We start from the raw sequence: 67,898 nt of genomic DNA on the forward strand, positions 1-67,898 counted from the left end.
CATATAAATTGTCAGGTAAGATGCCACAGTATACTTTATTTATATTGTACGAAATGCTTGTCAAATAGATAAATCACCCTTAGTCTGTTCAAAAAGGACTAAGTTGTTCCGATTACGATACCAACCAGAGGGCGAACATATCTTGAAAGACTTTGGTTGCAAGCAGGACTAAAGTTAAGGTAACACCAATATCATATTTTAAGGAGCGGTAATGAGGTGACCAATAATGGCTGCAATTGAGATCAGCTGTGCGGGCGTATTTAGTGCGTATTGATGGTTTAACGAGACCTAAGCTGGCGATTATCTAGTGCCATCGATGTTGCAATAGGCCTCTTGTGCGTTATTTGATTAGCTTCCAATCCGTTAGCCTATCCATTGTCACTGTTAGTGTTTCCCTGGCTGAGTTGATGAGCTGATTTGGCCCATCAGATTGACAGATGTGGACCTACTGTAGAACGATCAACTTTCCTCCAGTGTGGATGCTAGCCCAGGTTTTATAGTTAAAGTTATGTATAATTGGTCAATATAGTTTTGGTCTTTGGTCTGGATTGAAAGCCTGTATTGTGTGACTTTAATATTTTATTTCCTAAAGCTGTCAAGATGTTTATGCATTTGAGCCTATCCAAAGACGATTTCATTGAGCTGAGACACTTCTTTGATGTGTAAATCATCCGACTATTCGTTTCACTTCTTGAAAGCATTTAAATAAATGTAATTAACCATTGGGCCTAATGTAGGCTCAGGCCGGTCACTAGATCACCCAGCACTCATGAGGTTCGGAGCCGGAGTTCGCTGCTAAGACCACTGCACTACGCCAGTTCACAATGCTCTAGCAAGCACTAATACTATGAAAACTGATGATACATAGTTATTTTTTTAAAGCCTTCCCCAAACCATAGCCCTAACCTTAAGCACTCAGAATGAATGCCTAACCTGTTAACATTTGAGTGGTTTCTGTCTTAACCTTTAATTAATAGACATTCATCCATGAGTCAAAGGGCAGTGGGCCGGATTCAAACACATGCCGTCTCTGGCATATGTCTGCTGGGGTCAGTGGCTGTAAGCGCAAGACCACACAGGCACTGAGGCAACCAAAGTCATGTATTCTGCCTATTACTCGCATTCAACATATAATACAACAATTCACAGATTTTCCCTAACGAAATATACATCTACCATCTACAAATATTTCAATGTATTGTAATTCACTTAAGAATTCACACGAGACGCGCTGTAGCCTGCACGTAGCCTACATAAGGTACAATGTAGGTACAGTACTGCACTGTATACAAACACCACTTCCAGCTGCCCCTGGCGGCGATTCTAAATATTTCTTCAGATAATCGAATCCTCCTGCCACAAAAGGCAGGGACACCATACAGGAATGTAGCCCCAGCACCACCAGACAAAATGTTGAAAGGTACATTATCTGTATCGGCTGTGAATGACAATAAAAGATGAAAGACAAGTGTCATATTTTCACATTGTTATATTAGCAGAACACTGCTTCTACAGTATTATGTGAAGTATGGTTTTTCTACATGGAACTGTTACACTTGAAAGTTATCAAAACATGTCCATAACCTGTAAAACATTACCCACTGGAGACTTGAAGACAGAACTTCACCCAGAAGGCTGTGCATGTCAGTGTGTTAAACAGCCAAATCCTTAGATTTGGGCAAATAGACCATAGAAATGCCATTCAAGTTCTGGTTAGACAGCTGAAGTTGTACTCTACACACAACTGATTTTGATTTGTTAGGTAAAGTGTAGGCATACTGTCTTTATAAGCACATCAATATGATATTTATAGCATTTTTTATTTGTAACACGAACACATCCATCAATTTTTTGTTGATGTATCTATACTCAAGCTGGGCAATGTTTGTGCAATGTCCACATGTAGCCAACACCTGTAGGTATATTAGTTCTGAGATTTGTCTCCCGGGAAAGATCTAACCGCGGACATAAGGCGAGACAAAAATAGCCAGTTCTAGAATTTTGTGTTGTAGAACAGTGAGCTAACTGAAGACCTTGGGTATTCAACTTGCAGTAGTTGATATCGTTTCCATGGTAACATGTATTTACATGATGTGATGAAACGTTGAAACTAAGTTGCAAGCTACTTTCGTAGCAAGGCGTTGTAGACCGAGTGTCTTATGAAACACATTCCAGAAACTGGCTCTTGCTAACTTGCCATAACTGATTTGACAGAGAAATATCAGCTAGATTGGATAGCCAGCTTCAGCTATCACCAAGCTATGCTAGCTAGCTGCTGTCAGTTTGGCTAAACACAAGGTCAGCGCAGGCTTTAGCCTACACATAGAACTGAATTAGCTGACCATCTTGAGATGGCGAGTCAGTCAGGAGGGGAGAAGTCCTCAACTTCAAAACTTTGTTCTCTCCATAGCAAAGATAGCTTAGCTTACCTCGCTGTACTCAATAACACCCACATTAAACCAAACCCCAAAGAGGCAAACACTTTTCATTACCCCTATCTTTCTCTGTCCCTTTTCTCTTACATCTCTCTCTGACACACTGACTGATGTTAGTCGGCAGTAGGTGTTGCATGGCCCTCCACAGCAGAGCCCAGTGGCTGATAGGATAGGACAGAGCAGACTACACTACCGTAACTCCACTACATGATGCCACGAGCAAACAGAAGGACTTGTCTCGAAGTTTCCAGAAGCAAAACTATTCAACCAGATACACCCTGGCATATTGACCTTACCCTGCAAACATCACTACAGACACCCAACGCACACATACACACACACACACACCTCTGAACTTTAGACAGATAGGTCTTGACACTCTGACCCATCTCCTTAGCCCAGTGCCAACACCCTTAAACACTAGTGAACACACACACGGTATGGCGCTTGACACGTTGCATAAGCCGTCACTGAGCATCTCTCTCCAATCCGTAGTTTAATGGTAACAGTAACTTCCACCACATTGCACTGATGCATTAAAACAGGCATTGAGGTGCAGTTCTAGGAAGTCTATGGCCTACTAAATATGGCTTTGCTATGTGGTGGCTTGTGGGGTATTTTTTTGGTAAAAGAAACACAAAGCTTGGCTTAGTTCTTAGTTGGTAGGTTGTGGACAATGTTTTGGGGGTTGAAATATTTTAGGTAAAGGTTAGTTAGACTAAGAAACAAAAGATGGTGCAACATTAAAAGTACCCATTTACCCTGTTCTTGATCCAAACTTCCTGGTAATACAGAGAATAGACTGTGAGAGGGGACACGTTTCATCATTCCAGAGCAGACACTTGTTAGGGACTTTGTCCAACATACTGGATATGAGGACAGCACATGCCAGGGTATATACCGCCACCTAGAGTCCACATCACTCCCTTCCAACTCATCTCCATTCTCTCTCCCATTAGCAAAGAGCGCCACCCAGTGTTCACTCTAAGACTGAGCGATGTGCGCCGGAACTGAGGCTTGGATGAGTCAGTAAGAACAGAACTGTATTTTCGGTAATTCACTCCTTTATATTATTAGAGTATAGATTTACTAAGAGTTTGTACTAGTAACAATGGCCTACCAATGGAGTTTGCACTAGTACCAATGGTTCTAGATTATGAGATCATTTTGAGCAGAACCACTGTACTGTAGAGCTGATATGTAGTTATCTTTCATACACACACACACACACACAAATAGCCCACTGGGCACAAACTGGTTGAATCAACGTTGTTCAAATGTAATTTGTCAACGTATTGTGACTTGGAATCTACATGGAAAGTACATTGGATTTGAAAAAAAGTAATCAACGTAATCGGTTGTTTTGAGGGTGAAATTTCAACCACGTGATTCTGTCATCATGTTAACCAAATTTCAACATAGACAAACCTTGTATAAATTATGTTGAATTTTGTACCTTTAAAACAACGACAGATCTTCAACGTTATATCCACTATAAACATTTAACTATTATTTTATTTATTTATTTCACCTTTAATTAACCAGGTAAGCCAGTTGAGAACAAGTTCTCATTTACAACTGCGACCTGGCCAAGATAAAGTAAAGCAGTGCAATAAAAACAACCACAACACAGAGTTACACATGGGATAAACAAAACGTACAGTCAAAAACAAAATAGAAAATCTATATACAGTGTGTGCAAATGTAGTAAGTTATGGAGGTAAGGCAATAAATAGGCCATAGTGCAAAATAATTACAATTTAGTATTAACACTGGAGTGATAAATGTGCAGAAGATGATGTGCAAATAGAGATACTGGGGTGCAAATTAGCTAAATAAATAACAATATGGGGATGAGGTAGTTGGGTGGGCTAATTACAGATGGGCTGTGTACAGGTGCAGTGATCGGTAAGCTGCTCTGACAACTGATGCTTAAAGTTAGTGAGGGAGATAAGTGTCTCCAGCTTCAGAGATTTTTGCAGTTCGTTCCAGTCATTGGCAGCATAGAACTGGAAGGAATGGCGGCCAAAGGAGGTGTTGGCTTTGGGGATGACCAGTGAGATATACCTGCTGGAGTGCAAACTACAAGTGGGTGTTGCTATGGTGACCAATGAGCTAAGATAAGGCAAGGATTTGCCTAGCAGTGATTTATAAATGGCCTCGAGTCAGTGGGTTTAACGACGAATATGTAGTGAGGGCCAGCCAACGAGAGCGTACAGGTCACAATGGTGGGTAGTGTATGGGGCTTTGGTGACAAAATGGATGGCACTGTGATAGACTACATCCAATTTGCTGAGTAGAGTGTTGGAGGCTATTTTGTAAATGACATCGCCGAAGTCAAGGATCGGTAGGATAGTCAGTTTTACGAGGGCATGTTTGGCAGCATGAGTGAAGGAGGCTTTGTTACGAAATAGGAAGCCGATTCTAGATTTAACTTGGGATTGGACATGCTTAATGTGAGTCTGGAAGGAGAGTTTACGGTCTAACCAGACACCTAGGTATTTGTAGTTGTCCACATATTCTAAGTCAGACCGCAGAGAGTAGTGATTCTAGTCGGGCGGGCGGGTGCAAGCAGCGTTCGATTGAAGAGCATGCATTTAGTTTTACTAGCGTTTAAGAGCAGTTGGAGGCTACGGAAGGAGTGTTGTATGGCATTGAAGCTCGTTTGGAGGTTTGTTAACACAGTGTCCAATGAAGGGCCAGATGTATACAAAATTGTGTCGTCTGCGTAGATGTGGATCTGAGAGTCACCAGCAGCAAGAGCGACATCATTGATATACACAGAGAATAGAGTCGGCCCAAGAATTGAACCCTGTGGCACCCCCATAGAGACTGCCAGAGGTCCAGACAACAGGCCCTCCGATTTGACACATTGAACTCTATCTGAGAAGTAGTTGGTGAACCAGGCGAGGCAGTCATTTGAGAAACCAAGGCTATTTAGTCTGCCAATAAGAATGCGGTGATTGACAGAGTCGAAAGCCTTGGCCAGGTCGATGAAGACAGCTGCACAGTACTGTCTTTTATCGATCGCGGTTATAATATCGTTTAAGACCTTGAGCGTGACTGAGGTGCACCCATGACCAGCTCGGAAACCAGATTGCATAGCGGAGAAGGTACGGTGGGATTCGAAATGGTTGGTGATCTGTTTGTTAACTTGGCTTTCAAATACCTTCTAAAGGCAGGGCAGGATGGATATAGGTCTGTAACAGTTTGAATCTAGAGTGTCACCCCCTTTGAAGAGGGGGATGACCGCGGCAGCTTTCCAATCTCTGGGGATCTCAGACGATACGAAAGAGAGGTTGAACAGGCTAGTAATAGGGGTTGTGACAATTACGGCAGCTAATTTTAGAAAGAAAGGGTCCAGATTGTCTAGCCCAGCTGATGTGTAGGGCAGTAACCCCTACTGGAGAATTCATCCATCTACAGCTACCCTTTGGTCTCTCATACAGGGTTTTAATCAAGCCCTGCTTAGCAATGATATGTCCCTGAGTATTACCAATGTGCTATAGTGAGAATGATTGTTGAGAGATCTCCACTTAAAAACTAAATAGATTCACTGTTGTTATCGAAGTCATTCCAAAGGGTAGGTTTAATAACCCTCATTTTGACCCCAGAGGCATATTTTTGATCATAGCCCAAAGGTGGTATATTAAATTCTTAAATATGTTCATGACTTTGCCAATCAACTGGTTCTTAATCTAAATCATTGTTTAGTGTTTCTGTATCAATATAGACTTTAACAAAATTCAAGTCCTTTGGGGGCATTTTGACCCCAGCCAAAAACACCTAATTCTGCATATAGCAATTAAATAGATTGGACCTTTACTTGAATCTAGGTTTCTCTGGAGACATAATAACAAGCTAGCCATACCACCAGAGGGTGGAAGGGGATCTGTATCAGTAATTTTGACCAGATAGACAGATCATCTGCACATATATAGCTCCCCATTTACTCGCCTAAGATACTTTTCTATACCATGTATTGTATAACTGTGTACAAAACCAAAATTACCTTATTTTTGTACATATAAAAAAATCTGCCAATGGTATAAAACGTCTGCCAATGACAGAACTGCAATACAGAACTCAGATACACTCTGAATCTACACAGAAAGCTGTATTGGTGTGTATTCTCCAAAAAGTAGTTATTCTAGGGCAAATCTTTAAAAGTATTGATTTGAAACCAGGTTTCTATGGAGATATAATATTAAGTTATACATATTATTAAAGGTTGGTGGGGGACCTGTATTGGTGATTTTGACCAGATAGACAGATCACCTGCAGAGGTGGAGCACCATATGTACTTGCCTACAGTTATAACTGGTTATAACTAGGTATGACTGTGTACAAAATCCAAATGACCTTACATATACAGTTGAAGTCGGAAGTTTACATACTGTCACGCCCTGACTCAGGGGACGCTTAAATGTTGAGTCAGGGTGTGTATGTTCTATGTTGTGTATGTTCTATGTTGGTGTTCTATTATGTGTATTTCTATGTTGGCCGGTGTGGTTCCCAATCAGAGGCAGCTGTAGCTCGTTGTCTCTGATTGGGGACCATACTTAGGCAGCCTATTGGCACTAGTGGGTTGTGGGATCTTGTTCCGTGTTAGGTATGTTGTTTGTGTACCTTGGACTTCACGTTTCGTTTCTTGTTTTGTCGTTGTGTTTATAAGTCAAATAAACATGTATGCATATCACGCTGCGCCTTGGTCCGTCCCGTCTGTAAGCGATCGTGACACATACACTTAGGTTGGAATCATTAAAACTTGGTTTTCAACCACTCCACACATTTCTAGTTAACAAACTATAGTGCATGACACAAGTAATTTTTCCAACAATTGTTTACAGACAGATTATTTTACTTATAATTCACTGTATCACAATTCCAGTGGGTCAGAAGTTTACATACACTAAGTTGACTGTGCCTTTAAACAGCTTGGAAAATTCCAGAAAAGTATGTCATGGCTTTAGAAGCTTCTGATAGGCTAATTGACATCATGAGTCAATTGGAGGTGTACCTGTGGATGTATTTCAAGGCCTACCTTCAAACTCAGTGCCTCTTTGCTTGACATCATTGGAAAATCAAAAGTAATCAGCCAAGACCTTAGAAAATGAATTGTAGACCTCCACAAGTCTGGTTCGTCCTTGTGAGCAATTTCCAAACGCCTGAAGGTACCACGTTCATCTGTACAAACAATAGTACGCAAGTATAAAGACCATGGGACCACGCAGCCGTCATACCGCTCAGGAAGGAGACCTTGTGAAGATGCTGGAGGAAACAGGTACAAAAGTATCTACAGTGGGGAAAAAAAGTATTTAGTCAGCCACCAATTGTGCAAGTTCTCCCACTTAAAAAGATGAGAGAGGCCTGTAATTTTCATCATAGGTACACTTCACATATGACAGACAAAATGAGGAAAAAAATTCCAGAAAATCACATTGTAGGATTTTTTATGAATTTATTTGCAAATTATGGTGGAAAATAAGTATTTGGTCAATAACAAAAGTTTCTCAATACTTTGTTATATACCCTTTGTTGGCAATGACACAGGTCAAACGTTTTCTGTAAGTCTTCACAAGGTTTTCACACACTGTTGCTGGTATTTTGGCCCATTCCTCCATGCAGATCTCCTCTAGAGCAGTGATGTTTTGGGGCTGTCGCTGGGCAACACGGACTTTCAACTCCCTCCAAAGATTTTCTATGGGGTTGAAATCTGGAGACTGGCTAGGCCACTCCAGGACCTTGAAATGCTTCTTACGAAGCCACTCCTTCGTTGCCCGGGCGGTGTGTTTGGGATCATTGTCATGCTGAAAGACCCAGCCACGTTTCATCTTCAATGCCCTTGCTGATGGAAGGAGGTTTTCACTCAAAATCTCACGATACATGGCCCTATTCATTCTTTCCTTTACACGGATCACTCGTCCTGGTCCCTTTGCAGAAAAACAGCCCCAAAGCATGATGTTTCCACCCCCATGTTTCACAGTAGGTATGGTGTTCTTTGGATGCAACTCAGTATTATTTGTCCTCCAAACACGACGAGTTGAGTTTTTACCAAAAAGTTATATTTTGGTTTCATCTGACCATATGACATTCTCCCAATCCTCTTCTGGATCATCAAAATGCACTCTAGCAAACTTCAGACGGGCCTGGACATGTACTGGCTTAAGCAGGGGGACACGTCTTGCACTGCAGGATTTGAGTCCCTGGCGGCGTAGTGTGTTACTGATGGTAGGCGTTTGTTACTTTGGTCCCAGCTCTCTGCAGGTCATTCACTAGGTCCCCCCGTGTGGTTCTGGGATTTTTGCTCACCGTTCTTGTGATCATTTTGACCCCACGGGGTGAGATCTTGCGTGGAGCCCCAGATCGAGGGAGATTATCAGTGGTCTTGTATGTCTTCCATTTCCTAATAATTGCTCCCACAGTTGATTTCTTCAAACCAAGCTGCTTACCTATTGCAGATTCAGTCTTCCCAGCCTGGTGCAGGTCTACAATTTTGTTTCTGGTGTCCTTTGACAGCTCTTTGGTCTTGGCCATAGTGGAGTTTGGAGTGTGACTGTTTGAGGTTGTGGACAGGTGTCTTTTATACTGATAACAAGTTCAAACAGGTGCCATTAATACAGATAACGAGTGGAGGACAGAGGAGCCTCTTAAAGAAGAAGTTACAGGTCTGTGAGAGCCAGAAATCTTGCTTGTTTGTAGGTGACCAAATACTTATTTTCCACCATAATTTGCAAATAAATTCATAAAAAATCCTACAATGTGATTTTCTGGATTTTCTTTCCTCAATTTGTCTGTCATAGTTGACGTGTACCTATGATGAAAATGACAGGCCTCTCTCATCTTTTTAAGTGGGAGAACTTGCACAATTGGTGGCTGACTAAATACTTTTTTTCCCCACTGTATATCCACAGTGAAACGAGTCCTATAGACATAACCTGAAAGGCCGCACAGCAAGGAAGAAGCCACTGCTCCAAAACCACCATAAAAAAGCCAGACTATGGTTTGCTGCACATGGGGACAAAGATCATACTTTTTGAAAAAATGTCCTCTGGTCTGATAATAGAACTGTTTGGCCATAATGACCATTGTTATGTTTGGAGGAAAAAGGTGAAGGCTTGCAAGCCGGAGAACACCATCCCAACCGTGAAGCACGGGGGTGGAAGCATCATGCTGTGGGGATGCTTTGCTGCAGGAGGGGAAATTATGTGGATATATTGAAGCAACATCTCAAGACATCAGTCAGGAAGTTAAAGCTTGGTCGCAAATGGCTCTTCCAAATGGACAATGACCCCAAGCATACTTCCAAAGTTGTGGCAAAATGGCTTAAGGACAACAAAGTCAAGGTATTGGAATGGCCATCACAAAGCCATGACCTCAATCCTATAGAAAATGTGTGGGCAGAACTGAAAAATGGCTTAAGGACGACAAAGTCAAGTGGGCAGAACTGAAAAAGCGTGTGCGAGCAAGGAGGCCTACAAACCTGACTCAGTTACACCAGCTCTGTCAGGAGGAATGGGCCAAAATTCACCCAACTTATTGTGGGAAGCTTGTGGAAGGCTACCCGAAACGTTTTACCCAAGTTAAACAATTTAAAGGCAATGCTACCAAATACTAATTGAGTGTATGTAAACTTCTGACCCACTGGGAATGTGATGAAAGAAAAAAGCTGAAATATATCATTCTCTCTACTATCATTCTGACATTTCACTTTCTTAAGATAAAGTGGTGATCCTAACTGACCTAAGACAGGGAATTCTTACTAGGATTAAATGTCAGGAATTGTGAAAAACTGAGTTTAAATGTATTTGGCTAAGGTGTATGTAAACTTCCGACTTCAACTGTAGCATCGATATGAGTCCAAAACATAAATTCTAGTGTCAACATTTACTACAAAGTGTACATAGGATAATTTGGCCCATAAAGTCAGTCTCATCCAAAATTACATTTGGGTATGGATGACTTATATCATTAACTTTTGCTAATGATGTCCAATTGCCCAGAGACAACAAGGTGCAGTCCGACCCCAGCTGCAATGTGTTGTGGACATGTTGTCAAGTCTGCAACGCACGCACACTTGCTCGGCATAGGAGTGAAAATGGGCTTCCATAAAGTTGGTGCAAACTTTTAATGCATTCAACAATATTACGCAAGATTGCAAGGAATGGATTACATACAACAAACGTATGACATGATGGCTGTGACCGGTGTGTGGTGAGTAGCTAGCTAGCTAGCCAGTTAGCTAACTATGATACCAAAGATTTTGACTAACCCAAGATAGACCACAGCCTGTCATTTCCAATAGATACACATGGCGAGGCATGGCTTAATGTACCCCGTGTATGGTACAACCATAGTGTACTCCCGTTACTACTATGTTAAATTGCCTACTTTACTCATAACCCGACAATGGCTGTATTATTTTTTAAATCAATTTATAAACATTTTGGATATGCATGGTGTCATTTTTAACATACTGTACTTTGTCTTAATCAACAAACTACATCATACCTAAAAACACTGTCTAAACGTAAAAATGTTAGCATGAACAGAGACTGTCGCATGGAATGTACGTCACGATTATCAGCCAAAGAGATGATTCCAACAGACTTACTTCAACTAGCTAGCTAACCCTGCTTTTAAGATGCCGAAAAGTTGTTGCGTATCATTTTGTTTGAACAACAGTAGGAGAAAAGACCACCAAATTAAGCATCATTAACTGCCCAAAGACCAGGTTAGATGAACTTCATGGTTTCAGGCTATTACACCGCAATGATGATGGAAAGCAGTGGGCTCCAGTTACGCAATAAATGTATGTTATCAAAGCACTTCATCACCGGTAAGTCGCTAACACTTTTTCGTATCTAACTAGCTATGTGTATTGCATAAAGCTTGCTAGTTAGCTTGTAGTACGAACTAGTGAGCTGTATCTGTCCAAATAACGACTATAATCAGGGGTGCACATAACTGGTACGCAGGTACGCAAGCGCGACAAAAATCAGGAAAGCGTAATGCCACTTGTGTTACTACGCGCCTTTGCGTACTTGACCGATCTTCTCATCTAACCTTACACATGACATGTTGCTTGTCAACTACTGTCATGGATGTCCAAAAAGCAACAGACATTAAGCAGCTTCTTTGGCGTTTCGCCACCTACAAAGAAACGCCAACTGGAGCCAGAGCCGAAGAAAATACTTTTTTCGGAAAAGTGGCTCCAAGATGTGCAGTGGCTTGAAGCTAACGATGAGCACACTGAAATGTGGTGCAAGATTTGCCGCTCAAATCCACATCTAGCAGACAAAACGGGTGCATTTTATAAAGGCTCAAAGAATTTCAACCATCCTTTATTTGACAAACATGAAAAGAGCAAGGAGCACACAAATGTGGCGCAAGCCATTGCTAAGCTAGCCGAGAAGAAATATCCAGTCGCCCACTTGCCAGATGGCGAGGCAAGCTGAATGAAGAACAGCGGCAAGCTCTGTTTAATATTTTTCTCCTCGCCTTCCATAAAGCTAAACACGCACGTCCCATGTCTTCCTATTCTGAGGATGTTCCTTTACTGAAGCGGCTAGGAGTAAATGTCGGAGGTGCATATCATTCAGGTGAAGGGGGCACACGGATCATGCAGAGCATCGCTCACACCATCATCGGGGAGTTACGAGCCAAGTTGCAGTCTGCTGAATTTTGGGGGCTGCTTTTTGATGGATCTGAGGACATCACAAAAACTGAGCAGGAAATCGTTTACATTGTGTCTGTGTCCAGCAACGGAGAGTTTACTTCGGACTTTATTGGACTGATTGAATTGGGTGCTGACCGAACCGCGCAGGCCATAACAGACGGACTTGTGAGACTTTTCCAGGACACAGGCTTGGATGACTGGACAACAAAGTTGGTCGCTGTGTGCACAGACGGGGCTGCTGTCAATCTACAACGGCGTTGTGCCAAAACTCTGGCAACTTGCTGCGGTTGGAGACTCCCTTGTGCACATTCTGGAGAATTGTGCGAAATCAGCTGATCGCAACGTTCCTTACTGTGAGACATTTAATCGCTCTGTGGTCAAGCTGCTGCATTTTAATTTACAAAAAGGTGGAGCAAAAAAAACTGCTGCACTGAATAAGCTATGTGAAGAAAATGGGATCTCCTTTGTGAAACTGGGTAAGTTTCATAATATCAGATGGTCTGCATGGAGGCATGGAACACTGTTAAAAATATCAAGACTATTGCCAGCCATTAAAATGCAACTGGTTACGAGTGATAACAGTGACTTGCAGCATATCTGCACAGAGCGTTTTCAGTGCTTTCTGTCAAACATGCTTGACATTTGCAACATTTTGAAGACCACATCCATTAGGTTTCAGAAGGAAAAGCTGACCATTGAACTCATGGTGGCAATTGGACAGTTCACACTTCTGCTTGATGGTGAAAGCCACAGGGCACACACTGTTTCCAATGCTGATGCTGACAGAGACAAGACACACTTACTCAGGGGGTTAATTGAAGAGTTTGAAATCAGATATGACTCCCTCAAGTCATGTGATCATTTCTTACCATTTGATCCTTCAACATGGCCTCAGTAAATGCAAGACCTCCACAGTTTTGGAAACACAACAGTTTGCAGCATTCTCAAGAAATATGAGGCCACCTTGCAACTTGACAAAGATACCACTGTGACAGAATGGATGCGCTTAAAACAGGCAGGAAAACGCTTGGGAGCCTCTTCTGTGTATGACTTGGTCCAAATAGTAAATACAAGTAACCCAGATGCTTACTCCAAAATCAACAAGGTGGTTAAGCTGTCTCTTACACTGCCGTTAAGCAGTGCAGCTTGGGAGAGGGGATTCTCACATCTCAACATAATAAAAACCAAGTACAGATCTCGTCTGTCACATGCTCGTCTCTCAGCCCTGATGCACATTCACCTGTCAAAGCAGACCACAGAGACATTTGACCCAAAGCCTGCTGCTAGACAGCTAATCGGAGGCTCAACCAAGGACAGGGAGGTGCATCTGCAGCATCTTCATCATCTACCATGCAGGAAGCTGAAGCAGAGGACAGTGGTGGCAGCACTGAGGAGGACAGTGAGGAAGACTGCAATTATTAAGACCACGCTACATATGGGGTGAGTACCAGACACCATCTGCTGGAACTCACCTGAGTAACTCACTGAAAAAGTTATGTGCACCCCTGACTATAATATTCTTCTGCATTTGTATATTATGCAAACCTGGAGATTCCACCATGTAAGTGTAGATATCGCCAAAGGCTACTTTATTTGGTAGGGTTGTCTCCCCAGCTGGTCTCCGGCAAGTTGAAAGGACATACAGACAAGCCAACAAGAATCAACTTTTCTAAATACCTAGACCATTCAAGGGCAGGCAAAGACTGGAAATAGTAATGTGACATATCTAAGACCAGCGAATTAGATTAACTTCTCACGCTAGCCAGCCAGCTAAAGTCAGCTAACCGGCGAAAAAGCTAGGGGTAAACAAACAATGACGTAAGTATAATGCGACAGGTTTACAAATTAGAGTTTAGCAAATTAGAGTGGCAGGCAAATAATCTGTTTTTGTGGCAGCAATGTAAAGTGCCTTAAGAAAGTATTCAGAGCATCCCAAACATGCTCAATGGGTGACATGTCTGGTGAGTATGCAGGCCATGAAAGAACTGGGGCATTTTCAGCTTCCAGGAACTGCGACACGGGGCCGTGCATTATCATGCTGAAACATGAGGTGATGGCAGAGGATGAATGGCATGACAATGGGCCTCAGGATCTCGTCATGGTATCTCTGTGATTCAAATTGCCATTGATAAAATGCAATTGTGTTCGTTGCCCGTAGCTTATGCCTTCCCATACCATAACCCCACCATGGGGCACTCTGTTCACAACATTGACATCAGCAAACCGCTCGACCACACGACGTCATCTGCCCAGTACTGTTGAAACCAGGATTCATCGGTGGAGAACACACTTCTCCAGCGTGCCAGTGGACATCGAAGGTGAGCATTTGACCACTGGTGAAGAAGCCGGATGAGGAGGTCCTAGGCTGGCGTGGTTACACGTGGTCTGCGGTTGTGAGCCCGGTTGGACTTAATGCCAAATTCTCTAAAACGACATTGGAAGCAGCTTATGGTTGAGAAATTAACATTTAATTATCTGGCAACAGCTCTGATTGACATTCCTGCAGTCAGCATGCCAATCGCACACTCCCTCAAAACTTGAGACATCTGTGGCATTGTGTTGTGTGAAAGAACTGCACATTTCAGAGTGGCCTTTTATTGTCCCCAGCACAAGGTGCACCTGTGTAATGATCATGCTGTTTAAATCAGCTTATTGATATTTCACACCTGTCAGGTGGATGAATTATCTTGGCAAAGGAGAAATGCTCACTAACAGGGATGTAAATAAATTTGTGCACAAAATTTGAGAGAAATAAGCTTAAGGGTTTTTCTTTATTTTTACTATTTTCTACATTGTAGAATAATAGTGAAGACATCAAAACTACAATATAACACACATGGAATCATGTAGTAACCAACAAAGTGTTAAACAAATCAATATATTTGATATTCTTCAAAGTAGCCACCCTTTGCCTTGATGACAGCTTTGTACACTCTTGGCATTCGCTCAACCAGCTTCATGAGGTAGTCACCTGGAATGCATTTCAATTAACAGGTGTGCCTTGTTAAAAGTTAATTTGTGGAATTTCTTTCCTTCTTAATGTGTTAAAGCCAATCAGTTGTGTTGTGACAAGGTAGGGGTGGTATACAGAAGATGCTATTTTACCAAGTAGGGCTAAATCCATATTATGGCAAGAACAGATCAAATAAGCAAAGATAAACAACAGTCCATCGTTACTTTAAGACATGAAGGTCAGTCAATCCGGAAAATGAAAGTTTCTTCAAGTGCAGTCGCAAAAACCATCAAGCGCTATGATGAAACCGGCTCTCGTGAGGACCGCCACAGGAAAAGAAGACCCAGAGTTACCTCTGCTGCAGAGGATAAGTTCATTAGTTACCAGCCTCAGAAATTGCAGCCCAAATAAAACGCATCACGGAGTTCAAGTAACAGACACATCAACAGTTCAGAGGAAACTGCGTGAATCAGGCCTTCATGGTCGAATTGCTGCAAAGAAACCACTACTAAAGGACACCAATAAGAAGAGGCTTGCTTGGGCCATGAAACATGAGCAATGGACATTAGACCGGTAGAAATGTGTCCTTTGGTCTGGAGTCCAAATTTGAGATTTTTGGTTCCAACTGCCGTGTCTTTGTGAGATGCGGTGTGGGTGAACGAATGATCTCCGCATGTGTATTTCCCACCGTAAAGCATGGAGGTGGGTGGTGTTTTGGTGCTTTGCGGGTGACACTGTCTGATTTATTTAGAATTCAAGGCACACTTAACCAGCATGGCTACCACAGCATTCTGGGACTATCATTTGCTTTTCAACAGGACAATAACCCAACACACCTCCAGGCTGTGTAAGGGCTATTTGACCAAGATGGAGAGTGATGGAGTGCTGCATCAGATCACCTGGCCTCCACAATCACCCGACCTAAACCAAATTGAGATGGTTTGAGATTTGTTGGACCGCAGAGTAAAGGAAAAGCAGCCAACAAGTGCTCAATATATGTGGGAACTCCTTCAAGACTGTTGGAAAAGCATTCCAGGTGACGCTGGTTGAGAGAATGCCAAGAGTGTGCAAAGCTGTCATCAAGGAAAAGGGTGCCTATTTGAAGAATCTCAAATATATTTTGATTTGTTTAACACTTTTTTGGTTACTACATGATTCCATATATATTACAGTGGGGGAAAAAAGTATTTAGTCAGCCACCAATTGTGCAAGTTATCCCACTTAAAAAGATGAAAGAGGCCAGTAATTTATATCATAGGTACACATCAACTATGACAGACAAATTGAGAATTTTTTTTTCTGAAAATCACATTGTAGGATTTTTTATGAATTTATTTGCAAATTATGGTGGAAAATAAGTATTTGGTCAACTACAAACAAGCAAGATTTCTGGCTCTCACAGACCTGTAACTTCTTCTTTAAGAGGCTCCTCTGTCCTCCACTCGTTACCTGTATTAATGGCACCTGTTTGAACTTGTTATCAGTATTAAAGACACCTGTCCACAACCTCAAACAGTCACACTCCAAACTCCACTATGGCCAAGACCAAAGAGCTGTCAAAGGACACCAGAAACAAAATTGTAGACCTGCACCAGGCTGGGAAGACTGAATCTGCAATAGGTAAGCAGCTTGGTTTGAAGAAATCAACTGTGGGAGCAATTATTAGGAAATGGAAGACATACAAGACCACTGATAATCTCCCTCGATCTGGGGCTCCACGCAAGATCTCACCCCGTGGGGTCAAAATGATCACAAGAACGGTGAGCAAAAATCCCAGAACCACACGGGGGGACCTAGTGAATGACCTGCAGAGAGCTGGGACCAAAGTAACAAAGCCTACCATCAGTAACACTACGCCGCCAGGGACTCAAATCTTGCAGTGCCAGACGTGTCCCCCTGCTTAAGCCAGTACATGTCCAGGCCCGTCTGAAGTTTGCTAGAGTGCATTTGGATGATCCAGAAGAGGATTGGGAGAATGTCATATGATCAGATGAAACCAAAATATAACTTTTTGGTAAAAACTCAACTCGTCGTGTTTGGAGGACAAAGAATGCCGAGTTGCATCCAAAGAACACCATACCTACTGTGAAGCATGGGGGTGGAAACATCATGCTTTGGGGCTGTTTTTCTGCAAAGGGACCAGGACGACTGATCCGTGTAAAGGAAAGAATGAATGGGGCCATGTATCGTGAGATTTTGAGTGAAAACCTCCTTCCATCAGCAAGGGCATTGAAGATGAAATGTGGCTGGGTCTTTCAGCATGACAATGATCCCAAACACACCGCCCGGGCAACGAAGGAGTGGCTTCGTAAGAAGCATTTCAAGGTCCTGGAGTGGCCTAGCCAGTCTCCAGATCTCAACCCAATAGAAAATCTTTGGAGGGAGTTGAAAGTCCGTGTTGCCCAGCGACAGCCCCAAAACATCACTGCTCTAGAGGAGATCTGCATGGAGGAATGGGCCAAAACACCAGCAACAGTGTGTGAAAACCTTGTGAAGACTTACAGAAAACGTTTGACCTGTGTCATTGCCAACAAAGGGTATATAACAAAGTATTGAGAAACTTTTGTTATTGACCAAATACTTATTTTCCACCATAATTTGCAAATAAATTCATAAAAAATCCTACAATGTGATTTTCTGGATTTTTTTTCCTCATTTTGTCTGTCATGGTGGACGTGTACCTATGATGAAAATTACAGGCCTCTCTCATCTTTTTAAGTGGGAGAACTTGCACAATTGGTGGCTGACTAAATACTTTTTTCCCCCCCACTGTATATCATAGTTTGTCTTCACTATTATTCTACAATGTAGAAAATGTAAAAATAAAGAAACCCTTGAATGAGGTGGTGTCCAAACTTCTGACTGGTACTAATAAATAAATATATATATATACACACACACACACATATACATACACACACACACTGTAGAATGGAATTAGCAGATCTTGAGATGGCGACTCAGTCAGGAGGGGAGAAGTCCTGAGCTTCAAACCTTCTCTCCATAGCAAAACTAGCTTAGCTCATCTCGCTGTCAATAAGTTACTCACTAGTGCCCTTGTTTGTTGTGATTGAATGGCAAAAAGACACACCCAAGAAACACCCACATTAAACCACACCCCAAAGACAACTCTCGTTTGGCTTTCAGTAACAGCCTTTGCATTTCTTATTAAATGAGCACCGGAAGAAACACATGCAGAATCGGTGAGTGCAGTTCACCTTTAATCTTGGAATGCATGACAAGGAAATCTTTAAAGAGGGATGAAGGTAACATTTAAAAAAAGGTGCAATATGCAGAAATCTCAATTTCCTGGTTGCAAAAATTCTAATAGTTTGCCTAATTTCAGTGTGACAAAACAAGCAATGTATAGTGTAGAGAATCATTGTACCATCTAAACCTCTGCAAAATATATTTTCAACAACCAAAAATATTGTATTTTCAGCTTGTGTACAAAACCGAAAGTAAAAGACTCAAAAGCTAAACTTAATGGGAAGCATAGAAAAGGCAGATCTACTGCTTCATAGACTTGCTTTCAATGAGAATGACAGATCTGTAACTCACATTTCACCCAAAACTTTACATATTGCAGCTTTAAATATAAGTACCTTTAAATTATTAGCAGTTACAAGTTACTGGCAATAAGGTAAAATAATTGAAAACACATAACGTGTAATATTTTTTCTTTATTAGTAGCAGTTATTGGTACATGACTGTCATCCTTAATTACAGTGGAGTATTGATAGTTGGCACAAACAATATTAATATCCAGAATATTCTCACAATGAGCGTTCCTGTACACAATACTGATTCCACACACAAAAATAAAAACAATAAATAAATATCAGAAAATGGAAATGAACTCATTAAAATGTCAAGTAATGTTGTTATGACAACTAGAAAGCGTTCAAAAGGGTGTGCCATCTTTTCTTCAGTGCAAACAGTAGAAAATTAAAACAGAAAAAGTACACAATCGAATTGCCTTCTTCGTGGAATATGCAACCAGCCTGATAGAGAGGGGGGAGCAGACAGTGTAAAAGAAAGGTTGGGGCTACATGGCTTCAGTTTGGCCGTTACCAAACACACCATTTTCAAAATACCAGACTGTGGAATTCCCATTCTCTGAGCAAATTCCTACAGGACTGGGACAAGGAAATCAACTGTTATTGGTCGTTCACTAACCAATTAAAATGCCTCTTCTTGAGATAGAGAAAAATCGAGACGAGATTAAAACCACAAGTAGCACTCTTCACAGCATAAGACTTTTAGAGGGGTTGAGGTGCCTCTTAAGGAAATCCAATATGATTTAATTTTAAAACCCAAATAAAGTTTTACAAAAGCAAAACCTATGTATTCAAGAAGAGTGATATAAGGCAAGCAAGCTCTTTTATACAAATCAGAGAATTACTTTTACATAAAGTGTGTACATGTTGTAAGTAACTTCAAACACTTCAGTAGCTCAAACAGTTGGAGTATGTCTCCCCCTACTGGTTCAAATCAGTGTCACACTGCAGACAGCAGCAACACACAAGCGCAGTAGCCTCATGCTTTCAACCTACACTGATTAAAGAGAACGCCAAATAAAGCCTGCCCAAAGCAAAAAAGGAACCCATAAAAAAAGATCTACCCCTTAGGTTCCAATTAACCCAACCCTCCTAGATATGAGAGGATCAGAAGGGTGTAAGACAAAGCTCAACATGGTGGATACTCAACATAACCTACAAGGAAGCTAGGTGGAGCTCTTACCACATTGTTTTTAGCTAATCCCATGCAATCCTTTGCACTCTACCACAGTATCTAGGGGATATTGACAAGAGGTGTCTGAGGGTAGGGACAAGGTTAGGGTTAGATTTCAGACAAAGCAATAGTTTAAGGGGCATTGATTAGATTCCCTAAAGGAGATTTGTCCAAAAACCCTACCAGTATGCTGTGGATGTATTTTTTAAAGTAAAACACTAGCAGGGCACATGTTTTAACACCTTTAGACACTATTGGAAGATAGCTAGATGTAAACGTATCCACAGTATCCTAACAGGGTAAGCCAGTTTCCACCATGTTTGAGGTGGCTAACGTCAGACATGCTAGTTTAACTGCACTCCTAATGGTTCAGAGAAACAAGGATATTATCGAGACACTAGATTAACAGACATCTGGGCCCAGTGTCCTTAAATCGTCTGTGTAGGAGTGCTGATCTTTCAGATTTGATTAATTGATAAGATTATACAGACAGGTAGGGTCCTGATCCTAGATCAGCACTCCTACGCTTGAGACGCTTTGTAGATACAGGCCCGGAAGTAGAGATAGTCATGGATAGCTAACCTAAAATCGGGAATATGTCAAAACGCTGTAGTGTGTGACATTAGTCATATATTATACAATAGTTGTCAATGCTTAGTGTGACAGAATTTATGACTATGATAGTAGTTGATCCCTCAGATATTTGACTAGTCAAACTGTGGTGATCTCACCCAGGTAAGAGCCTGAAGGTCTTCCTAATGGAGTACTACACCACCCTGACACCGCTAGCTCTAATGTCAACACGTCCTGTGTCTGCCAATTTAGAGTAAACTAAAATAATCCTAAACACAAGCCTAACACAATTCAATTAAAATGTTTGGTTGTCAGACACAGAAGAGCACAGTATAGCTAGGCTAAGCGCTGCAGTGTAAGACCTTGATGGTTATAATGGTTATTGATGGTTATAATACTATGCTTATTGGTTCCGTGGTTGCCATGGCATCGTAACATAGCCTAGGCAGAGAGCTCTGTAAATATTGTACATATTTTATGTACAAAAAAAAAATTGGGGGGTTTTGGCTACTCTATATCCTGTGGTCTTGACTCTCAGAGTTGCAGGATTGTGATTAAAATTCTATATTTTGGCTTGATAGCTATCCGTTTGTCTGGATTCAAATAATCTGTTTTTTTGTTTAATCTGTTTGGAAGTATTACACCAAGGACTGCATACTGTGGCCAGAGGTAGCAGAGGAAGGTCAGGGACTGTTAAGGGAATGCTCCTAACCACTGCCAAGATGTGGTGGCTTTTCAGCAGCCGTGGCATTACCCAGGTGGGTGACTGACCATTCAGAAAAGGGCTGTTTTTCCAGACTGTCTTTGTTTCTACTTGGCTGTCCCGTCATTGCCCTCTCCTCTGAACCTACAATGCCTTTCCAGCACAAATTGCCTCAACTTGATCCCAAACCGACAGACTTTCAATCTCCATCATCTGAATGTTTTACTTTTTATGCGCTTTGAGATTCTTTGAAAAGCGCTATACAAGTTAAAAAATGTATTCATTATCTTTAACCCAAACATGCCTAGTAGGCTAGGTCTACTGTGTAGCATAGGCCTACTATGTATTGTTGATACATTGAGTAATTGAATAGGACCATTAACTGTGTCATCCTAAAGGATTTTAAATGCATTATTCACGTGTGGTTGTATTGAGTTTTAAAATGATCAAATAAAATGCAAGTGATTCTAAGTGGTCATAGAACGCTGTCATTCTGGCTCTATGCAGTTCGGTCAACAGAGAGGAGAGGGAAAACAGAAGTGTGGTCATGTTCCAAAAATACACACACGCATACTGTGTCACACGCACACAAAACATACAAACAGAAAAAGGTAATGACGCCTGAATCTGTGGGTCTTTCTGCAGGACTGTTCTGAACAGAGTGAGGAGAGTTGTCCAGAGGGAGAGGAACAGAGAGGGGGAACAAACCGATCTGTTCGTCGCTCTTTCGGTGCGTGACCAAGTGTTTAGTCTCGATAGGTCCTACTGCTCCACAACAGAGTGAATGATATGAGAAACCATGGCATGGGCTTAACACAGTTAGAGACCAAAGTGCTCCCAGAATGTCCTCTGCGTTCCAAAGATGACACAACCACAGCCATGTACAGACAGACTTCCCAATGGGGACAGGGACCTGGCCCTATAGATTTCTACAGCCAGTGGTGAGACTGTGGTCTATGTAGTAGGGACATGTTGAGCAGAGCTAGTCTGTCCGGCCCACAACTCTCATTTTGCACCCATCCCCCTCTCTCCGCTCTTCCCTGCGCTCTCCTTCAGACATGCCAAGTCCACTAGAGTACCTTCCCATGAATGGAAGCCTCAAGCTACCCTCCAATAGAGAGTAGATAACATACTGATTGGAATGCTGCCCTTAACACACTGATCTAAGGCCAGTTTAGCTTTTCCCTTCACTATGGAGAACTTAAGGACTCAGGCAGGGTAAGCTGATCCTGAGAAATAATGCATCTCCAATAATCCAGCAGGAATCTCCTGGCAAGACGCAAAAGCCCTTGCACAGTGAGTGAGGTGAAGAGCCATGGTGGACACCCTATGCTCCCAAGGGGGCCGAGAGGATTAAATCAAGTCAATCCAGTGTGAGGCCTTGGATGGACTCACAGAGAAGGCTATAAACAGTACAGGAGGAAGGAAGCAACACATTTTCATTTCAGATAACAGGCTATCACTGCCATTATCTCAAACAAAACATGCACTTACACTGATGGCAATGACTATACAACCTCAAATGTAAGCAGCGGTCTAAATAAAAAGAACAGTGCTGTTGACATGAAGCTGGCCATATATTAGAACTAAACCGGTGAGTTGACATGAAGCTGGCCATATATAGTGACTGTCCAGAGGTCCTTGGCTGTCTGAGTGTGTGAGTGTGTAGTGGTGTAAAGTAGGATGTAGATAGGGACAGCAGATACAGGTGTCATTGTGAGTCGCCGTTGTTGCTGGCTATAGCTGTAGCGGTAGTCTTCTTCTTTGGTGTCTTTTTCACCGTCTTAGTCGTAGTCTGACAGGAGGGAAGAGAAACGAGGGGGAAGAGTTTACAAAACAGAAAATGAGAAATTAAGAAACGACAGAGCAAAAAAAACAATGAGAGAAATAGGTCTTCAGAGAACTTGGACAGGGGCTTATTGTGTCCTAAGTGGGCAGACTCACTCGCACAAGAGCCATCTTACAACCTACACACTGCATTCCTGAATTAGTCCATGGCGCGCACACAAATCTTCCTATACACAACCCATGCTATAGACACCAGTCATGTATTATTGAGCCGTATATACAGTGCCTATAGAAAGTCTACACCCCCTTGAACTTTTCACATTTTGCTGCCTTCATTTTTAAATGTAAAATAGGGATTCAATTAGATTCTTCCTACAGATCTACACAACCTACTCCACATTTCCAAAGTGAAAGAAAGTTATAGAACATTTACCAAATTAAGTTAACAATCAACTGAAATATCATAATTGAATAAGTCTCCTCCACCCCCCCCCGAGTTAGTACTTGGTGGAAGCAATTACAGCTGTGAATCATTTTCATTAAGATTCTACCAACTTTGCACAACTCTTAGGCCAACCCAGTATATCCATTGTTTTTTATCCATTGATTTAAGTCAGGACTGAGTCTAGACCACTCAACACCTTTTGGAAAGCCATTCTGGTGTTTTTTGCAAAAACGTGTGTAATTGTCCCACTGAAAAATAAAACCCTATCCCAGGGTTAGGTTTCAGAAGACTGTTGGGTTTTCCTCTAACTTTTTACCTGGACTTTGCTCCTTTCATATTTATTTTGATCCTAACAAACTCTCCTGCCAGTCTCCCATGGGAGCTCCACTGCTGGAGGCTGCTTCAAATACCACAGGCCTGTGCTGGAGTAGCCAACTAAACTCAACCATTTACGATGGAGTTGATCGGCAACTAGTGTGGGCTGACAGGAGCTCCGACGTCACAACATTTATTTCAGCACCCAAAGAACAATGTTGTGTGTAATTGCGGGCTATTCTTTGGGTGCTGAAATCTTTTTTTGATCATTTTATTTGACGTCGGAGCTCCAGTCCGTACACACTAGTCACTGCTAAACTCCATCATAAATAGTGGAGTTGAGTTGAAATCGGCTAGTGCTGCAGTAGAGTAGGATGATGTTTCCCTTACACACAGATCTAAGGTCAGTTTAGCATTTCCCTCCACTATGGATAAGATTAAAGACTCTGGGAGGGTAAGCTGATCCTTGAACAGTGTCTAGGGCAGCTTCTATGCAGCTGCTGGAGAAGGCGAGAGTGAGGAGCTGATATTCATACATGGTAATATGTGCTAATATATGAGAGTATTTCTATTGGAGGATTATACAGTCCAACTGTGGGTGACCCTGTGACTTGCATACATGCATGCACGCACACACTTAAACATGTTAGTAGTTAAGAGTGGGGCGAGACTGTATTGGCTTTGTCCTTCACTGAGGGTTGTGTTGTGACAGAGTGGTATGTGCACTATTCCTCTTTTTGATTTCTATATTATACACATTCACACAATACTGGTACGCACATTTTCTGACTCTCCTCAGTGCAGAAGAAGCAGTCACTCACCTGTCAGAAATAATGCATAAGCCCTAGTCTCACTCCACTCTGTGTTTGATCCCCTACCTCTGTCTTGGCAGCGGCAGGTTTTTTGGTTGCCTTGACGCTAGCCGTGCGTTTCACGGGGGCCTTCTCGACGACGTCCTCGTCGGAATGCTCCGTGGTGATGCTCCTGGTGTCTGATTGGTCCGAGCTGTGCTGCGATGATTCGTCAAGATGAGGGACCATGGAGGAACGAGCTGTGAGATTGGACAGAGGGATTGTGGGCTGTCATGAGTGAAATCATCATCTTCACGTTCCCACTTGTGTGCCAGGGGAGTATTCATTAGTTGTACACCGTAGCAAAACGTTTTGCAACAGAAACCGTTTACACCAAACAGAAAAGGTTTCGCAACGAAAACAAGTGTTTCCATTTGACAAATTCAGGTAGGTCCCTCCTAGTTTCATTCCGTTTGCTTCATAGAGAAGACACCCCAGGTTTCTAGACTCTCCGATCAGACACATGGTTGGTGAATGAGACTAGAGTACATGCCTATAGCCACTAACAGGAGCTCACGCATTACCAAACTGTTTCCTCTGTTATAGTCTATCAGTCGGTCTCTTTGCTACACTGGTTGTCCTCTTCCCCGCCTTTCATGCCATACTGCCCATTAACTCAATTTATTCCCTTCCACCATCCTCGCTCTCCTTTTCTCCCTGTATTCACAAACTGCCAGCCCCACAGAGACAGAGCTGTGCAGTCAGACACAAAGAACCCCTACTTCTCCTCCAACCCACTGACATCACATGCTCCCCCCCCCCCCCCCATCTGGAGAGTTTCCTCCCTGGCATTCTGCAGTTGTTGGTTTTTTTTTTTTTTTATTCACATGACTTCACCCCCTCCCTCCCTGCCCTGTACAAATAAGACCTGTTAGACAATAGGCACAGAGTACAGACAGACAAGTCAGCGTACTGTAATGCTACGACTAAAATGGCTGTCATTTCTCCTTCCTTTGTGACCACTGATCTGACAGGGGCGAGTTGTTCCACATACCCCATTATTCACAGTAATCTGTCCACATGCATTATATACACTCTGCCGTGTGGAAGCAGTTACGGCGCAGGGCAGCGTTTGTGCGCGTTACCCACTCTGGCGTGTGGCTTTGGCGCGGGGCAGGGTGTTAGATAGCGTGCTGCTTCCAGCAGCCATGTCGTCCATGGCGTCTCTCCTCATGCGGGGCTCAGAGGAACGCAGGCCCAGCTCCTCCCCATCGTTGATCAGAGTCAGGTCCTGCATGCTGAAACTACGCAGCTTCTCCGACAGCACGCCCTGGCCCTGCACACACACAAACACTGCAGGGTAGAGATGTATGCATATACAGACAGACGCCCTGCAGCATCCCAGTGCTAAGGCAAATGTACATACAGTAAGAACGAACACACACACCTCAAACGCCTTGAGGTGACAAACACACAGGATGGCACATAGGACAAAACATACACTCTTGCACAAGGAAACACCGTGTGCAGACAGACAAGCACACACCCACCCCTAGTCAGGGCCCGGGGCCTTGCTTACCTTGCTAGCTGCAGTGACTGCAGCGGTAGCAGCCAAGTTCAGCCCTCTCTTCCCAAATCTCATCATAGTCTCATAACTACGGTCTTTGGCCTGGGTTATGTATTCGTCTATTTCCTACATGACAGAACATGGGGAAAGAGACAAACAGAAAAAGGGAGACAAAAAGGAAAAAGCAGGAGAGAAACAGAAATAGGTAGACAGAGAGAGAGGAAGAGGGTGACAGTCACGCAAAACAGAGAGTAGACAAAGAGAAATACGCGTCAGTGCATCTAACCAGTTGAGAACTGACGGGCAGACAGAGCTGAAGCTTATTGTGACCTCTCACCCGCTCTTTGTTGGACAGGGTTAGGGTGGGAGTTCAGGGTTAAGAGTTACACTTTACCTTCTCCTTGTTGGACAAGGTGGGGTGGACAAACTTGCGGTAGAGCACGCTGGAGCCCTTAGTGTACGGAGACAGGAGCCAGATCACAAAGGCTATCTTCAACTCAAAGTAGAAAGGAAACCTGCATGGACAACCACACCAACATTTTAGTCATTTAGCAGACGCTCTTATCCAGAGCGACTTACAGTTAGTGAGCGCATACATTTTTCATACCAACAGGAGATACTTAATAGGCAGGACAGAAGAATAGATTTCACAGAAACAATATCATCATTTCCTCTTTCATGTACCAAAGGGTGTACCAAGCATTTGCTCTGATATCGTGGTACATTTCAGAAGGCAACAGCCTACCTACACCATGAATAGATATTGTCAAAGTATATTGCTCCTAGGGATTGTCCTAGGGACTAGTGTTGTATAGTGGCTGTAGGGCAGTTGTCAGAGGTGACCAACCAGGACTCACCAGGACATGAACAGGTCTGTGAGGGTCTCCGCCGTGGTGAATAACGCAAACACTATCCAGTACATCATCCATTTCACCTGGACACACACAAACGATGGTGAGAGCGTCCCAAATAGAGCACATGAAAGCATAGCCTACAGTAAGCTGTCGTAAGAATGTGACAAGACACATATACATCATTCACCGTCTCCCTCACACACACACGAGTATGCATATGTTACGGCCCTTATAGACCAAATCAGTATGCATGGTTTATCACTGCCAAAGGATGGGCAAGGAATAAAATCCAGTCAGTGTGTACCATCAATTATTGCAATATAATTAGCAAGATTTATGGATAAATCCTAAATGTCACACTGACAGAATGTCACACAAACATCTAAATACTGTGCATTCGGAACATATTCGGACCCCTTCCCTTTTTCCACATTGTTACGTTGCAGCCTTATTCTAAAATTGATTAAATTAATGTTTTTCCTCTATCTACACACAATACCCCATAATGACAAAGCGAAAACAAGTAGAGAAATGTTTGCAAATGTATTAAAAATAAAACAAATACCTTATTTACATAAGTATTCAGACCCTTTGCTATGAGATTCGAAATAGAGCTCAGGTGCATCCTGTTTCCATTGATCATCCTTGAGATGTTTCTACAACTTGGAGTCCACCTGTGGTAAATTCAATTGATTGGACATGATTTGGAAAGGCACACACACACACACACACACACACACACGTCTATATATGGTCCCACAGTTGACAGTGCAAAAACCAAGCCATGAGGTAGAAGGAATTATCCGTAGAGCTCCGAGACAGGATTGTGTCGAGGCACAGATCTGGGGAAGGGTACAAAAACATTTCTGCAGCATTGAAGGTCCAAGAACACAGTGGCCTCCATCATTCTTAAATGGAAGAAGTTTGGAACCGCCAAGACTCTTCCTAGAGCTGGCCGCCCGGCCAAACTGAGCAATCGGGGGGAGAAGGGCCTTGGTCAGGGAGGTGGCCAAGAACCCGATGGGTACCACTCTGCAGCACTCCACCAATCAGGCCTTTATGATAGAGTGGCCAGATGGAAGCCACTCCTCAAAAGAGGCACAACAGCCCACTTGGAGTTTGCCAAAAGGCAACAAAAGGACTCTGACCATGAGAAACAAGATTCTCTGGTCTGACAAAACCATTATTGAACTCTGGCCTGAATACCAAGCGTCACATCTGGAGTAAACCTGGCACCATCCCTACGGTGAAGCATGGTGGTGGCAGCATCATGCTGTAGAGATGTTTCTCAGCGGCAGGGACTTGGAGACTAATCAGGATAGAGGGAAAGATGAACGGAGCAAAGTAAAGAGATGTCCTTGATGAAAACCTGTTCCAGAGCGCTCAGGACCTCAGACTGGGGCGAAGGTTCACCTTCCAACAGGACAACGACCCTAAGCACACAGCCAAGACAACGCAGGAGTGGGTTCGGGACAAATCTCTGAACGTCCTTGAGTGGCCCAGCCAGAGCCCGGACGTGAACCCGATTGAACATCTCTGGAGAGACCTGAAAATAGCTGTGCAGTGACGCTCCCCATCCAACCTGACAGCTTGAGAGCATCTGCAGAGAAGAATGGGAGGAACTCCCCAAATACATGTGTGCCAAGCTTGTATCGTCATACCCAAGAAGACTCAAGGCTGTAATCGCTGCCAAAGGTACTTCAACAAAGTACTCAGTAAAGGGTCTGAATAGTTATGTAAATGTATTCGATTTCTTTTATTTTTTTAAATATAAATATACTTTTGCAAAAATGTCAACCTTGTTTTCGCTTCGTCATTATGGGGTATTGTGTGTAGATTGATGAGGGGATTTTTTTTTTTTTAAGCCATTTTAGAATAAGGCTGTAATGTAACAAAATGTGGAAAAAGTCAAGGGGTCTGAATACTTTCCAAATGCACCGTATGTCTATCGACATATCAAAAATTAAAAGTACTAAACTGCAGTGAATAGCCTGAGAGGATGAGTCACATTGTAATGTCAAGAGCTACACAACTCAGGCTAAAATGTGTGATGTTACATAAATAGCTACTGTGATAGCTACGGTGGAAATCATTTGACTGAATCATTTTGAAGGGGGGGGGGCAAAAAGAAATAAAAACAAGGCTAAAAAAATGGCATCCTCCTCTGCATCTCTCCCTCCCACTCAGTCTGCATGTACCACCGCTCAGATATTGAGAGTGGGGTTTCTATAGCAACCAGAGGGAGGAGAGAGAGGTCCCCACTTCCTTCTCATCCCTCTGCTCACTGACGGGGATGAGGGAAGCTGGGAGGCTCCCTTTTAAATGGATACAGTTGAACTGCTCTCGCATCCGCAGAGACAATGGAAACTTGCAGCATCCCATTGGAGAGTAAAAGCCTACACCCCATTTTAAAACCATCACTTTTTCCATCTTATTTCAATAAGAATTAGTATACGAGATGGCTACAAAAGAGACTATACTAATATACTGGAATAAAAAAGGTACAGTACTCACATATTCCTTCACATTCTTAGTCTTGACGGCCTTGTATGAGGAGTATGCCGGGTAGAGGGTCCCGAAGGCCAGGCTGAAGGACGAGGAGGCGGCATGGGTCAGAGATCAGAGGTTAAGGTACGGTAAACATCACCCGGGCAACATGGCCTCAGGATGCCATCACTGAACAAATGTTTCCCTGTTTCAATATTTATCCAGTCAAATGACTCGAGTCTAAAACCCATGATCTCAGAGTCAACATAAATAGGTTGCTTTGAAGGAAAGTAGAACATATTCTGGGCAGGCTCTAAAAATGTGCACTCATAAGAAATAAACACTGTTAGCCTACTTAGGGCTCCCGCTGTAATGCAATAATATATGGTGACATTTAGACATAAAAAACAGCAGTGGTTTGTTGGAATAAATTATCTCTCCAGGAAACAGAAGATTGGAAAACCATGGAGAGCATTTCTGCTACTGTACTGATAGATGATGACAGGTCACCATATGTGAACCTGCCTGCAACACACAAAAAAGGAAAAATAAATCCAGTCACACACACACTGTCCTCTGTCCTGTCGGCCTGGCAATTACTGCTGATGTGACAGGAACTGAATGCTGAGCGAGGGGAGATCTAGGATGACCACGCCTTACTGTCTGTCTGCCACACACACAGCCATCAGAGGCTGTCTGCTACCAGTGTAGGTTAAATTGGGATTATGTGTACCATCTTTGTCTGAGTGATATATGGTGTATGCCAGGCCCTCTTTTAGGCTGTGTCTGTGGAAATCTTCCTGCTATGGGTTTTGCTTGTTCCATTTGTGTGTCGTGTACACTGGGTCCATCCAGGTCTTTCTGTCTGTGTCTGTGTGTGATTTGCCCAGTCATGCGTGTGGAGCCAGTGCTGCTCTGCACTGTATCGGTAGCTGTACATTACAGTAAGAGGAGACATTGGGCAGGGCACCCATGTTTCACAAGTTTGGACATCACAGTAGAGTTCAGTACACTAGAGTAGAAAACATGAATGTACATATCTACTTTACTGGCTACAATGGGAGATTATAGTAGTCACAAACCACAGTTGGGTCACCTGCTACAGTCCTCCCTTACACTGGGGGTAGCATAGACTGATACGTTAGTTTTTGTGCCCAAGGTGTAGGGCTATATTTTTGTTATAATGAAGAAAAATACATTGAGAACCTCAAATGTCATCTCTTATTTATATCCATAGTTGTGCATTTCTGTATAGTACAGATCAGAGACCCATGATGAAATTCCAGGTAGCACTTCATTTTAAGGGGTCCTTATTACACTAACAAGTATTGTAATACAGTTACACTGTAATAAGATGTAACTGGTGGTAATTGCAGTCTAAGTACAGCGGTGTAACAACGAATGCTTGTTACAAATGTTAAAGTTACCGATAGCATCCCAACGCACCATATTTCAGCCTGCACAAACTATGTGATAGTGTTAGCCAATTTAAAACCAACCACCTCATTGACACAACTCTGCAATAAAGGGCTCTGGAGTCTGATGCCCAGGCCCAATGGCAAAAACGTATAAAAAAAGAAATATATACTTTCATGAATAATTATTTAATTAAAACCAATAGCGGCCATCGACGCTAACGGCCTTGTTTTCTAACAATAATAAGTGTCAATATCGCAAAATTAACTCGCTAACAACATGTTGTCGTATTCGCGTGGCTGTTATCAACCAGGGTTTTATGTCATTTGACTAAATTGTATTTTTTACTCAAATTGACAGCACCGAAGTAGAATGACTTTTCACTGTGAAAGAGGCTTTATCTATGTTGGTTGGTGATACAGATTCACACACATCCTTGCACTTTGAAAAGCGATGATGTCGAAATGAGTGAAATAAGTAAACAGCAGATATGTTTGATGCTGTGAAACTTGGGGAATAGCTCACAGATTAGCAAATCCTGTCATGTCATGATAACTTGGTTGGTACAGACAAGCACATCAGCGGTGGAGCTCGAACGATTGCGCGCTGTCTCATAGAAATAGTTGCAGTGTTTAGCTGTATATAGTCAGCTAACAAGTTGGTTGTTTCGTCTTGTTTCTGCCGATGTAATTTATATGGAAACGGCCCAAGCTGCTTTCTATAGCTAGCTAGCTAACTAGTTAGTCGGTCAGGCAAGAAAAGTTGTGTAGTGATGAATTTGGGTAGCGCTCACGAAGCGTCAACCTCAGCTGTCACTTTTACTAGCTAGCCATACAGAAAACTAGCCACCGAAACGAAGGCTAGAGTAATTGGTGTTTATCGGTTGGGCTTAGGTTATGCTTTGTCATGATTGCTAGGTGCAGATATTCATAGGCTATACATTGCCTTGTTTTTCTATTATTTGAAAGCTTAGTTGCCATATTAGGGTAGAAGATGCCCGCGCAGTGGAGCGCATATGATGAGTTATTTGTTTACATAGCCAGCTCACAAGTTGCTTGTTTTGTCCTGTTTCTACCGATGCAATTAATTTGGAAACTGTCCCAGCTTTGTAACATATCAGCTAACATTGTCCCACTCTGTAGTTAGTGAGAGAAATGGGAGGCGTGTAACTATCACAATTCATAATGGAAACATCTTATTAGGAAAAGAGTATGTATGGTTGAGAAAGAAAGGAAGGAAGAGAAAGACAGAGGGAGAGATTATGTTCCCGACTACAATTGTATCCTATTTGTTGCTCCTCTCCCTCAGTGAAAGAAGTGATGTGGAGAGTCAGGGTTCAGCAGCAAAAGGCAGGGAGGAATAGGAGTTAGAGATGATTGGAGGGGTAGAGATGTGGAGCGAGGAGAGAGTGGAAGAGGGAGAGAGGAAGAGGAGAGTGAAGGGAGAGGTCCATGAGAAGGGAGAGGAAGAAGCAGAGGGCGAGGAATAGGGAGGGGAAGATGGAGAGCACACCTGAGAGGGGAGCCTACGTTTCCATGGCGTGCGTATGCCCTAAGTCCCACCATTCACCCTTGTACTACACAGCCTGGGCCTAAAGTGACAGTGGCAGGGGTTTTGGAGTTGTTTTTAAAAATGGTAGGAACTTATCTGTTCCAGAGCGTTCGATTCCCACGGGGGGCCAGTATGAAAAATAAAATAATGTATGCACTCACTAACTGTAAGTCGCTCTGGATAAGAGCGTCTGCTAAATGACTAAAATGTAAATGTAAATGTTGTAATGGATTACAACATGAAAATGGGCAGGGTTGACCATCTTGACCAACTGAGTGGCTATTACAATGTTGTAGTACAGTGAGGGAAAAAAAGTATTTGATCCCCTGCTGATTTTGTACGTTTGCCCACTGTACGTTTGCCCCATTTTTTTTTTGTTATTCTGTCTCTCACTGTTCAAATAAACCTACCATTAAAATTATAGACTGATCATTTCTTTGTCAGTGGGCAAACGTACAAAATCAGCAGGGGATCAAATACTTTTTTCCCCCTCACTGTATATATACATACATACACAAAAGTATTTGGACACCCCTTCAAATTCATGGATTCTGCCGTTTTAGCCACACCCATTGCTGACAGGTATAAAATCGAGCACACAGCCATGCAATCCCCATAGACAAACACTGGCAGTACAATGGCCTCACTGAAAAGCTCAGTGACTTTCAACGTTGCATCGTCATAGGATGCCACCTTTCCAACAAGTCAGTTCATCAAATTTCTGCCCTGCTAGAGCTGCCCCGGTCAACTGTAAGTGCTGTTATTGTGAAGTGGAAACGTCTCGGAGCAACAACGTCTCAGCAGTGAAGTGGTAGGCCACGACCGCCGAGTGCTGAAGCGCGTAAAAATAGTCTGTCCTTGGTTGCCACACTCACTACGGAGTTCCAAACTGCCTCAGGAAGCAACGTCAGCACAAGAACTGTTCGTCGGGAGCTTCATGAAATTGGTTTCCATGGCTGAGCAGCCGCACACAAGCCTAAGATCACCATACACAATGCCAAAAGTCGGCTGGAGTGGTGTAAAGCTCGCCGCCATTGGACTCTGGAGCAGTGGAAATGCGTTCTCTGGAGTGATGAATCATGCTTCACCATCTGGCAGTCCGACGGTCAAGTCTGGGTTTGGCGGATGCCAAGAGAACGCTACTTGCACCAATGCATAGTGCCAACTGTAAAGTTTGGTGGAGGATGAATAATGGTCTGGGGCTGTTTTTCATGGTTCGTGCTAGGCCCCTTAGTGCCAGTGAAGGGAAATCTTAATGTTACAGCATACAATTACATTCTAAACTATTGTGTTTCTCCAACTTTGTGACAACAGTTTGGGGAAGGCCTTTTCCTGTTTCAGCATGCCCCCTTGCACAAAGCGAGGTCCATACAGAAATGGTTTGTCGAGATCGGTGTGGAAGAACTTGACTGGCCTGCACAGAGCCCTGACCTCAATCCCATCAAACACCTTTGGGATGAATTGGAACGCAGACTGCGAGCCAGGCCTAGTCGCCCAACATCAGTGCTCGACCTCACTAATGCTCTGTTGCTGACAAGAATCAAGTCCCCGCAGCAATGTTCCAACATCTAGTGGAAAGCCTTTATTTTTATTCTCAGAAGAGTGGAGCAGAACCAACTCCATATTAATGCCCATGATTTTGGAATGAGATGTTTGACGAGCAGGTGTCCACATACTTGGTCATGTAGTGTATTTTAACATGTCCTTGTGACAACAGGCTACACTGGTAACTCGAGCTTGGCTCCCAGGTTTGGTATGCTTTATAAACTATTTGGTATAGTGTTGCCATAATATTGGAATTAAGGAAGTGTGATCCTAATCATTATTTTAGCGATCCCCAATAGAAGTCCTGACTTGTCATTTCCAAAAGTTTAGCTCAGTTGGAATACTGCTTTGCATCCATTAACCGCAAGGGTTGCATTAAATAGGCCCAATATTTTTTTACTGACGCATTTGGCGATGTTCAATTTATTGGCACAAAATGTAGAAACAAAAGCATTCACTGAATGTTGATACATGTAGGCCCTTCATATATAGGCTATGGGCTGCACTTCGTTTTAAGCATCGCGAGCAACATGTCAAACTCAGACATTTCTCTCAAAACAGTGACGTCAATTCGCACGGGACTAGTATTATAAGAGGACCTTGGAGTTTGTCGAAAAACAGTTGTTTTTTTACGGCTGGAATTATTACTCTCCTGCCATGCAAAAATGACCGACATGGCAGATTCCAACGGGACTTAAATTACTGATGCGGTGATTTGTGCTCATGCACATAATTACATAACCCTATCTCCCCCAGTAAAACGAATCCTGTGCGAATAATGACATCTATTCAGCGCCTGTGCATTTCAAAACTAGCAGGCAGGTTCCGCTATTTACATTGGAGGTAAAACTGTGGCTCCTGTTCCACACTAAGATGACAATTTCTATTGTTGACATGAAAACATAGTTTGATAGCTAAACTTACCACACAAACCATTTCAGGTGAGTTTACCTTTTCCTACCACGTAAATACAACACTGACTATTAACAAACACAGTAAGCTGATAACAGCTAGATACATTCTGGGATGTACGATGATGACTGTGTGGGACTCAACTGGATCTAGACAGCTGTTGACTCGCCTGGCTGCCAGGGTACAGGCGAGCCTAGCTCAACTGTCTCATTATCAAAGGACATGCGCCTCCCTCTTTCTCTCACCAAAACATAATTGGTCTCACCCCTATGAAACAGCACCACTGTCACGTTGACAGCGCGATAACACATTAAGCCCGATGTATATGCATTTTGTTTTGCCACATTTTCGGTAGTTGACGCACGTGCTTCGCTTTTCAACTAGCTAAAAGCTAACTAGTTGGCATCTGTGTACTTCTGTTTGTAACACCGCACGGTAAACCAGCGTACTAGTTGAAAATATTGAACGCATGCGGTACACAGAACGTACGGCAGCCACAAGGTATTGTTGTGGACTGCTCCATTGACAATTAATGAATTCCGCCGGAATGCAAACAGTGAAGCATCTGGTGGACATGAGGCGTTAAAGCGTCAATGTGTAACTTTTTGGGCGACGGACCAAAATCACCTAAATGTGAGTTCTAGATCTGTCATTCTCATTGAAAGCAAGTCTAAGAAGCTGTAGATTTTATTCTATGAACACTATTTCTATACTTCCCGTTCTTAAGTTTTGTACACCAGCTTAAAAAAGCTGAAAATACAATATTTTAGGTTAATTAAAATGTATGTTATTTAACATCGGTTTAGATGGTACATGGATTCTCTACACTTCTCTAATTCTTGTTTTGTCAAAAACTGAAAAGTAGGCTAACTATTCAAATTTCAGCAACCAGGAAATGGCGAGCGAGTTCTGCATATTGCACCTTTTAAGACAACTCAAATGACAACGATGAGAAATCAGGTAAAATCTTGACTTGGTCTTGGTTGAGGTGACATTAGGAATAGTGCATAATCTTGATAGTGCAGGCCCGGCTGTTATGATCATCAAAACATATGACAGCAACTGCACTGACGCTAAATGATTTGTCTGGCTGTCAGTGTCACGCTAACAGTGCAGTTGCTGCCATGTTTTGATGATCATAGCAGCCGGGCCTGCACTACTCAGGATTATGCACGATTAGCAATATTAAGGACTAAAGCATTTTGTATTACTGATTTAGTTACACAACCGATATGAATTGGTAAATTAGCTTCAGTAGATGGCATTAGCAAGCTTGTTAGTTAACCATTTTATGCATTCCACCTTCACTTCAGTTGGCTAGCAGCGTTGTCATTTCAGCTAACCATTAACTAGCTACCTTGCCAATTTTGCACAGCTAACGGTGTTGCTGTTTGCCTACAATCCTGGTTTTATGAAACACCAGTGGTCAAAATGTACATTTAAGCACCATGGGCTATAGACAAACCAACGACAATTGAATTGTTCGCAAATTAGCTCGCTCGCTACCGATCTGGCTATCAAGATACATGTCCGCGTGCGCTTTGGGCACAAGCCATGGCAGCGAACGGATGACAGCAGCGCGAGCTATCGTATGCAGCTGTAGAACTCGATGTGGGCTGACGAGCCGATCGCTACAACAAACAGACGCTGCAGAATGCATACTCACACTACCATCCTGGAGATAATCCACGACACCATCTTAATTGATTGTAGTGAGCGTTTCCTTATTCTCAGAAATCTAACTAGCTGGCTACCCCCCCCATTCCTCCGGCCACGACCGTGTGGCTGTTATGCAAGTGCAGTTGCCTGGTGCTGCTCTTGAGTGCTCTATTTTTCTGGCAGGTAGGGTACTGTGAATTCTGAATCTGCTGCATTCAAATCGCTGGAACTCCTCTTTCTCTTAAAGGGGCGGGTCCACACTGTTTTGTCTAGCCCGCAGAGAAGGCAACTGGTTACTGCCACAATGAAATAGGTCCTATGAAGGCTGCCACTGACCCAATTAGCTGAAATATGTAGGCTTAGCTAGATAGACAAGACCAAAAAGCTCTGTACAGTGAAATGTCAGATGCACTGATGTCCCAGACAGTGCTTGATACTATGTGTAGACCAGGGCTCTCCAACCCTGTTCCTGAAGAGCTACAGTCCTGTAGGTTTTCGCTCCAACCCTAATCTAGCACATCTGATTCTAATAATTAGCTGGTTGATAACTGAATTAGGTTAGTTATGACTGGGGTTGGAGCAAAAACCTACAGGGGGGGTAGCTCTCCAGGAACAGGGTTGGTGAGCCCTGCTGTAGGCGCTAGGCAGCCGCCACAACTAGTCTGTCTTCATTCATTCCCTCATAAAAATAATGGCATGGTATTGTGTGTAATAATATTTGCACAAGATCGCTCTATGGCATTATGTAATTGATTATCTGTTAAATAATATTCTATGTAATACAAAACAGCTGTTCGGGGTTTGGTAATTGAATTAGGACCACATTAATCTAGAACTAGCATGTGAATACACATGATTTGCCATTACGTAGTGGATGGTTCTCTGGGAATAGACTTCAGTGGGAGGATATTATAAGAGACTGCCTGCCTTATTTCTGTTATCACTTTCAAATTCAGAATTATGCAGGTGAGTCAGGAGGCAGAAGAACATTGGGTAGTGGCTTAGGGTGGTCTAGCGATCTAAGGCGCTGCCTCCGGATCACACATACTGCTGCAGCCTGGGTGCAAATCCATCCAAAGACATACAGTGAGGGAAAAAAAGTATTTGATCCACTGCTGATTTTGTACGTTTGCCCACTGACAAAGAAATGATCAGTCTATAATTTTAATGGTAGGTTTATTTGAATAGTGAGAGACAGGATATCAACAAAAAAATCCAGAAAAACGCATGTCAAAAATGTTATAAATTGATTTGCATTTTAATGAGGGAAATAAGTATTTGACCCCTCTGCAAAACATGACTTAGTACTTGGTGGCAAAACCCTTGTTGGCAATCACAGAGGTCAGACGTTTCTTGTAGTTGGCCACCAGGTTTGCACACATCTCAGGAGGGATTTTTGTCCCACTCCTCTTTGCAGATCTTCTCCAAGTCATTAAGGTTTTGAGGCTGACGTTTGGCAACTCGAACCTTCAGCTCCCTCCACATATTTTCTATGGGATTAAGGTCTGGAGACTGGCTAGGCCACTCCAGGACCTTAATAAGCTTCTTCTTGAGCCACTCCTTTGTTGCCTTGGCCGTGTGTTTTGGGTCATTGTCATGCTGGAATACCCATCCACGACCCATTTTCAATGCCCTGGCTGAGGGAAGGAGGTTCTCTCCCAAGATTTGACGGTACATGGCCCCGTCCGTCGTCCCTTTGATGCAGTGAAGTTGTCCATTTAGCAGAAAAACACCCCTAAAGCATAATGTTTCCACCTCCATGTTTGACGGTGGGGATGGTGTTCTTGGGGTCATAGGCAGCATTCCTCCTCCTCCAAACACGGCGAGTTGAGTTGATGCCAAAGAGCCCCATTTTGGTCTCATCTGTCCACAACACTTTCACCCAGTTCTCTTCTGAATCATTCAGATGTTCATTGGCAAACTTCAGACGGGCATTTATATGTGCTTTCTTGAGCAGGGGGACCTTGCGGGCGCTGCAGGATTTCAGTCCTTCACGGCGTAGTGTGTTGCCAATTGTTTTCTTGGTGACTATGGTCCCAGCTGCCTTGAGATCATTGACAAGATCCTCCCGTGTAGTTCAGGGCTGATTCCTCACCGTTGTCATGATCATTGCAACTCCACGAGGTGAGATCTTGCATGAAGCCCCAGGCCGAGGGAGATTGACAGTTCTTTTGTGTTTCTTCCATTTGCGAATAATCGCACCAACTGTTGTCACCTTCTCACCAAACTGCTTGGCGATGGTCTTGTAGCCCATTCCAGCCTTGTGTAGGTCTACAATCTTGTCCCTGACATCCTTGGAGAGCTCTTTGGTCTTGGCCATGGTGGAGAGTTTGGAATCTGATTGATTGCTTCTGTGGACAGGTGTCTTTTTATACAGGTAACAATCTGAGATTAGGAGCACTCCCTTTAAGAGTGTGCTCCTAATCTCAGCTCGTTACCTGTATAAGACACCTGGGAGCCAGAAATCTTTCTGATTGAGAGGGGGTCAAATACTTATTTCCCTCATTAAAATGCAAATCAATTTATAACATTTTTGTTATGCGTTTTTCTGGATTTTTTGTTTGTTATTCTGTCTCACTGTTCAAATAAACCTACCATTAAAATTATAGACTGATCATTTCTTTGTCAGTGGGCAAACGTACAAAATCAGCATGGGATCAAATACTTTTTTCCCCTCACTGTATGTGGAGTGGAACTGCAAAAAATATATAAATGGGGTAAATCATGCTGATGCGTTATATGGACGTATTGTTTACATACAGTATTTAACACCTGATACATAAGCGTTACGATGTGAAGACATGTAACAGTTGTTCAACAATTGAGTCCAATGATACACAACAAACAGTTGTATAAATCACCATTACATTTAATTATTTGTGAACTTTATTTTGAAAAATCAAACAGACTAAGGATCATCGATATATATTGATACATTGTTAACGGCCAGTAGTTTCTGTTCAGTTGGAATCGTGATTCTTGTACAACGTTTTGAAGTCTGCACTTCATCCATGCAAACCTTGGGACAACAAAGGTGACCAAATAAATGGATACATTTCTCAAAGCCACTCTGTCAAGCATTCAAAGCGAATACTCTGAATTACCCTCCATAAAATAAAGAAAACATGTTAAGTCCTTGCTTTTAATTAAAAATAAGACAACTAAAAATACAAAACTTTGGTCTAGTTCACTTCGATGCTTGTTACTTGCACAAGTCTTAATTCCACCACTAAAGGTGGAAGGAAATCTGATTTTTTAAAACCAACAAAAAAAATATCTAAAAGCAAGTGAAACCTCTCTTCTAAGGAAGAATAATAATATCAATGGTGGTCAAAAAAGGAAACACAGCCCAGTGCTCACATTTAGTCAGACGCTACACAGAAGCTGAATCTCCTCACATCACATACTCCCCTTCCATAAACAAACAGGACACACGGACCTTAAATACAGAGTTCATCAGAAGTGAATTGGAAAACAACTAAGACGTGTAGAGCATGTCGTGTAACAGCGATGAAGTAGTACTGCCTTCATCCAAGTCATGACTATAGACCCTCCCCACCCCCCACAAACTAAGAGAGTTGTGAGCACATCACCGTGCCTCTCTCTGCACACCGAGAACTCTACTCTATAACTGCAGCTTGTGTGTGTGTGTGTGTGTGTGTGTGTTTAGCGGGCACTAAGAGCGTGCTAGCTTGGGTTCGTGGGCCCTCAGTGTCCCCACAGCGTCCTTTACGGCATGGTAGATGATGTTCTTCACCTAAAGAACAGAGATCAACATTCCCATCAAATCCCGTCAAAATTACAAATTGTACAACAATGTATTACTGATTGTTTAGCTGATTGATCAATCGATTCAATCCTTTATTCGTTCTCTCAAATAACTATACTATAGTGGAGTCGTAGTTATAGTGCTCTACTTTTGACCAGGGTCAAAAGTAGTGCACTACATAGTGAATAGGGTGCCATTTGGGAGGTAGCCAAAGTGTACCTGCAGCTTGTCCTCGTGGTTGGAGTGTGTGGTGGACAGGTGTCTGAACTCCTGGGTCAGCCTGAAACAGTGCTTCACATGCTCAGGAGACACAAAGTCCTCCGCCACCTTGATACAGCTGTACAGGTTATGGACCTGGGGGGGACATGACAGGATAAAGAGAGTGTGAGAGGTGCCGAGACAAAGACAATGTGTGGCGTAAGAAAAGCAAGAGTATAGACATCATATAGCTAAAAAGGGACAACACAAGGGTACGCTCTGCCCCTATGTAACCATTAAACAACACGTCTCAGTCTAAACCTTGGCTGGTACTTCCAGTGTTTCCCCTAGTACCTGTCGCTCTCCGCTAACATCAAAGCGGTGACCCGATCCTGCAGGTTCATGCTCTACAACAGTCGCAGAGTACGACCCTACCTTACACAGAAAGCGGCACAGGTCCTAATCCAGGCACTTGTCATCTCCCGTCTGGATTACTGCAACTCGCTGTTGGCTGGGCTCCCTGCCTGTGCCATTAAACCCCTAAAACTCATCCAGAATGCCGCAGCCCGTCTGGTGTTCAACCTTCCCAAGTTCTCTCATGTCACCCCGCTCCTCTGCACACTCCACTGGCTTCCAGTTGAGGCTCGCATCTACTACAAGACCATGGTGCTTGCCTACGGAGCTGTGAGGGGAACGGCACCTCCTTACCTTCAGGCTCTGATCAGACCCTACACCCAAACGAGGGCACTACATTCATCCACCTCTGGCCTGCTAGCCCCCCTACCTCTACGGAAGCACAGTTCCCGCTCAGCCCAGTCAAAGCTATTCGCTGCTCTGGCACCCCAATGGTGGAAACAAGCTCCCCCACAACGCCAGGACAGCGGAGTCACTGACCACCTTCCGGAGACACTTGAAACCCTACCTCTTTAAGGAATACCTGGAATAGTATAAAAGTAATCCTTCTACCCTCCCCCACCCCCCCCAGTGGTTGTCCCACTGGCTATCATAAGTTGAATGCACCAATGTGTAAGTCGCTCTGGATAAGAGCGTCTGCTAAATGACTTAAATGTACCTGGTGGGGAGCCCCAGCGGGGATGAAGACAGCGTCTCCCAGGAACTGTACGATGGCCCAGCCCTGCACGCCGTACTCCTCGTACAGCCTCCTGCGCAGCACCCCGTCCAGGTACCAGCTCTGGTCGTGGATAGGGTCGTGGTCCGGAGGGTTCTCCTGGCCCTGCTCCTCACCCACCTACCACAGTCAAAGGATAAGAAGATATGGTAAATCATAGTAACATGGTATGGCATATAAGAGAGACAATGTCTACATCCAAAATGGCACCCTAATACCTATATAGTGAACTACTTTTCACCAGAGCCCTATGGGCCCAAATGTAGCACACCTATATAGGGAATAGGGTGCCATTTGAGACTGATTTTAATCGTGGGAACAGTAGAACTACAACAAAAAAGCCCAGCAACCATTTGAGATTATTTCCTGAATTTTCCTGAAATAATGCATTGAAAGAAAATGAATGTGCATATTGACATTACAAGGAATGGGGTGACGGTGAACCCTGACCTTGCGGAGCAGCTCGCGGATCTTCTCGGCGTCCTTGGCGGCGTAGATGTGCCAGAGCGCCCCGGGCTTCTCCTTGGCTTCGTACACCCTCCTCTTGGTCATCTCATCTACGTCACCCTCCTCGATGGTGCTCATCACCTCTGCAGGACCACACACAGAGAGAGACAGGGATGAGAAAACACCAGCACCGGTCAGTCACTGATAGAGTTCATGTTCAAAGGGCATGATGTAGGAAAGAAGAAGTACAACACTAAACATCACAAAGCACAGAAGTACCGCACACCTTCACATCCTACAGTTGTAGACACAGAAGGGAAAACACTACACTACAATCCTTCTAATCTGGAGAAGTGCTCATTCACTATGTCAGAATCATAAGGCTCCATCTCAAACGACACCCTTTACCAATTCCTCTATGTAGTACACCATCTTCTGACAATAACATTGTGGTCCTGGTCAAAAGTAGTGCACTACAGGAGGAATAGGGTGTGATTTGAGACAAAAGCCTAGGTGAAGTGCTGATTCATCATTAGTCATCCACAATCAGAGGGACGCTGGGCTGGCAGGGGGAAATGGACTCTCCCTGCTATGACATCATTGTTGGCCGGTGGCAGCTATGGGTTCGACCACAACACAGAGGTTATGTTCCAAATGGCACCCTATTCCTTATGTAATGCACTACTTTCGTCAAAATGGGTGCCATTTGTAACGTATTCAGAGTTGCTCATCAATTACTAATCAAATAAACATTTAGGTGGCTAGTGAGGAGTGGGACTAAACAACTACACCACACTAACGGAGCTACATGTATTATTCACACTCCGGTCACTTGGACAAATTATCCACAGAATGCCATAGATCAAGTTGCCTGCATGTGTGTGGGAGAGATTGTGTGTGTGTGTGCTCATTTTCTATGACTTTCATCTCAGTTAGGCATCGAGTCCAGTACAGCTACATATGCTTCAGATGCTTGTCACGGTAATCTGTGTTCAATTTGATTATCTCTCCCCCGCATCTCTCCTGTAAGTCGCTCTGGATAAGAGCGTCTGCTAAATGACTTAAATGTAAAATGTAAATCTCTCCTCTAGGAAGAGAAATCAGTCAGGGGGGAATGTGACTCCAAAGATGGTCAGCTAGCAAGCTACTGCTCTGTTCTCTCCTTGAGTCAGTGAACCTGTGAGGGGATACAAACAGACAGTACCTACACCTTACATTTTAGTCATTTAGCAGACGCTCTTATCCAGAGCGATTTACAGTTAGTGAGTGCATACATTTTCATACTGGACCCCCGTGGGAAACGAACCCACAACCCTGGCGTTGCAAGCGCCATGCTCTACCAACTGAGCTACAGGGACCTTCATACATCTAGCCCTCCCCAAGAGTCAAGGCCAAACACCAGTCGTCCCAGATAACAGAAGATGCAATACAAGGAAAGAATCACTAGCATCTAACAGCATGAAAAGAAAAACAATGTTTTTGTGTTAAAAGGTTTTAAAACAGAGTTTGACTGACTGACTATCAGAGGGTTACTGAAGGTCAGGTCTACACTGGAGGGAAGACCGCAGGCAGACCCCACTCAGACCACAAATAAACCACAAACAGACGGATGAGCCACCGTAGTGTTCTGGCCCCAACCGCACAGGGAGAGGACATGAGGATAGGGGGAGTGGAAGAGGAGTGGAGGAGAGAGAAGGGGGGAAGTTAGTCAAGAAGAAAGGCATGCTAAGGAGGTGATAACGTTATAAAAATGCACAGACCTTTACATCCAGCGATATCAGTCTCTGTGAACGAGAAATTGTACCACAATCAACATGTGAGACCCATTAAAGGGCCTTTCCAGGGTTCTGTCCATTGATGCATGGGTTAGCCTCGCTGGGCTTGTTTCACCAGAGTAGGATAGAAAACAGCATTTCTTACCTTTTTTAAATGTGTCTCTCTTTTATGGCTACTAAGGTGCAGGTGCCTTAATGTGTCTTAATATGTGTATGTCATCTATCCTTGTCTTGTCCTTGTAATCATTGATGATGCTAGAGGTGATAAAACAATGTCCCAAGTTGGGATCAATAAAGTTATACTCTAGTCAGAGGCCTCTAGTAATATAGACCAGGGTGGGAAACCTGGGGAAGGCTACAGGAGTGACTGAAGACATTCTTAAATTGAAAATGTAGACCATTATTCTGTCTCAATGCTGAGGAATGGCTTCCTGTCCTTCGTCTCCAGAAATTGGAAATGCTGAATGGGACAGTAGAGGGTATTTGATCTTTGTGTGAACCTATGGACTTTCCTATAGAAAACTTTGGAGCGCCTCTCAAATCCAATTATATATGAGTGGGTGATTTCGGAGCCCATGTGGTTGTAAGTCGCTCTGGATAAGAGCGTCTGCTAAATGACTTAAATGTAAATGTTGTAACAGTTAACATATTTTTGGAAGATTTTGCGAAACCAGGGTTTCCCAATCTCTGGTCCTCGGGACCCCAAGGGGTGCACGTTTTGGTTTTTGCCCTAGCACTACACAGCCGTTTCAAATAATCATCGAGCTTTGATAATTTGAATCAACTATGTAGTGCATACAACTGCGACCCAAACTGGCCATTGTTTATTTTTTAAATATGCCCTTTTATAATGTCCACTTAAAAACGTACATAGGATGCTGTATATAACATTTTAACATAAATAAAACTAAAGATAAATATTATTTGTCCAGCCTTCGCTGCTATGCTTGCAGATATGCATAATATGCTGCGACCCTAATCAAAAAGTACTACAAAACGACTAATAACAAAGTAAGTAGGTTCACTAGGTTTGTTGTAACATTTAAACTTAAAACATGTTTTACATTTTTCGCGCCGCATGGATCACCGGTGCAGTTGAATGCAGCATTGCTGTATGGTGCGCTCAAAATGTATTGCAGTTGAGTAGCCAGCCTAGGCTACTGCTGAAATGTTGCTGTAACAGACCTACATGTTTCCCCTTCGCATGGTGTTTTGTTGCAAGTTTTTTGGTTATTCATTGTCAAGCTTTAAAAACCAAAGCCAGACTACAACATTTTAGTAGCCTAGGACTTGTGGCATGTGTCTGGACACTTTCCCTCTGCTACACGCTATAAATGAGACACGTACGCAGCGCAATTGACGTTGAATACACTGATGCGAGCGCATCAGGCTGTGTAATTTCATAGAGTAGATGACTCAACTGTTGATTCATTTATAGGCCTAGTGTCCTTTAGTACTAATTTATATTAGCATATAAATCATTTCATTTTAGTCATTTAGCAGACGCTCTTATCCAGAGCGACTTACAGTTAGTGAGTGCATACATTTTCAAACTTTGGACAACAAATATGACATTTCCTGTAGTACAGCAATGACCCGTTCGACCGAAACTTGGCATCAACATTAACTCCAACATGTTTTAACTTTCAAGCCAGTAGAAGATTCGGTCAGTGCCATTAACGAAAACAGTCGGGCTGCTGCAAATGTTTAGTGATAATATGATACAGCGCACTGGCTGGCTCGTGGGTGGGTGGGTGTGGCAATGCACTGCCTTTGGCGCACAGGACGTTGGCAGTGCTTGCTGGGACTGTATGGAAGCGGGCCAAAATGAATTGACAACCCAAATCATTGCGCGTGCCGGATAGAATGTGTCATTGGCCTTGTGTTTGACACGTGGTTGAGTGTGACGTACGTCAATGCTGGAATGAGTCAGCTGTGCGAGTCAGTGTTGCTGTGAGTGTGTATTAAGTTCTGCTTCACAGTGCGAGTGTGTTGGTCCTACTCACCCTTGACGTGGTCTCCCTCTCCCTCGGGGATGCCCACGTACACCATGACGTTGACGGCATCAGACACATCCAGATGCAGGTTGGTGGTGCCAACACTCCGGTCTTCTGTCTCGATCAGACCTGAGAGTGGGAGGGACGGAGGGGGGAGAGAGAGATGGAAGGTGTAATAGAAGGAAGCATGGAGAGCGAAGAGGTGTAAAAAGAGAATGTAAAAGGAGGAAATAAAAACTGATCAGAGACTGACATCCCTTTAAAGAGTAAATAGTCTCATTACTAATCTCGCATATTCTCCATCTCTGCTCTCTCTCACCGTAGGCATTGTACATCTTAGGCCCCAGGTCTGGCCTGACAAAGAAGTTGGGCAGACGGGAGGCCAGGTTCAGACGGCCGTCTCGCTTAGTGTACTCTGGGAGGGGGAGGTTGTCCATCAGATCATCAAACCGTGTAGGCATCATGTCTCTGAAGTCTTCTCCAGGAGGCCAGTCCTTCAGCTTCAGAACCATGGGCTGGCCATCACTACCCTTCAGACGCTCTGAAGAGAGAGAGATAAGGATAGATGAATGAATGAACAAATAAAAGAGTGGATGAATGAATAAATGATCCCATTACTTACTGGAGATGACCTGGAAGCCGTCCCAAAAGTCACGGACCTTGAAGTCAGAAATGATGGCACAGTTCCGACAGTTGACCAGGTCAACATCCTGGTCCCCAAACTCCTCACTGAAGGCCTCAGGCCGCCACAGAGTCCCCTTCAGACGCTTATGGATACCAGACACTAGGACCGGCTGGAGAGACGGGGAGGGAAAGCATTCAAACAGAATCATCATCACCTTATCTCTCACAGTACACATCTCCCTCTTCCAAACTTCATCCCCAACTACTCTCCCACTCCATTTCCCTCTTTCACACCACCATATTACTATATATTACTCACACCGCCATATTACTACTCTCGGTGAGCACAAAATGTTAAAAATACATATTTTTAAAGTATTTTCTCATAGGGATATCGCCTTTCTACCCCACAGAGAGATCTCTCTCACCTGGCCCTGTTTCCAGCACTCTCTGAAGATCTTCCAGTTGTTGGTGTTGGAGGGATCCTGCAGGCAGAGCAGGCGTCCGTCACAGAGCCAGGAGTGGGAGGTGTGGGGGTCCAGCACGCTGAGGCCCATCACCCCGTCCCTGCGGCCCACCCCGCCCAGCTCGCTGCCCCCCTCGCCCGTACGCCGGCCCTCCGCCTTCTTGGTCTCCACCACCGAGGCAATGATATGGTCCAGGAAGTTAGGCAGGCTGCCCTTCATCTTGTCCCCCTGAGACAGGGAGGAGGAGGGGTTAGACATGCAGTCTAGGGCCCTAGAGCTCCCATAGGGCTCTGATCAAAAGCAGTGCACTATATAGGGAATAGGGTGCCATTTGGGAAACAACCTAGAACTGTGTGTAGAATCTAAGAATTCTGGAATGGTCCACTGTAATGTCCCTATTTCTCTAGGCATTATGGAAGGATCCATATCTGGGCATTCTGTGACATTCTAGATTTGTGGAAAGCTGAAAGACACTCACGGCGGCTGAGGTGGAGAAGACTGAGGGGAAGGGTATTCCAGTGTCTCCGGGGGCCTGGGGGAGCCTCCCGGGGCCAGAGTTGAGCAGGTCTCGGAGGCTGGAGCCCTCTGGTTTGGGCTGGGTGTTGCTGGAGCCCAGCAGCAGGCTGTTGAACAGCTTAGGACTAGAGGAGGAAGAGGAGGAGGATGAAGGCTTGGACAGGGCGTTGAACGAGTCAAGGCCGAAGGGAGAACGTGTGTCCTGGCCCATCACCGAGCGCAGCGACCCAGAGTCTAGAGGGGTGTAGATGAGAAGAGACAAGGGAAGATGATGGTTAGAGATGTTCTAATCCAAACACATGTACAATACATTTAGAGAGTATCATCGAGAATATGAGTTAGGATTGAGATAAGATGAAGTGAAAGAGATGCTATTCTCCTGGCCCTCTCACCTTTAGTCTCCTCCACCTTGGCTTTCTGAGTGGCCAGGTCTGCCAGCCAGTGCAGGGCGGTGGAGTTGCCCTCACCCGTGGAGGGGCGGGGGTCCTTGGGGGTGGCGGTCTGGGCAGAGTTAGGGGGGGCACTGGTACTGTTGGTGGAGATAGTATCAACCCCTCCTCCTCCCGCCTCGGATGACGTTGTGCTGGATGTAGACTCCGTTTTGACCACTGTCGTCTCCCCCCCCTCTGGTTTAGGAGTGGTTGAACCCGCTGGCCCCCCACCACCTGTAATTGGTCCACTACCACTGCTCCCCATGCTGGAGGACACTGCAGACTGCTGGGACAGCAATAAGGAACATCATACTGCATTCTAATCAAGCCCTTGACAACCAATATGTAAAACAAGTCAAAACCATACGTGGATGGTAAAACATTTAAATATTGATCTTCTACATCTTGGTACGACATAAAAGAAAAGGGGGGGTGCAGTACCTGTGATATGCCGTTGGGGGCGCTAGGGCGCAGTAGGGGCCTGTGGTGCCGGCTGGTGCAGGGGCAGTTTGCCTTGATGCCCCATTTTCCCCGGGCTGAGTGCACCATATCCCCTATGTTATAGAGAGCTGAGGGAGAGAGAGAAAAGTCAATATGGGAGAACTCTTATGGAGATACAAGACATACTAATTGGATGTTATAGTTAGGGCTGGGAGTTTGTCCGGACCATGTGACATGAGCAGGAAAGACTACAGGCCCCAGTTCTAGGCCCAATCCTATATGCCCTATGATCTGAGAGGATTTGGTTGGTATAAGGAATATGGTTAAACTTCCACTGAGCCTATTAGAGAGCAAGGTGGAGCTATTCCCATATTGTTAACAACAGTAAAATCCTCTCAGATATCCACAAGTGCTTAGGGGTCTATTTGGGCCCTAGGCTTCTATAGGTATCCTGCTCCGTGTTACCTGTTCCAGGTATGATCTGTGTGGGCATGAGGCTCTGGGGCTCGTGTCTCTGTCCTTTGACACACTTCAACCAGGAGAACACCTCGTCATCAGGCCCCTCGTCCACCTCTGAGAGATAAAACAAGAAGGGTCATAATAATAATAATTAATAATAATAATTGGTCATTTAGCAGACGCTCTTATCCAGAGCGACTTACAGGAGCAATTAGGGTTAAGTGCCTTGCTCAAGGGCACATCGACAGATTTTTCACCTAGTGGGCTCGGGGATTAGAACCAGCGACCTTTCGGTTACTGGCACAACGCTCTTAACCACTAAGCTACCTGCCGCCCGTCATTTAGAAAAGGGCCGCTGCACTGCAGCTGACCCCTTGCATCCAGCCCCTCTGGGTATACGCGTGTCTTGGGGGGGTTGGGTTGTTCATAAATAGAAAATGTTAATGTACAATAAAGTACATCTTATACCGATCCTTTCTTAACAAGCAGCAGCTAAATCTTTCCTACTTCAAAACAAAAAACAAACATCACTGAAAGACCACTACAGGCTAACACTGCAGGTGAACTGGACAATAACAGGGCCCCCTCAGTGTTACCCCAGCCCGTCCCTGTGTGTTGAGACTAAGGTTGCAAAATTCCGGTAACTTTCCCAACATTCCCCGGGATTTCAGAAATCCTGGTTGGAAGATTCCTGAAATTGCAAGGGAATAATAAACAGGAAATCTGAGAATCCTCCCCTGGTTTTCCAAAAATCCTTGTTGAGGATTCTCAGATTTCCTGCTTATTCTCTTGTAATTCTATATGGAGTTCTATGACTCTCACCCTCCAGAGGGCGGTTCCTGCGTTGCCGGTAGCAGTCCAGACACACCCCGAAGCCACACTTCCTGCAGACCCAGTGGATGTTGAAGAGGGTGGTCTCACATACATCACACATCTCCCTGACGCCGCGCACCGCACGCTTCCATGCCACTTTCTCTGTAGGACACAGACAGATGGCCCCATGTCAAAAGTATTGCACTATTAAGGGAACAGGGTGCCATTTTGGACGCAAACTAAGACTACTCACGGTGAGGCTCGACCATCATCATGGCCTCCTTCTCAGACATGACGAGCTGACAGAATTGGTCTCCCACGTTGGCCAGGATGTACTTGGAGGTGTCCAGGTCCAGGCCCTCCTGTACGGACGGCGAGGGAAGCCACAGCCCCATGGCCATGGCATCGCTCTGCTGGGGGCTCAGGAAGCCCTCGACACGCAGGACGCCCTTACGCGTGAACGCCAGCCTGGGTAGGAGGCAAAGGTAAGTGGTTGGAGGACAGAGGAGTGCAGGACGTATGTTTTAGATGAGAGTAGAACATGTTGGATTATAATTGAGGTTGATAAAATGACTGATATTTGTTATTGTCGCATTCCTTGTAAGAGGATACACACCACAGCATATTCCTCACACACACAGTGCTTGGACACACACAGTCTTTGGTACACAGACACACACACACACACAAACGGTACCTGCGGAAGTGGAAGAAGCGGCAGGCCACGTTGGGGTCGTCGTCATCAGGCTCCTGCTCCCGGTACTTCCTGTAGCGCTCCATGCGACACTCGCGACACTTGTGGAGGTGGGGCGCCACGTTGATACAGGAGCCATCCTGCAGGAACGACTCTCCTGACTGCTTCAGACGGCGCACCTTAGTCACGTCCTTCAGCACTGACTGGCCCACTGGAGAAAAAGGAAGGACCGAAGAGTTAATTCGAATATGAAGCGATACAAAACAATGCAATGACAACCTATTCATCAAAGAGTGTAGGAAAGGGTAATGGAATCATAAGGGAAGAGTTGGTCAGCAACTTTTCTTTACCATCAATCTTGTTAACTTTTCATGACCCAGACCACAATCTAACTTGCCTCGACATTGACGAATGACATGCTACAAATGATTAATGAATGCATTGATGTACTGTAGGAATACTTCTATTATCAGAGCCCTATCCTGAGGCTCCAGGTCTTACCTTTGAAGGGCTTGTTGCGTGGCCTGCTCTTGGCCACCCCGGGGCCTTTACCCTTCTGCAGCAGCATGGCTCCCTCCTTGACGGGCCCCGGGAGGCCCCCAGGGGCCTGCCCTCTCTCCAACCCCTCCTCAGTCTCACTCAGGTCTGACAGGTCGCTGTTATCACTGGAGTCAGAGTCCCGTTTAGACGCCTGGCCTCGCTCCTCCAGGGCAAACTTCTGGGCCTGGCCCTGGTCAAATGGCATGGGCGCGTCCTCACCACTCCCCCCAGGGACGGCGCTCCCAAACACCGGGAAGCCCGAGGTGGAGCTGGGCCGGTCATCCAGAGAACCACCCTCAGCTGAGGAGCCCTGTTCCCCTGTGGAGGCGCCCTCCTTGGGCTTGGAGGGGGCGTCAGACTGGGGCCTCTGTGTGAAGGCAGGTACCGGGGAGGAAGAACTGGAGGCAGCGGCGCCTGAGAGGGAGGCAAAGGGGGAAGACAGGATGCCCTTGGGCGGCTCTGCCATTGTGAATAGATTGGGTTTGCTCTCCGAGGCTGAGGCAGGGCCCAGGGTCTCAGGCTCCAGAGGGGATGGTTTGCCGCTAAAGGGGCTGTGGGAGAGCTTCTCCCCATAGGCCAGGAAGGGGTTGGAGGGCTCCTTGGAGCCCTGGAGGAACAGGTTCTGGTGGCTGTCTGTCTTGGTGCCGAAGCCACCCACCACGCCACCGTTAGTGCCACTCCTGTTGTTAGCGCCACTCAGAGCTCCAGAGGCCGGAGCCAGGGGGGTGCCAATCGCCCCCATTCCCAGAACAGAGTTCCTCATCCCCCCAGAGCCGCTGCTGAAGGAAGGCGAGAGTTGGTCCCCTCCGAAAGGCTTGTTGAGCACTCCGTTGCCTGCCGGCTGGGTCTCAGGCACTTTAGACTGCTCTTTGAGATTAGCTGTAGCCGAGCCAAACAGGCCAGCTGACGCGGGGGCCAGAACAGTCTTTTTGAGTCCCTCTGTGGAGGCGGAGGGCTTGAACAGGCTAGGAGGCTCCTTACTCAAGCTCTCTGACACTGCTGTGAAGTAGTTGGCGTCTTTAGCCTGGCTCTGACCTAGGCCTGGACTCTGGTTCTGATTAGGACCACCAGGATTCTGGCCAGTCTTCTGACTCATACACTGGAAGAATAAGTTCTGGTCTTGCTGCTGCGGTTGGGCCTCGTTGTTCTTGGCGCCTCTGAAGGCAAAGCCGAAGGGTCTGGAGGTGTCCTGGGAGGCTGACGCTGTGTTGGAGGAACCGTTGGTCTGGGAGCTTACCTCTCCGAACACAGAAGCACCAGCAGGCTTGGACTGGGGCAGCCGGAACCCAGCCGCAGCCAGGATGGGCTTAGAGCCCTAAAGGAACAGGATAAGGAAATAGCATATTAGTGACAGAACAATTATGGTTAGTAGTTACTAAGTAATTACAGTGTTACTACACAGGTTAAAAGCAAAGTCATGTTAAATATTACTAACTCACCTCCGTCTGGTTGGGTGGTCCTGTCCAGGCGGTGGGTTTGGGGCTGAAGCCCAGGGTGGCAGAGAGGGCCACGCTGGGGGCACTGCCCTGCGATGGGGACGAGATGGTCACCGGGCCGGGGGACACCAGGGCAGCCGTCTTGGGGTAGGTAGACTGAGATGGCTCCTCGCTCTCTAGGGTTGGGGGTGCTGGGGAAGGCTTGGCGGCCGGAGCTCCAGGGACAAGGCTGGGCATCTGGCCCAGAGAGGGGAAGGAGGTGTTGGAGAATGGGGAGGGGGCCGGTTTGAGGGGGGGTGGGGTGGGGGTGACTGTAGAGGTGGAGTCGGCAGACCCCTGTCTGTCCTGTGTGCGTCCGTTCTCCTTAGGGTACCGCGGCGGAGCGTTCGTTTGGTCCATTTGGGAGGAAATGCTTTTCGGGGCGGCGTGACCTTCTGTGACTTCAGAGGAACTGCCATTATTGTTGGTAGTGCTGTTCACTCTGCTTCCTCCGTCTTCGCCTCCAGTTGTTACCTCTGCTCCCCACGTCACCATCCCCTTGGTGGAGCCGCTTCCGTTCTGTCCCTCCGCTGCTCCCTCTCCCGCCCCCTTAAAACGCTTCAGAGTCACGTCCTCCTCGCCTTCCGAGGCTGTCCTCCGTCTACGGCCGCTCTCGCCCTTCCCTCCATCGCTCTCCTTCCTCCGGCGAGCATTCTTGCCGTTCTGACCGAGGAGAGGAAGGAGCAATGTAAAAATGATTCGAGGAAAACGCAAACTCAAACAAGTCAACCAACAAACGCATAAGTATTTTGAAAACAAAAGCAAGAAGGGAGGAATAGGACAGTATACTTTATCCAACTGACCTCATCAAAGTGATCTTCAGCTAGCATCACGTGCATTACCCGTGGATCCACCACCTGGGTCTCCTCTCCCTAGAACACAATAATAACTTAACCATCAACACCTCCGCCATATTACGTAACATCCAAAGGTACTACGAAAAGCACATCCAGGCAGTGTGTGTGTGTGTGTGTGTGTACCTGGTCCATGGTGATCTCCATGATGTGTGAGTTGGGGTCGTGCCGAGAGACCAGGCCCAGGGCCCAGTGCTCATCAAACTCACACTGGTAAACCTGAACCCTCCTGCCCTGGATGGTGTAGGAGCCTGGAGAGAGACACACAACGCAACCAGCAGGACAAAGCTCAAAGACCCGTAGAGTGGTTTGCCAGAAGGATATTATGGAGGGATTGAAAAGTGAGAAGAGAGGACGGTATTGTGGAGAAAAGAGGAGAAGAAGTAGAGGTTTGAGGAGTAGATGCTAGAAAAAGCCTGTATTGAGAACTGCAGTGTAGGAATACATGGGTGAGCAATGAAAGGCAGGAGGAAAGTCAAAGCGCACAGGACACAGTTCATAGTACAATAGGTTTCCATTCATTCCAGAGATAATAGTCTAACAAAGACTAACCCTTCCTGAGGATCTCCTGCAGCTCAAAGTCACTGTGCCAGCTAGACACTGCAGCTTGCAGAGAGGGCTGCTCCAGCAGGAGAGAGTGCCTCACGTCTTTCTCTACCTACAGAGTGAGACAAAATACACAGACAGTCACAGAGTGATACCACACACACACACTTCAAACGAAAGTTGACACACACGACATTGAGTAAACCCACCTCAAATCTCTGGAGTGAATTCCCGTCAGGGAGGATGCTGAGGGTTCTGTTCCCGAAGAACTCCACAGGGACCAAGGAACCCAGACCCACACGGTCCACTAGAGACCGGAACGTCTAGCGGAGGAAGAGGAACATCGTTAGGAAAAGAACCACTAACTCTAAAGGCTGAATGATATTATGTAGGCTAACATTCCCATCTGTTAATTGCTGGAGTGGCTGGATAATTATCTCTAATTTTACCATCTGGCAAAGCATGAGGGAGCACGTTGAGCTGTTTTTCGATTGAGAGGAGCAGCTGGTTGATTAGTGAGTGCATCTTATGTAATGCTAACAGCACCTCCAGACATCCCTTGCTGGGACAATTGCATTTCCACAAGCTGGCCTGGCCTCACTTCAAGGTGCAGGTGTGCCTCAGGGAGCCAGCCAGGGAGTGTGAGAGGAGAGTGCATGCATCATACATGCACCCTCTGAACTAACCTTAAATGGAGTGTAGCACCCATTTCTCAATGCCAGAAACGCATATAATAAAAACTAAGAGCACCCCAAGAAAACATTCCCAAATTACAAATTCTTAAATCAAATGCTTGTAATATTATGTTGTTCTAAAGGTTGGGTTTGAGGTTGTCCAAATCAGCTCTAACTTCGGAAACAATCCCACTTCGGAACCAATGTATATTAGTTAATATACAGCACCAACTACATAAATATCTGTTATGGTCCATTATCTGCTACCAGGACTTTAACCCTGTTTTACAGCCCATGACCCAATACCCTCCCCCAGCAGATGTGTATGTAGGTGACCTCCCATCATGCTGTTGGCAACTGGCTCAGTGGTTTTCAAACCTCTCCTCGGGGGGAACCCCAGCCGTTCCATGTATTTTAACTATCCCAGAGATGGCACACCTGATTCAACTCATCAACAAATCATCAAGTCCTTCAATTGATAAATCAAGTGAGGTAGTTCAGGGCTACAACAAAAGTGTGAAACTTCTGCAGGGTCTGAGAGGAGAGGTTTGAAAACCACTGGCTTAGCTCATAGTGTTATGGTAAAAACATTATTTGGTCAACCCTAAGCCAGAGGGGGTGGCTACTCACCAGGGCAGGCCAGGCTGTACCAGGGGCTCCCCCAGCTGCAGGGTGGTTCTGGTTGGGGTTGCTGCTGCGGTTAGCCCAGACGATGGAGGACTCGACCAGTACAGCTCTCACCTCCTCCCCGTAAACCTGTACCCAGGACCGCCTGCGCCATGCACAGTCCTCAAACTCCACAAACACCTAAACGACGGGGGAAGAGAATGGAGGGGAAAGATGGTGGGAGAGTGCTGCCATTTCTGTTAGACTAGCTATACTAACAGGCTCGGTGACATGTTAGGAGTATATTTTCAAAAGAGCAGAGGTAAGACAAACACTGACAACAATGGGCTGATGGGAGAAGAGAAGCCACGGACAGGCTACAGACAGTCAGCAGGACAGGCCTTGGTAGGATCATACACAGTCAGCAGGACAGGCCTTGGTAGGATCATACACAGTCAGCAGGACAGGCCTTGGTAGGATCATACACAGTCAGCAGAGCCCGGGCAGCACTAGTGACTCAAACACAGCATGTCTACTCCCCCAAGTCTGGGCAAGGTCATCTCACTCAGGAAGAGCAGTCAATCATTAGAAATAGGCAAGTCAATTCAAACCCAGTCTCACTTTCTCATTTGACCCTCGTCGTCAATAAGTAGCCTAGTGCAACATTATTGATAAGAAAGGATTACAGTGAGTATGGTTAAATGCACACAATGCGATTATTGTGAATAGTCCAACGTTTACATGCTTTGCAAGAAGAACAATCTCCCCATATAATCCTGTTTACATGGACACATCTGAAATCAAATCAAAGTGTATTGGTCGTGTATAGCTGTGCAGCGAAATGCCTATGTTACTAGCTCCTAACAATGCAGTCAAAAGTCAAACAATTAAATTGTAAAGAAAATAAGAAAAAAAAGCAAGTAATCAAGAATGGTGGCAGGAATCCAATTAACAACCCAAATAGCACTGTAGCAGTATAAAAACGCAATAATGACAAAGCAAAAACAGGGGTTTATCACAGTGCCTTTGGAAAGTATTCAGACCCCTTGACTTTTTCCACATTGTTACGTTCCAGCCTTATTCTAAAATGGATGGAATTGTTTTTTCATCAATCTACACACAATACCCCAATGACAAAAGCAAAAAAATGGGTGTAGAAATGTTTGCAAATGTGTATATATATTTTTTTTTTAAATGAAATATCACATTTATATAAGTATTCAGACCTTGTACTTTGAAGCACCTTTGGCAGCGATTACAGCCTTGAGTCTTCTTGGGTATGACGATACAAGCTTGGCACACCTGTATTTGGGGAGTTCCTCCCATTCTTCTCTGCAGATCCTCTCAAGCTCTGTCAGGTTGGATGGGGAGCGCTGCTGCACAGCTATTTTCAGGTCTCTCCAGAGATGTTCAATCGGGTTCACGTCCAGGCTTTGGCTGGGCCACTTAAGGACGTTCAGAGACTTGTCCCGAAGCCACTCCTTCATTGTCTTGGCTGTGTGCTTAGGGTCGTTGTCCTGTTAGAAGGTGAACCTTCGCCCCAGTCTAAGGTCCTGAGCACTCTGGAGCAGGTTTTCATCAAGGATCTCTGTACTTTGCTCCGTTCATCTTACTCTCGATCCTGACAAGTCTCCCAGTCCCTGCCGCTGAAAAACATCCCCACAGCATGATGCTGCAACCACCATGCTTCACAGTAGGGATGGTGCCAGGTTTCCTCCCGACGCGACGCTTGGCATTCAGGCCAAACAGTTCAATCTACACTGCTCAAAAAAATAAAGGGAACACTTAAACAACACAATGTAACTCCAAGTCAATCACACTTCTGTGAAATCAAACTGTCCACTTAGGAAGCAACACTGATTGACAATAAATTTCACATGCTGTTGTGCAAATGGAATAGACAACAGGTGGAAATTATAGGCAATTAGCAAGACACCCCCAATAAAGAAGAGGTTCTGCAGGTGGTGACCACAGACCACTTCTCCGTTCCTATGCTTCCTGGCTGATGTTTTGGTCACTTTTGAATGCTGGCGGTGCTTTCACTCTAGTGGTAGCATGAGACGGAGTCTACAACCCACACAAGTGGCTCAGGTAGTGCAGCTCATCCAGGATGGCACATCAATGCGAGCTGTGGCAAGAAGGTTTGCTGTGTCTGTCAGCGTAGTGTCCAGAGCATGGAGGCGCTACCAGGAGACAGGCCAGTACATCAGGAGACGTGGAGGAGGCCGTAGGTGGGCAACAACCCAGCAGCAGGACCGCTACCTCCGCCTTTGTGCAAGGAGGAGCACTGCCAGAGCCCTGCAAAATGACCTCCAGCAGGCCACAAATGTGCATGTGTCTGCTCAAACGGTCAGAAACAGACTCCATGAGGGTCGTATGAGGGCCCGACGTCCACAGGTGGGGGTTGTGCTTACAGCCCAACACCGTGCAGGACGTTTGGCATTTGCCAGAGAACACCAAGATTGGCAAATTCGCCACTGGCGCCCTGTGCTCTTCACAGATGAAAGTAGGTTCACACTGAGCACATGTGACAGAGTCTGGAGACGCCGTGGAGAACGTTCTGCTGCCTGCAACATCCTCCAGCATGACCGGTTTGGCGGTGGGTCAGTCATGGTGTGGGGTGGCATTTCTTTGGGGGGCCGCACAGCCCTCCACGTGCTCGCCAGAGGTAGCCTGACTGCCATTAGGTACCGAGATGAGATCCTCAGACCCCTTGTGAGACCATATGCTGGTGCGGTTGACCCTGGGTTCCTCCTAATGCAAGACAATGCTAGACCTCATGTGGCTGGAGTGTGTCAGCAGTTCCTGCAAGAGGAAGGCATTGATGCTATGGACTGGCCCGCCCGTTCCCCAGACCTGAATCCAATTGAGCACATCATGTCTCGCTCCATCCACCAACGCCACGTTGCACCACAGACTGTCCAGGAGTTGGCGGATGCTTTAGTCCAGGTCTGGGAGGAGATCCCTCAGGAGACCATCCGCCATCTCATCAGGAGCATGCCCAGGCGTTGTAGGGAGGTCATACAGGCACGTGGAGGCCACACACACTACTGAGCCTCATTTTGACTTGTTTTAAGGACATTACATCAAAGTTGGATCAGCCTGTAGTGTGGTTTTCCACTTTAATTTTGAGGGTGGCTCCAAATCCAGACCTCCATGGGTTGATACATTTGATTTCCATTGATAATTTGTGTGTGATTTTGTTGTCAGCACATTCAACTATGTAAAGAAAAAAGTATTTAACAAGATTATTTCATTCATTCAAATCTAGGATGTGTTGTTTAAGTGTTCCCTTTATTTTTTTGAGCAGTGTAGGTTTCATCAGACCAGAGAATCTTGTCGTTTAGTTGCCTTTTGGCAAACTCCAAGCGGGCCTAAGACCAAAAATGTCACAAAATGTCTGCATAATATATGCACAAACTGTTCTGGATGGGAAGCATGCCAAATTTCTTCAGCCATTTGAGGTTGTAGAGGCTCTGTTGCACATTCTTCACCACGATGTTGGTGTGGCGAGACCATTTCATGTCCTGAGTGATGTGCATGCTGAGTAACTTGAAGCTTTTGACCCTATCCACTGCGACCATGGTCGATGAGGATGGGGGCGTGCTCCCTCCGTCTCCTGTTGTCCACAATAAGCTCATTCGTTTTGTTGACATTGAGGGAGAGGTTATCAGGCTACTTGATGGGACTTTGATAAATGCAGACAATCGCCATCCAAATAAACATTCTACCACAGACCATGTTATTTTTGTGAAACCTATTTGATTCTGAGTTCAAAAACAAACTATTTCTAAAATAAATACTTTGAGTTTATCCGAACTGCAAAAGAAGGAAGCTCGCGCTGCTCGTGCTAGCACATGTGCAGATCAAATACACCACTGTAACTCTGATTAAGGCATTTACATGCCCTAATAATTCTAAAGATTGCGGAGAACAGCAGGTGTTTTAATCAGTGTATGCTTACTTCGATTATTACCTTAGTACACCGATTAAGATAAGTAGAGCAAGGTGTTTACATGACTAATGCCATACTCGGCCTCCAGCCATAATCAGTTTAATATTGAATTATTAGTATGCATGTAAACCTACTCAGTGTGACAATGGATTGTATTTATATGGGCTAATGCTCTACTCAAGGTCTCAAGGCAGGGGCAAGATATATTTGTCAGCAGAAGTCCATTTTAAATGTGAAACTTGCTGACTCACTCTGCATACAAGCCCAACTTGTACAGCCTTGTGAATTTGAACTGTGTGGTTCTGTGAGATGTGGAACAAGTGCTGTGATTTGAAGAATGCCCTCCTACCAAGACCTGATAACCTGCACAGAAGACATTGCATATAGACATTATGATGATCAACACAGTCCATGCAAACTCAAAAACATACAGACATATTTACAGACAGTAACATATCCCCTCCCAACAGAAACAAGAACAGGAGCGGAGAGCACTGAGTGGTGTCTGTAGTTACTATCTGCACTAGTTAAAATGATTATTTCCCAAGAATGGTCCTGGAGACTTCCTTGAAAGCTGACTAATCTGGATAAGCTACTCCAGCCAACACCTGTCCCTTTCTAAAATCTGGATTTGGCAATTGCTTTAGTACAAACAAGACACCTGACATTATTTATCCTGTAATTCTAGTTCTGGATGTTGGCCTGCATTGTAATCATATGCTGTATCATCAAGTCAGACAGCATTTTCAGACGTATTTATATTCTCAACTGCAGCATCTTCTAGCTACAACCTCCACATTAATCAATGAAATGATATGAACACATAATAAGGGGTCATGCATGTAGGAAAAATGACTGAAGAATGAAAAATATGCACTTGATACCATGACGTTGAAGATAATACACGCGTCAACAAATTACACCTAACTATGTAGGCCTAACTGTATCGCCAAACAATATCTACGTTCAGTTATTTGAGGCAAGCAAATCTTCTACACTGACGTTCACATTTTAATGAGGCTATATCTATTTCACATTAATTTAATTCTGGAGACTACGCTAAAGTTGGCTAGCTAGCTAACTAGTTAACAAAATCTGTCGAAGGCCCAAAATCCTCGGGCTAAATTATGAGGACAGCTGTTATCTGGAAAGCGCAACACAGCGGCCTCATTGGCTAGCTTTCGCTATTCATAATGTGTTATTTAGATAATATCAGTTAAGCATAAACAACGGGCCATTAATTATTTGTATCCTTTGACTTTTCAGTTTCGATAAATACGTAGCTAGCTAGTTAGTCAGGCGATTAGCTTCTTAGCTAGCTAACGTTAGTTGTTTTTATTCACATGTAAACACTGACCGTCAGCCCCGCAGCTGCTGTTGTTGTTGTCGCCTCTCCTCCGCTCACCTCTACCCCTGGGCTGGCCAAACCTATGACGCTGACCGCCCGGACGGTCCCCCGGAGCCAGTCACGAGTCCAGGTGGCCTGTTCCGCTTCGGGTCCGGCTGCAGACCTGCCATCGTTGAGGAGCAGTAGAATTCGCTTCCCAATCAGTTCAAGAGAGTCTCCCATATTTAGCTAGCCACTGTGAATTGAAGGAGCAACTTCCTTCGCTTGTATTTCTGTTGGGGAACTCCGATGCACTTAGCTAACGTTAGCTAGCTAGCCAGCCAGTTAGCCAGGTTAAATCGGCCTAAAAGAAGTGACAGATTTAAACCTCAACTACCGCAACTTTGCTGCATGCACCGGGGTCCCCTCTTCCGTAGGATCCACGGGAAAATACGGCGGACCAAGTCACGCCACAAATAGAGAAGTACCGAGATATTATTGTCCGCAAAGCCGCTATCCCGCTCTATCCGCCATTGAGGCTTGCAATTGCAACAATCAAACACACTCCTCCTCGTACTAGCTACTAGGCTCCACTGCGGAGATAGCTAGCGAGCGTGTGAATTGCAACAGCGACTTATACTGGCTCATCCGTGTACTACACAGAACCCGTTCAATCGGGAATGCCAAATAACAGTCTGGATATCTCGAAAAAATACAGTTGGCCTAAAAGGAAATCCTACTTTTTGTTGTTGTTGCGCAAAACTACTTTTGCTCGTACATAACATACATGTTTTATACTCAGCACAAAGCAGATAAACACAGCATTTAGTAGCAGTAGCTAATTCTTCCCCATATGCTCTCCTTCACCCACAAACGGTATCTAACCATTTTGTTCACAGTCTTTTAATAATACCGGTTGGAGATTATATAACTTTGAAACGCTGTATTAATTCACTTAGCTGAATGGACCTTCAGTCTGTTGAAGTCATAATTTAGGGGCCCCATAAATCTGTTGGGCCACAACAAGCCATATAACTAGTTCTAATACTACCATGAAGCACCTCTTGTGTGCACTCTGGTAAAGCGTACATTTTCATCCTTCACCTTTTATATTTTATTTCCCTGTCTTGTTTGACAGTAATTACTTTGCACACCTTGGCTCTTGCATTGCATTGATTGAGTTTGACTACTTTGATTGAAAAAAGATTGAGCTTGTCATCTACTCGCAAATTCATGTGTTCCTATGTTAACCACAAGATGGTGCCACAACATTTCAAAACACCATACAACAGCACAGCAGGATGGAGATAATAAAAGCAAGATATTATTGCAGAATTCGGGAATAGTTGCTTGAGAATTAATTATTGGACTATGAAGAGTGTTTATTATGTACAAGGTCTTTCAAACTTTTTCAAACGTTTTCAGCCAGCACTATTATCATCAATTATTGAGCTTTGAATAGTGCTACAGACTAGCGTCCTGTCCAGTGGGTGTACTTGTACATCATTCTGGCTTGGACAAGGCTTAGGCCTACTTACTTGAATAGTGCTACAAATGCATTTCTTTCATTCAACATGAAGAGTGTAGTGATTTGCCCTCTTGTATTTCTGTTGATATGACATAGCCTTCACAGTATCAATGTCCATGTCGTTTAATTATATTTATGAGTGACTCCATGTCTTTATTTAGTAGCCAAAGGCCTTGGCCAGACCAATAAAGAGGTTTCATTATTGTTAAAATTACACTCTGGCATACAAGACACAAATAAATGAATGTCATCGTGGATTACTGGAACTCCTATTAGACATAATTCAAGGGCGTTCTTCAGTGTGACAGCAGTTTCACATTTGGACAAGGCCGTTGCATAACTAACATGTTAAGACTGTTCGGCTCCCTAGGCAGAAGCCAAATAACACAGAAGTTTCTATTTACAGAAAACACCTCCATATTTATTTATTTCATGAGTTACACAAGATACAACGATACAACAGAACATACAAAATATACAAAATATGTCCTACAAATTAAAAGAGAGAAAACAGATATAACTGTTCTTGTTTTTTTTTAAACCTGTATCCCTTTTTCTTTCATAAAACCGCCTCGCTCCAAATTGTCGAGGGTACCGGGCTATAGTGAGCCATCATCAGCTGTGTCTTGTGAAAGGGGTATTTATAAATCTGTCTGTGTGGTTATGTTGAATGATGGCTGTGCACTGAGCTGAGCATCGTATAGGATTCCCATGTAAATCAATGCCCCAGTTTACACAAAGTAAGAGTGTATTATTTATGTACAAGGGCATGTGTGTGTGTGCAAGTGAAGATACTCTACATAGTTGTCTGTCTCTCATGTCCACTGATAATGTCATTGTGCTCTTTTGTAATATGGGTGCTTGTCATCAGTCAACAACAGTGTTTCTCAATACAAGTCAGGACTAGTTGGTCTTTAGATTGCCAGAGTACTCCATAAAGACCACACCAAAAAGTCACCTCCACTTAAGACTAAACTGGGTCTAGAGATGGTGCATTCTGCAGTGAAAGAGTCCATTGCTTGCATTAGTGTGGTCTGTGTGTGGTGTAGCATCATTTTCAGAGTCCGGCAGAGTCCCAGTGTTACCATGGAGACTGCCAGGGGTGTGGCTCCAATTAGAAGTTCCCCCTAAGCACAGATCTAGGATCAGCTTACCGCCCCGAATCCTAACCTTACTGGCCTAAACCTAAAACTGACTTTAAATCAGTGTCTTGGGGCAACTTCACCCTACTCTGTCGGGGTCACTGGCGCTTCAGACAGTTGTGTGGCATGCACTCGGTCTGTTCCTCCAGCTCGGGACAGGGGGTTCCAGCGTTAGCCGGCCGCAGGAGGATGTAGCGGGTACGGTGGCGGATCCCTCCCCTGGAACAGGGCCCCAAACACAGACCCCAGGACGACCACATAGACACCTCACAGTCTAACGGTGTCTCTGAGAGAGGGAGGGAGAGGGAAAGAGATGTGGTGAATGAATAACACAGAAATACAGTGAATCGTGATGATCACAGAGAGAGAGGGAGAAAGAAAGAGAAAGAGAGGAAGAGATGGGGGGATGTGTGCATGTAAACCTACCTGAGAAGCGTTGAGGGTGGATAGGGTGAGGCAGAATGTGATTGGACATGGGAGTTTGACGGGCAGGTGAACGGCTCTGTCTGGTTAGCCGTATGGAGGCTATGGGCGGGAGCTCTGTGAGACGGGGGTAGAAGAAGGAGTTGGCTGGGTGGTTGGGCATCTGGGAAGTTATCTGGAGGAGGACAACAACATATAGAAAACGGTCAACAACAAACCCTAAGACACACACTAAAACACACACTAAAACACACACTAATCACAGATTATTACCGGTACTTCTTAATAATTCAAGGCTGTGTGCTTTAACTGTGACTTTATGTTAGTGGAAAAAGTTCAATTACACTTTCAAGTCTTCCATGTTAGGGGAATGTTCCACCACAGGGGGCTTTAAGAGGTATCCAGTTTCCCCTATATAGGCTACAATTGGCCTATTTAAAGCCTAGTCATTATAGAGCGAGGGGCAACCTCCGTGGCCCTCTTTCCCCCTCAGGTGAAGGTGAAAGGAGGGGAGAAGTCATCTGTCTCACCCGTGTGATGTTTTCCTGGGGGACGGTGGGATAGTTGGGTGAAGAAAAAGTGAAGCCGCTGTCCGTCCCTGCGTCTAAGGGTTGGAGGTCAAGGGTAATTTCCTGTTTCCACTGGCCGCCCTCGCAGAGGTTAAGACTGTCCACCCCCACGAACCAATCAGGGCTAGGGATCACCTTCACCATCAGAGAGAGCTGTGTCCATTGAGGAGGGAGGGAGAAGGAAGGGGAGGAAGAAAAGGAGGTGGAGAGAGGAAATGAGAGAGTTTAGTTACAGTACACTATTCAGATCATGTTTGTGTAATATTGGCTGTGCTAATAAGACAGGATTATAACTGAAGCTAACACACACATAGGTGGACAAAATCGGTCATTGGCTTTACAGGTCCTGGTTGTGTAATAGCCTGACGTGTGTGTCCGCCAGTTCCAGCACACCCCGCTGTTTCCTGTGTGGGGTTAAACTCAATGCTCCTCTACTCCCCTCTCTCCTCTGTGATGGATGTTTCCTGAAAGGCAGTGACCTCATGCAGGAAGCGTCCTGGGAACCGGCTCCGGGGTGGCAGGCGCCCAGAAAACAGCACATTAAAGACCAGGAAGAGAGCACAGCCTCCCTCGGGACAGGACGCCTGCTACTTGTGGATCTGGGCTGAGCTGGGACAGGATGGGTTAGGGTGGACAGGCTTGGATGGGGGAGGACGGGGTGGAATGGGGCAGACATCAAAGTGCATTAGGTGCATTAGGGTGGAGTGGTGTGGAGAGTTTGGCCTCTGGGAAGCAGCAGCAGCAAGTCAATGAGGATGACATCAGTTGTGTGTTTCTATCCTGTGACACACAGTGAGGGATGAGGAGTAAACAGAGAGACTAGAGAGACCACCGACTAGCCCAGGGGCATGTCTACTCTTCCATCCACTTCCAGAATCAATCCTTCATTGACCTCCTCCCTCCTTCGCTCCCTCCCTCCCTCCCTCCCTCCCTCCCTCCCTCCCTCCCTCCCTCCCTCCCTCCCTCCCTCCCTCTCATCTTTCTAAACCTTCTCTCAAACTGTGGTTTTTCCAGGAATCCCTCCTGCTATATCCATTTCATTGGCCTGTGCAGCGAGTGGGAAGGCGGTGTATCTATCTTAACACGTTCTGTCCACCGCGAGCGCAGCAGTTTGTACTTTAAGGACAGAGACACTCGTTGACACACACTGATACCCACTTATAGTCCCATAATCACAATCACACTCCATCCAGGCATGCTCTCCCCAGGGCCCACAGAGCCGTCCCAGGCCCAGAGAATGAAAAATCCCCAACCACAACCCGCCCAAATCTGGCAGTACCAGAAGCTTAAGGGAAATATGCATTACTGGTCGCACTAATCTGTAGAAATGCAGTGGTTTCCTAGTGCAGAGTAGACTCGATTGGTTCTGGTAGTTGGTGAATTGTTTGTTGTTATCTGTCTGGTTCCAATGATGTGCTTGACAGAAATAGAACAGGGTTTTATGTATATGGAGATGAGAATCATGTGAGGATGTTTGGAGCATTGCATAAGTGTTTGCTTTGTGGAAAAGAGGATGTGTGAGAGTGTGTGTGTGTGTGTGTGTGTGTGTGCGCGCGCGCACATAAGCATACGCCTACGTGTGTATCTCTTTGTGTATTTCCAGAGAAGGCCAATTTGATCCATCGTTGTCACGTTCCACACAAAGACACACACATCTCCATGCCCCCATTCTCCGTCATGCTACCCACTGATCTAAAAACAGATTAGCCAAGCCAGCACAAACACACACACCACATACCTCACATTTAGATCAGAGAATGCCAGACAAATGCCAGCCTTCAGTATGGGGCAGGCAGTACTGGAGAGAGATGCTTTTCATGGGGGTTGTTTGCGCAACGGGCTCCAGGTACGGGCAGGCAGTGGAGTTACTAATAAACAAAATGTAGATCACTCCACTCTGAGCCCCTTATATTTCCAAATCCCCAGGAGCTACACTCCCTCCCTCTCTCTCCCCCTTTCTCCCCCTCTCTCCACTTCAGTCATCAACTAAGTGCGACGGCGAAGAAAAACAAACAGACGCAGGCCCCAGGCAGCCTAGAACCCACCTAGCCTGGCTAGCCTCACCCCCAAACCCAGCCCCAGCCCCAGCCCCAGCCCCAGCCTAGGCCCCAAGCTCCAGCCCTAGCCTATCGTTCCAGCCTCACTCCCTGCCCAATCCCCAGCCCCAGCCCCAGCCCCAGCCCCAGCCCCTGCCCAATCCCCAGCCCCAGCCCCAGCCCCAATCCCCAGCCAAAGCCCCAGCCCTTGCCTATTGTTACAGCCTCACTCCCAGCTCCAGCCCCAGCACCAGCCCCATGAAGCCACCGCCCGGGCCCTGAGTTCAGCAGGGGAGACAGCAGACATAGTCCAGACCAGGCAGGACGGATGTGGGCGTTTGTGGCCGTAGGGCTGGATGCTAAACTTAGCCTGATTGGAGCACTGTAAAAGAGTGATGAAGTGTTTGGCCAGGGAGGGTGGAGTGAGTCAAGGGGTTTACCTGTGGTGGGACCGGGTCATGAGTTGACAATGGATTGAGTTAAGGAGTGTGTTTGTTGGTAAGGATTTGTGGTTGGAGCGGAGAGCAGAACGGATGGTGGAAAGGTCGTGAAGAGGTTTATGTAAAGCAATGAAGTGTGTGTGTGTGTTTGTGTGTGTGTGTGTGTGTGTGTGCATGCATCATGCGTGTCTGCGTGGGTGTGTGTGATGCCTACCAGTGGGCTCCGTGGTTGCAGCAGCAGTTCTGTGGAGCTGTGCCCTATGCCAGTGGGGATGCCTGCTGTTCTGTACATGGCACCGACCTCCCGTCTCTTCCTGGCATCCTTCGCCCCCTTCACCAGCTCCACAGTTACCCCCAGCTCAGCAAAGTTCTGCACCCCTATACTCGCCAGCGCCCCTTCCTGAAATAGCCGATGCTGCCCGTTGTGAGTGATAGCTGTTGGGAGAACACAGGGAGGCAGTGAGGTACTTTTCCAATGCTCTGAAAATTCATATTTTCTTCCTTTCACCTTGCCTTGATGCCATCACTCTAATCTAGAATCAGTTAATCTCACTGCATTCATGATCTCTTTACACATACAAATTCATTTTCATTTCTTTTTTTTTTGTCTCTGTTTTTTCACTCCCCACACTGTTTACCTCCTTCCCTCCTTTTTCTGATGTCTCACATTCCCACTGTTCTCTTTACTAGGGATTGTTGCCTTTGTTCTTGCTTTGTCCTTATTAAGAACTGATTCTGAGTCAGATCTCTGTTCTTTGTCCTGTCATTCCCCATTATAAGCCACACAACACATGGCCCGGGATCAGTGGTTATAAGGCTAGCAGAGGGTCAGTCAGATGAACTAACGACCACACAGTCTCAGTCTCTTTTATAACATCTCTGCATTACCTCACCTCAGGATCCATGCAAACACATACACACACAGGCACGTGCATACACACGCACACTCCCGACGCTCCCAAAAAACACACTTCACACACTATCCTGTTTCTCCTCAACCGCCGTCACTTATGCACTTAATTGAATTTCCATACTAGCAGGTTTCCCACAAGCGTCAAGTCCCTGAAACCCAATAATACAGATTCAGATTCAGATTCACGTAACGTTTCAATTTCTTCCCGCAAATTAACGACCCCCCTCCTCAACTCCCAGACCCCAAATGGGTCATGTTTTTCTTCTTCAGTGACTAATAACTTATATAACTGTCTTCCCTGGGCTCCATGTCCCTGGCCCACTCCAGTCTGTCATCAGAGGCGTGTCCATGTCCCCAGGGCCTATGTGCAATGTTACTGTCTCTATATGCAGCAACAGGCCATCACCCACTGGCAGGCTGACAGGGCATGGCAGGGAGTTCTGGAAGCCAGACAAACCCACGGCGGCCACAGACAATGATGCAGAGAGCAAGTCTGGCACACGCACACATATGCCATCCATCCATGCTGGCGAGGCAGGGCAGAGCCAAGTAGAGCCTGATGCCTTTTCCCCCCTCCTTTAGTGAGGTAAGTAATCTGACCCCACCACACTCTAAAACCATCATAGCCCCTATTTGCCTCCAGGACCCCAGCAGCCCCAAAAGTGAGAGAATGAAGAGGGTGAGGGCGAGGGAGAGGGAGAGT

At 45.0% G+C, this 67,898-nt stretch overlaps 3 protein-coding genes across 3 annotated transcripts in view; all 3 read right to left on the reverse strand.

Moving 5' to 3' along the window:
- Window positions 1–22,688: 22,688 nt before the first annotated feature.
- LOC311107627 (receptor expression-enhancing protein 2-like) lies at window positions 22,689–36,572 on the reverse strand. The gene is made up of 8 exons (XM_084150148.1): window positions 36,415–36,572; window positions 29,352–29,424; window positions 26,841–26,917; window positions 26,378–26,498; window positions 25,996–26,109; window positions 25,566–25,752; window positions 24,504–24,676; window positions 22,689–22,872 (listed from the first exon to the last, which is right to left on the reverse strand). Exons 1-8 carry the CDS (start codon window positions 36,444–36,446, stop codon window positions 22,789–22,791), a joined length of 861 nt encoding a protein of 286 aa, XP_084006274.1. The 5' UTR covers window positions 36,447–36,572; the 3' UTR covers window positions 22,689–22,788.
- A 2,703-nt stretch (window positions 36,573–39,275) lies between these two features.
- Window positions 39,276–60,739, reverse strand: LOC311107853 (lysine-specific demethylase 3B-like). The gene is made up of 24 exons (XM_084150419.1): window positions 60,175–60,739; window positions 54,887–55,063; window positions 53,792–53,905; window positions 53,589–53,694; window positions 53,163–53,287; window positions 52,986–53,054; window positions 52,147–52,845; window positions 50,669–52,022; window positions 50,171–50,378; window positions 49,727–49,941; window positions 49,483–49,635; window positions 48,667–48,774; window positions 48,202–48,329; window positions 47,722–48,046; window positions 47,292–47,563; window positions 46,775–47,041; window positions 46,345–46,516; window positions 46,042–46,263; window positions 45,732–45,851; window positions 43,711–43,734; window positions 41,954–42,093; window positions 41,447–41,623; window positions 40,396–40,530; window positions 39,276–40,164 (listed from the first exon to the last, which is right to left on the reverse strand). Exons 1-24 carry the CDS (start codon window positions 60,385–60,387, stop codon window positions 40,084–40,086), a joined length of 5,604 nt encoding a protein of 1,867 aa, XP_084006545.1. The 5' UTR covers window positions 60,388–60,739; the 3' UTR covers window positions 39,276–40,083.
- Window positions 60,740–62,074: 1,335 nt separating this feature from the next.
- Window positions 62,075–67,898, reverse strand: part of LOC311107861 (spondin-2-like) — a 10,574-nt gene continuing 4,750 nt past the window's right edge. Inside the window, exons 3-6 of the mRNA XM_084150431.1 lie at window positions 66,497–66,717; window positions 63,768–63,959; window positions 63,241–63,412; window positions 62,075–63,100 (exon numbers count right to left, since the gene is read on the reverse strand). Coding sequence (XP_084006557.1) covers window positions 62,913–63,100; window positions 63,241–63,412; window positions 63,768–63,959; window positions 66,497–66,717 — 773 coding nt within the window. The 3' untranslated portion in view covers window positions 62,075–62,912. The remainder of the gene's footprint in view (window positions 63,101–63,240; window positions 63,413–63,767; window positions 63,960–66,496; window positions 66,718–67,898) is intronic.

Source organism: Coregonus lavaretus, assembly GCF_964263955.1.
Source record: "Coregonus lavaretus genome assembly, chromosome: 32".
NCBI classification, from domain to species: domain Eukaryota; kingdom Metazoa; phylum Chordata; class Actinopteri; order Salmoniformes; family Salmonidae; genus Coregonus; species Coregonus lavaretus.

Excerpts from the sequence above, each read along its gene's own strand:
- LOC311107853 (XM_084150419.1), bottom strand. The coding sequence starts at position 60,387 with ATGGGAGACTCTCTTGAACTGATTGGGAAGCGAATTCTACTGCTCCTC. Across the intron at positions 53,906-54,886 it reads GTACAGCCTGGCCTGCCCTG|ACGTTCCGGTCTCTAGTGGA; the intron begins GTGAGTAGCCAC and ends TTCCTCCGCTAG. Across the intron at positions 53,288-53,588 it reads GCAGGAGATCCTCAGGAAGG|GCTCCTACACCATCCAGGGC; the intron begins GTTAGTCTTTGT and ends GTCTCTCTCCAG.
- LOC311107627 (XM_084150148.1), bottom strand. The coding sequence starts at position 36,446 with ATGGTGTCGTGGATTATCTCCAGGATGGTAGT. Across the intron at positions 29,425-36,414 it reads ATTATCTCCAGGATGGTAGT|CCTGGCCTTCGGGACCCTCT; the intron begins GTGAGTATGCAT and ends CTCGTCCTTCAG. Across the intron at positions 24,677-25,565 it reads CGCCAAAGCCACACGCCAGA|CTCGTTCCTCCATGGTCCCT; the intron begins GTGGGTAACGCG and ends CCAATCTCACAG.